General features: G+C 40.6%; 2 protein-coding genes across 3 annotated transcripts; one reads left to right on the top strand and one right to left on the bottom strand.

Moving 5' to 3' along the window:
• Positions 1-12,396: 12,396 nt before the first annotated feature.
• Positions 12,397-27,796, bottom strand: abraxas1 (abraxas 1, BRCA1 A complex subunit). 2 transcript variants are annotated; one of them, XM_047371898.1, is made up of 9 exons: positions 27,654-27,796; positions 23,290-23,380; positions 22,879-22,915; positions 22,718-22,784; positions 15,285-15,481; positions 15,048-15,167; positions 14,887-14,971; positions 12,925-13,042; positions 12,397-12,857 (listed from the first exon to the last, which is right to left on the bottom strand). In XM_047371898.1, the coding sequence occupies exons 1-9, from the start codon at positions 27,732-27,734 to the stop codon at positions 12,604-12,606; spliced, it is 1,050 nt and encodes a 349-aa protein (XP_047227854.1). In that variant the 5' UTR covers positions 27,735-27,796; the 3' UTR covers positions 12,397-12,603. The 2 variants fall into 2 exon arrangements, with proteins under 2 accessions (XP_047227854.1, XP_047227857.1); XM_047371901.1 differs by having other exon boundaries at positions 23,235-23,380.
• Positions 27,797-33,894: 6,098 nt separating this feature from the next.
• Positions 33,895-57,642, top strand: gpat3 (glycerol-3-phosphate acyltransferase 3). Its single transcript, XM_047373591.1, has 13 exons — positions 33,895-34,007; positions 35,378-35,556; positions 35,720-35,786; positions 38,229-38,517; positions 38,871-38,945; positions 39,372-39,461; positions 41,783-41,876; positions 41,945-42,060; positions 46,461-46,516; positions 46,594-46,679; positions 46,816-46,944; positions 54,590-54,669; positions 57,095-57,642. The coding sequence occupies exons 2-13, from the start codon at positions 35,413-35,415 to the stop codon at positions 57,228-57,230; spliced, it is 1,362 nt and encodes a 453-aa protein (XP_047229547.1). The 5' UTR covers positions 33,895-34,007; positions 35,378-35,412; the 3' UTR covers positions 57,231-57,642.
• The last annotated feature ends 14,447 nt before the right edge of the window (positions 57,643-72,089 follow it).

Genomic DNA, 72,089 nt, shown 5'->3' on the forward strand with positions numbered 1-72,089 from the left:
AAGTGGATCAGACAGCTGCAGTTGATCCAGAATGCTGCTGCCCGCGTCCTCACTAGAACTAAGAAAGTGGAGCACATCACCCCGGTTCTAAAGTCCTTACACTGGCTCCCTGTAGCTCAGAGAATAGAGTTTAAAATACTTCTGTTAGTCTATAAATCACTGAATGGCTTAGCATCAAAATACATTACAGACTTGTTGTCAGTGTATCAACCACCCAGACCTCTCAGGTCTTCTGGCTCAAATCTACTCTGCATACCCAGAACCAGAACCAAACATGGAGAAGCAGCTTTTAGTTCTTATGCTCCACTAATCTGGAATAAACTCCCAGAAAACTGTAAAAGTGCTGAAACTATAAGTTGCTTTAAATCAAGATTAAAAACGTAGTTGTTTAGAATGGCCTTTGACTGGGCCATCTAAACATTATTAGTTAAGTTTTCAGTCTAGTTTTCCTTTCATTTTTTTATCCATCATTCTATTCTCTTTATTTTATTTTAATTACCTCTGTTGTTTGATTTTCTGTATCATTGTAATGTTTTTCCTTATGTACAGCACCTTGAGTGCCTTGTTGCTGAAAAGCGCTATAGAAATAAACTTGACTTGACTTGAGTTAATAAAACTTTGTTGCAAACTAAAGCGCATCATTGTGTTTGGATGAATGAACCAGGAGGGTGCATGAGAGTTACTCAACTTTATTGGAGTGCAGCCATGGATTTGGCCACACAAGTTACAATATAAAACTTTAAGACAGACTTACAGATCATTGCACCACCTGATCAGGAATCATTAGCCAGACAACTTTCAGCCTGTCAGGGATGGTCCCATTAATACCAGCGCAGTATGGTGTGGTAATACAGAACAATAGATGACAGAGGTCATTTGAGCTCTGGTGTTCAGTTTACAGCAGGCTCTACACACATATATAGAACAAACACACAACAAAGTATAACTATTTATTTAGAGAATAATTCAACTCCAAGTTAAAGTAACACTCAACTAAAACTACTGAACAAAAATGAAGAGAATAAGGAAACCTAATAAACTATAAAAAGGAAACAAAGAAACCACTAACAAATAAAATGATGCAGTGATATCAGTTCAGCGTGAATATGTTTGTTTAAGAACCAAGGTTTGTCTTGAGGAATTTGGGATGAGGTTAAATTAGTTTTTCAAACTGATTAAGAACAACAATGGGTGTGTGTTCAACAGCCAGTTGGGTAAATAAAATATTCCAATAAAATAATATTTTGGAAGTGTTATTTACACAATTAGGAATGAATAACCTTTCAGACAACTGACAACTTTAATGTTAACTAGCCACCACTGTGGATGATTTCTGAATGGAGTGACTGGCTACTGAATTTGACAGTGAGAAACTTTTATTGCCTTTCACAAGATGACAAATGAACAGATAGAAGTGATACTGTCACATTTCATTTTTGCTAAGAAGGAAAAGCTTATAGCTTATTTAGAAACTCCTTTAGGTCACAGATGTACCTATGACTACCATTAATATAAATATTAATGTCCATATGAGCGTGGGCAGTACGTTATGGCTAGTGTTATAGCAAAAAGTGCATGCCTGCAGTGAGATCCTTCCACATATCCATGCAGAAATTAATGAAACCCTCAAATCAAATCAAGTCAGTCAGGCAGGCAGTTTCTACTGCCTATTTCATAGTGGGTCACAGGGGAGCTGGTGCCTATCTCCAGCAGTCTATGGGTGGGAGGCAAGGTACACCCTGGACAGGTCGCCAGTCCATCCCAGGGCAACACACAAACAACCACACACACACTCATTCATACACCTATGGGTAATTTAGAGAGACCTAACAGCCAAGTCTTTGGACTGTGGGAAGAAGCCGGAGTACCTGGTGAGAACCCACGCATGCACGGGGAGAACATGCAAACTCCATGCAGAAAGACCCCCGGCCCGGAATCGAACCCAGGACCTTCTTGCTGCAGGGCAACAGTGCTACCAACTGTGCCACCGTCTGGGAGGCCCATTTGGAGTCACTCTATTAATTCTCGTTTCTTTAGCTGAAATGTGTCACGATAATGGAGACAGAAAAATTACATATGATGAAATGAGAGATTAATCTTTAGAGTATCAAATGAAAATAATCAAGTAATGATGGATAAGATGTCATTAAAAAGAGAATGATGGATGATTTCTTTGAAAATCATATTAACCATATATCAGTGTTTGTGAATGGAATTATGATTTTTACATTTATGATTGATGAATAGAAATGCAATAAGGTTTGATTTTTATAATAAGTGCAACTGGATTTTGTTAATCAATTATATGTGTAAGAAATGTACTAATAATCACTTGTGATGTGTGAACAAGAAAGGATGAAGTTGAGGGAATGATTTTAAACTGTAAGTGGAGAAAATGCAATAACTAAAAGTTTAAGCAATGATGTAAGAATTAAAGCCAGTGTTTAACAGGAAGTGTAATGTTGAGTGAGACAGGAATAGAGCAGATGTTGAGGAATTGGGGGAGTGAAAGCTGTAGCTCTCAAGGCTGATGGCTGAGGCGAGGGCAAAGGTCAGAGGAGAGGTTAGCTGTCGGCTCAGGACGGAAGTGATGACAGCTCATGTCTGATGTGAATCACATGACTTGGGAAATTCCAAGGAAAATATTATTTTATGCGAAGGGTAACCAATGTAACTGCCATGGCAACAACCACTGGCACATAATCACAAAGAGTTTGGCAATAATGCTCTATAAAATGGGCAAGAATAGAGGAGCTGGTTGGTTGTTTCCTTGCAGAAGACCAGCGAACAAGATCGGACAGAGAAAGACACTACAGATGAATCAGAGTGCCAGAGGCGCAGGCTGCTGATAATCTACATTGAAAAGAGAATCAACCCATGTGTGCTGAAAGGACTGTGGCTCTAATTTGACTATCTGATTCCAGCTGTTGCATTTTACCCTGACAACTGAGAGAACTTGATTGGCGAACAACTGACTGCTCCGGGTTTTAACCTTCTGAAGGTCCTGAACCCATCCTTTTTATGGCTTAAGAGTTTTCTTCAACTCTTCGGCCTCTGGGAGTCCCTGACTAAAGACATGTATGACATCAGTGTTTCTGACTATACCTGACCTAAGACTTCAGTGACAGAACATCGAAACCTGGAGCATCAGTGCCTGTCTGCTTAGAGGAAGAAAACTGAAGATTTTGCTGGCCTTCCGCTCAAGAAATTCACTCGTCGCCTCCCAAAGAATTCATCTCCATCGGGTGAATAGATGAGCTTCCATCTTCAAAACCTCCTCTTCAAACTCACCAGTTTCAGCATCAGGGAAAGATAGTGTTAAAGGAAAAATAAAAATGTACCTCAAAAAAGTAATTTAACAAGGAGGTTGGTGAGAAACAAATGGCACTTTTAATAATTCTTGCAAGAATTGAGAATGGACAGTATACAACCAAACCAGTGTCTCAGTCTGCCCGCTCTGCTGTAGACAGGAACAGACAAGCTTTTTATAGTTTTTTCACAGGCTGAGGATATAATTCACAATACAGATGAGACAAGGACATAAAACAGTCCTTGAGCATCAGAAATCCTGGAGAGAAGAGAGGGATCTTCTCTTGCGTAAGGAAATCAACAAATCAGGAAGGCCTTGCATTCCAGGCGTCTAAGTGTGGAATGCTGAGCTGGCAAGAGTAGATCTAGTCTGAACTGGACATTTCATGGACAACAAGCTGATTTAGGACACACTACTACATACTAAAACAGATACTAAACAGGATGACCTATTTGAATTTTTCCGCTATCAATTCACAAATTCTATCATAAAAAAAATAGTTTCATACGTTATTGACAATTGACCAAGGAAAGATTTAAGTAGTGTACTTCCAAATTGCCCAGTGAAAAGAACTAAATAACACACAAAAAAGATACATTCCTTCTGTCAACCCAGAAATATATTGATTAAAATCTAAAGGACAAATGATTGGAAGGAAGAAAAGAAAACCAAAAACCAAAAATCTAAAGCACAAATGAGCGTTCTGCAAATGAACTGTACCCAGAGTACAAGGAAATGTAAAACATAAGGTTGCTGAACCTACATAGGACGTATTTGAATGCGTCATGTTAGAACCAGATAGATTTGTAGCCGCTGAAAAAACATAAGGAAAAATGCTTCAGGGGTAAAGAGGCGTCAAGGAAATGAGAACTTTTACGGGGAGCTAGTGTGTATGTTGAAAAGAAAGACAACACTGTAGTGATATTAGCTGGAGCCGTGATGACGTTGGTGTAGTATGCAGCAGGCGTGCACGGACATAACTAACATTTGTGACTTTACGTGCAGTATGAACTGCGAGCTGCCACCAGAGATTGCCTTTTACTCACACAAAGGAATGAAAAATGGAAAATGTTTGAAACAGGAAATCATACCAAAAATCAGAACCATTATTAATGTAACAACAAAGCATGCAATAACCATCTTTTCATTTCTTTTGAACATCTTGAGCCCAGGATGTGTTGATTTGAAGAAATTTAGATGTGTCCTCTTCTTATCCTCTCTCTTTTTTTATTTTTTTTGTCAGGAGAAATATAGAACCCCATATTGTCACCCAACCGCTTCGAACAGCTCGCCAGGTGCCCAGCAATAACAGTCCTTTGTCTTGTGGTGGGCCGCTGTCCTGGATAGTTGTTAAGGTGGTGAGACTGGTAAAGGATCCTGCACCTCCTGCGATCCGGGCGTGTCCTGTGGTCCTGGGGGATCCTGCGCTTGGGTTTCCGGGGTTGGTGGAACCTGCCTACAGTGCGATCCGTTGATCCACGGAACATGCTGTTCAACCTTAACAGCCATGTGGGTCAACAGCAGCACCTGGAATGGTCCCTGCCAACGCTTGGAACACCAGTGTTTCCTCCGGAAGTCCTTGACGACGACCCGGTCCCCAGGAATGGAAGCTTTAACATGTGAGCCATTCTGATCCATAATCAAGGAGCAAAGCACTGTTGTAGCCCAATGGCTTGGGTTGAAGAACCTCTGGAATGTAGTCATCTGGTGAATTAGGAGCCCGTCTGCTACTGGGGTCACGACCTCAGAACCTCCCGGATTTGGACCTCTGATGCTTTCCCTTCTCAGCTGGTCCAATCTCCTGGCTGCAGATGGCTGCAGATGATACTACTCGTGGCACCTGGAAAAATAACTTCAGAAAAAGGTTGGAGGCAAAACAACCCTACAGTACTGTAACAGACCTGATGGAGGAAGGTGTTCTTTCTATAATGTCAAAATGCTTTAAAAACACTAATATTCTAAGAAAATTTTTGTTGGTCTAATCTACAATTACAGTTTCCAATAAATCGTCAGTACTAAAAGGAAAATCCAATTGCAACTACCTAAGTGTTAGACAATAAAACAAAAATGTATTTTTCATGCAAGTTATTTCTGCTTTACTTGTAATAAGTCACACATCATCTCAGTTTGCCTTGCTTAAAAAATTAGATGTTGCTAGGTCCATGTATAAGGATAGTTCAATATGACATCTTTGTGAAATGCATAAGATGACACAAATTTCTAGGACCATATGAAACTGCATTTTATTATGACTTTATGACTGTATTGTATACACACAATGAAATGACTGAACTGGATTGGATGTTCATTTATTTTAAAAGTACTTTCAGACCCTTATTATTCATTATAATATGGTTTAGCTTCTAAAATTGTGATTATAAATGTAGGCGAGTAGTTCATTCCTGGCACGGTTACCTTTGGATAGTGTTGTTCATACATTCCACCAGACCGTTAGTCTGGGGATGGTAGGGGGTACATAGAGTTCTCGCTATACCAAGTTTCTCACAGATGTTCCTGTTTATCTGTCTAAACCATACATAATTGAGAAATCAAAGGACTGCATGCCATATTCGAAGCATTAACATAATAAATATTGATGAAGTACAAGTTTAATGCATTCACACATTCTGTGCCTTGGTCTGCTAGTATCCGTTTTGGTGCCTCAAAGTGCTCCACACACTTTAGAATTTTTATTTTTTTTATATTAAAGGTTTTATTGAAGGAAGAGGTCAAGGGGATGGAGGAAGTGGAGGTGAGGGTTAGGCCATCTGGCAAGGCTGCCAGATGGCCTGGGAGGAAGAGACTCAGCGTGGGGGTGCAGTCTTTAGGAAAACAGCTTTTCTTTTTTGTTTTACTGTGTCCTGTCTGGCAGAGAAGTACTCGGAAATGTTGTCTGAGTGCCAAGAAAAAGCCCAACAGATTTACTTTCACAAGTGGAGCATTACAGCTAACGCTTTAAAGCTCTGCTTGATATTTATAAAATAAACTTTATTAGAAACTGCTTTGGGATTATTTCAATTGTTACAGATACAGAGACAGAAATGGAAAGGATAAAAAAGAAGCACGAAAGAGAAAAATGGGGGCAAAAAGGAAAAGGGGAGAGAAGAAGAACAGAATGGAGGAAAGAAAGAAGGATGAAGAGAATACAAGATAACACCCTGCTTGCTTCTACACCTGCAGAAACATTTGTATTAACAGCTTTTTTACCGAAAAGTGCACAGTACTTAAGATGTATTTAGTGGTAAATGCGGCTCAATACAGAACATTTGTGACTCTGTTAACACCTGAGTCCACATGTGTATACATGGTTTCTCCATAAAAATATGCTATAGTGAGTGTGAGGAGCCACAGACCCACCCCCCTGGACCCGGGACAGATACAGAGGAGATCCAAGCCACAGACATCCAAAGGCCCCCCAGAGCACAGGGACTACCGTAACCCCTCCACAGTGGAACAGGGGAGAATCCCAGGGGAACCAGACAGCAGCCACAGTGCAGAAGCGCCAGGGAGCTTCAGTGACGAGCCCATAGGCCATGCCGGCAGCCGTCTACGCCCCAGCAGATCCAGCCATAGACCCAGAGACCCCGGGACATATCAATCCCCAAGCAGAGGCCCGACCGAGCCCAGGGGTCCAGGCCCCAGCAAGCAGCCACCAGGAGTGAGCCAGCACACACCAAAGCACCCAGCCCCGGATACCAAGAACCACAAGTACACCGGCGGGCAGCGAAACCAACCACCGGCAGGTAGTGTGGCGGGGGGGGGGGGGGGGGAATAGGCCCCACATTTGATGGGGGCCTAAACTGATCCAGGAGAGGGAGCAGCCCAAGACCTAACCTGACACAAAAAACAGGCACATACAGTCACAATCACACATTCCCACCCTCATGATTACACCTAAAAACACTCACACCCACGCACCCAACATAAAGACAAACAACAATGGACGTCGTATACTCACTCACAGTCCCCATACATACTCCATACTCCCAGGTCCAGCTGCATCGGCATAGGGACAACCAGCCCCCGGACCCAGGAGGCGGTCCCCCTCCCTCCAAGGGTGGAGACAGGCAGATCGCCCCAGCACCTGAACCTGGTCAGGGCTAGCCCGGGCTCGTGCCTGAACCTGAGCGACACCGGCCCGGACCCCGACCCCAGTCCCCAACCACCGCCATCCTCATCCGGGGAGGGGACCATGTACAAAAGAGGGGCCTACATGGTCCAAACAAGCACGCCAACCAGAGCCGCCACAGAATAAAATAGTCCCCCAATGAGTTCCGATCCAAACCCCATGAGCCCTCCACCCCCAATGAACCCAACATGAATCTCCACACTGGGCCAACCCCAACCAGGACACAGATATCGAACACATGCCCCCGAACCCAAACGCCATGAACCACCCCCCACAGCACATGGGCACACTCCCACAAGAGAGCTTCATCCCCAAAAGGCCGACGAAGCAGCAACCACACACAAAAAAAAAAAAAGAATTTGGTTTGTGACCTCCTCTGCATTTTTGGAATTAATAGGGTATGTCTGTGTCCACTTTGCATAGTAGTCAATTATTACACAGACATATTGGTTTCCAATAGTTGTTGTTTTAAGTTTGCCTTTTAGGTCCATTCCGATTAGCTCAAAGGGTTGTGAAATCTAAAAGGAAAGAGGGAATATATATATATATAAATTAACACAACAGATTAAAACATGTCATTTAGCATTGCGCTAAATGAGCAACAGAATATATATATATATATATATAACTTGGAGTTATATTGCGTTGTTTTAAGTGTTCCCTTTATTTTTTTCAGCAGTGTATATATATATATATATATATATATATATATATATATATATCATGGTATTTTAGAGAGTAATAACAAAAGGTGTTAAAAGAAATAACATTTCAAAGTAAATTCAGACAGAATAAAAACATTTCAAAGTCTAAAATTCTTAAAATATAATGTTCTGAAAGTAATATTTACAGTAGGTGTGTCCATGTTAGAACAGAGCAAAGTACTTCCACTGAAAACGTCTATTTACTGTATCTTCACTTGCACAAAAGGCTCATTAGATAAAAATGCCATTTGAACATCAATGCTTGTGTTTAAACCAAAGCCCTCACTCTAACATATAAAGTGTGTGTTTGTGCAGTTTAGTTAAAAAATCTATTTTTTTTAGAAACATTAGTGGCTAGCCATAAGTTGCGTTCAAATAGCATCAGTATTACCTCAAAAATAATGTACCTATTAATGTGTTAGTAATTACAAAGCATGGTTCAATGAAACTACTCCTAGAAGAAGGCCCTATTTTTTTTATTTTTATCAAAGGGTAAATGTAACTTGGAAAATGTAAAGTTTCTTAAAACCTCTGAATACCTGTAGTAAAAAAAACTCCATTAATAAAAAAAAAAAATGTTAATTAACCAAATATACTTTTTTTTTATTTGTTAAACTTATTGCATGTAAATACATTTTCCAAAATCATGTACATCTCACACCAGTACAGGGCTTTACCATACTGTTTGGGGACACTCACATTGCAGAAGAAATTCAATTTATGTATCTAATGCCAGTTCACAATACAGGTCCTTCTCAAAATATTAGCATATTGTGATAAAGTTCATTATTTTCCATAATGTCATGATGAAAATTTAACAATCATATATTTTAGATTCATTGCAAACTAACTGAAATATTTCAGGTCTTTTATTGTCTTAATACGGATGATTTTGGCATACAGCTCATGAAAACCCAAAATTCCTATCTCACAAAATTAGCATATTTCATCCGACCAATAAAAGAAAAGTGTTTTTAATACAAAAAACATCAACCTTCAAATAATCATGTACAGTTATGCACTCAATACTTGGTCGGGAATCCTTTTGCAGAAATGACTGCTTCAATGCGGCGTGGCATGGAGGCAATCAGCCTGTGGCACTGCTGAGGTCTTATGGAGGCCCAGGATGCTTCGATAGCAGCCTTTAGCTCATCCAGAGTGTTGGGTCTTGAGTCTCTCAACGTTCTCTTCACAATATCCCACAGATTCTCTATGGGGTTCAGGTCAGGAGAGTTGGCAGGCCAATTGAGCACAGTGATACCATGGTCAGTAAACCATTTACCAGTGGTTTTGGCACTGTGAGCAGGTGCCAGGTCGTGCTGAAAAATGAAATCTTCATCTCTATAAAGCTTTTCAGCAGATGGAAGCATGAAGTGCTCCAAAATCTCCTGATAGCTAGCTGCATTGACCCTGCCCTTGATAAAACACAGTGGACCAACACCAGCAGCTGACACGGCACCCCAGACCATCACTGACTGTGGGTACTTGACACTGGACTTCTGGCATTTTGGCATTTCCTTCTCCCCAGTCTTCCTCCAGACTCTGGCACCTTGATTTCTGAATGACATGCAGAATTTGCTTTCATCCGAAAAAAGTACTTTGGACCACTGAGCAACAGTCCAGTGCTGCTTCTCTGTAGCCCAGGTCAGGCGCTTCTGCCGCTGTTTCTGGTTCAAAAGTGGCTTGACCTGGGGAATGCGGCACCTGTAGCCCATTTCCTGCACACGCCTTTGCACGGTGGCTCTGGATGTTTCTACTCCAGACTCAGTCCACTGCTTCTGCAGGTCCCCCAAGGTCTGGAATCGGCCCTTCTCCACAATCTTCCTCAGGGTCCGGTCACCTCTTCTCGTTGTGCAGCGTTTTCTGCCACACTTTTTCCTTCCCACAGACTTCCCACTGAGGTGCCTTGATACAGCACTCTGGGAACAGCCTATTCGTTCAGAAATGTCTTTCTGTGTCTTACCCTCTTGCTTGAGGGTGTCAATAGTGGCCTTCTGGACAGCAGTCAGGTCGGCAGTCTTACCCATGATTGGGGTTTTGAGTGATGAACCAGGCTGGGAGTTTTAAAGGCCTCAGGAATCTTTTGCAGGTGTTTAGAGTTAACTCGTTGATTCAGATGATTAGGTTCATAGCTCGTTTAGAGACCCTTTTAATGATATGCTAATTTTGTGAGATAGGAATTTTGGGTTTTCATGAGCTGTATGCCAAAATCATCCGTATTAAGACAATAAAAGACCTGAAATATTTCAGTTAGTGTGCAATGAATCTAAAATATACGAATGTTAAATTTTCATCATGACATTATGGAAAATAATGAACTTTATCACAATATGCTAATATTTTGAGAAGGACCTGTATATATGTATAACCCTATACATACATATAATTCTGATAAACTACCATTTTGGTCCAAAAACCTTCACCTAACTAATGAGCACTATTCTACACAAAGGGGATAAAAACCACTACTTAACAATAAGAATAAAAGAAAAATATATGCACATTGAATGTCTATGGAGATCAAACCAGCAGTTTTATGGACAACATGTGCAATTTGGGTTCACTTGGAAAGAGAAGCAATAACACACATCACAATATGCTAATATTTTGAGAAGGACCTGTACATGTAATCTCAAGGCACTTTACAAGAAAAAAGACAAATGTGAATGCTACAGATATCCATGGCTCCAGATTATCGTATTAATTCATTTACGTGTTTTTACCCATTTATCAATGTCATTCCAGACCAATAGAAACGCAGAGAAATAGCATCCCTTGTTTTCCTCTGGCCAGTGTGACCTCCATAGAAGTCCAAGAAAATAGCATTGAATTTTTCAACACCGCAAATCCCTTTTACTTTGATATTTTTTCCTGATCCTTTCATGTAGAAGAGATTTTCTCTTAGAAAAGATGTAAGAAGAAAACGTGTACTTTTCAAGAATATATGATGTTGCTTCAATAAGTTGCTGAAAGAATATTTTAAGCCCCAAAAATACATAAGCATGGGTCATATATAAGTTATCCATAAATATTTATATCTGCAAAGAATGCACTTCTATAGAGTGCCTTCTCTGTATAGATAGAGCTGTGATCAATGTCAGTTTCATTTGATGTATTAGATTAAGTACTACAAATGATTGATATTATCAAATCCAATTTCTCCCCTTACCAACAAATTATCTGGACAGCTTTCAGAAAAAGGTACAGTATATTCTGTCTGTTCAAGTGAAATTCCAATAACATGACATTGTGAATATCTTTGAGAATTACAGAAAAGGGTTTGATGCAACTTTATAATAGTTTAAAAAATGCTCACCTTCAACTTGGTAATTTGAAGATTTAGGACACATTTTTTTGTTGAGGTTTAGACAAACCATTGCCATAAGAACCATGAACTTTAATATTGATAAATTGTCTGAAAAAGCTGAGCATCCATTTTTTACTGGGTAGCTAATGACAATACTGACCATTAAGAACAACCTGGACTACAGGAATCAAACTGAATAGTTACCTACTCACCACTATGGCCAAACCAACTTTTAATTGGTGTTTTCCTTATGCCTTGCCTACTTGGAATTCGTGAGCCCAGTTTATGCCTCACCTTGTACATGTTTTTAGAAATTAAATTTAAAATGTATGAAAAAAAAATGCCAAAATATTACAAAGCTTTAAGTAATGTATAACTTCATACAAGAAATTATATATCTCAGAATCTCTCCTGCCAAAAAATGCATCCCCTGCTTTTAGAAAGAACCAGACAATATTGGTAGATCTATTTAGAATTTTTTAATAGAGGTCCAAATAAAACAACCAGGGTGGTATTATTTTTTTAAGTGTAAGAAAAGTTGACTTGTCTAGGCGTGGTTTCGTACATCTCTTTCGTACATGAGGCCCTTGGCTCCTAGCCTTTTCAGAATCGGGCACTAAAAGTAGTGTTGGTTCTCCCAAGCTTTAGAATCACATAAAAACATTGTGTAAGCTAAAGGTCCAAACCCACTGCAGTTTTCTCATTTAGTTTCAGACTGAACCAAAGTTTGACCTTTGACCCATGAGTTCTGGATTGTCTGCTCATCTGAGGTTTAGCATGAATATGTCTGTCAGTGCAGTTCTGTAACAAAAAGGAGGCTTTAGAGGAACATCTTTAATTGGACGGTTTATAAATACATCAGAACCTGTTGAACTGCAGTAAGAAACTATGGAAGACCTTTAAACCAGTATCTCAGGAGAGACACTAATACATATACACCAATAAATTGTGGAATAATATTTATTTATCTGAGTCAGATCAGAAGATAAAAGCTTTCTTGAAAGAAAAAATTCATAAAAATATTTTTAAAAGAAAAACTTATGTACATATTTTATTTATGCAATTTATTAAACCTAGTACTTATTTAAACAGAAAATCCATCAATGGAACTTGGCACAGAAGAAACTGGGAGTGTCTGATGCAGGATGGTGAATCAGCAGTTGTTCCTCCGACGTTTCCTTCCCCTCCCCTGCAGCGTCTCTCTCGGTCTTCTCCCACAGCTCTCCTGCAGCATTGGAATCTGTTCCTGCTCCGTGTCTGAGTTTGATGTAAAACTGTCTTTGTCAGGAACAGGGAAGGCCTGCAGGTTCAGAGTCTGTGTGAGAAAGACAGGAGAGGAGCCGAGAAGAGCTCTAACGGCCTCCAGCAGCAGCTGGTTGTTCCTCGGCTGATCTGGAAAAGCGGTTTCTGTGGAAACACATTGAGTGAGGATGGGCCTGGAGAATGGACCGCTGCAGGTAGCTCTGCATCTTACCACCAGCTTTTCCTCCTGAGCTCTGCTGCTTCTGTCTGAGGCTCCTTCTTAGGGCTGAAACCTCCACCTGCAGAGCTTCGACCACACGCTCGCTCTCCACCACGTCACTACACGCTTTCTGTCCACAAACACACACAGATCAAGGCAATCAGAACACAGAGTTCCTATACACTTACCATGAAACACTGTGGGAGAAGATACCATCTTTCAGAGCTAATTCTTTCAACTATTTTTTCTCTTCCAAATTGCAAAGCAAGACTATCAGTAGCTATGTTTACATGCACAACATTTCACGATCGGATAGAAATGTATTCAGACTAAAAACAAACAAAAAATAAATAATCGGATTGCACCGTTTATATTGGCACACAATCAATCCAATCATTATTTGAGTTTATATGCACATAGTTTTATTCAGAATAGAACCACTTATTTGATCGATTGTCCGATGAATTCCAAACTCCAGCTTTTCATGAACTTGTCTAAATAATTCTGTATTCCTAGACTTTCGACCATCAATGCATTTAATAATTTTGAGCTCTTTTAAAGTTTCTAATAGAAACTGCGTGCGTCGCGCACGGACCAGTTTTGCTTTCCCGACATAGCTAGCTAGCTAGCTCTTCAGGTTGGAGGGGAGTTCCTGCCTCAAGTGGAGGAGTTCAAGTATCTCGGGGTCTTGTTCACGAGTGAGGGAAGAATGGAGCGGGAGATCAACAGACGGATCGGTGTGGCTGCCACAGTAATGGGGGTGCTGTACCGGTCCATTGTGGTGAAGAGAGAGCTGAGCCGAAAAGCAAAGCTCTCAATTTACCGGTCGGTCTATGTTCCTACCTTCACCTATGGTCATGAACTTTGGGTCATGACTGAAAGAACGTGATCACGGATACAAGCGGCTGAAATGAGCTTCCTCCATAGGGTGGCCGGGCACTCCCTTAGAGATAGGGTGAGGAGCTCGGCCATCCGGGAGGGTCTCGGAGTAGAGCCGCTGCTCCTCCACATCGAGAGGAGCCAGTTGAGGTGGCTCGGGCATCTATACCGGATGCCTCCTGGACGCCTTCCTCGGGAGGTGTTCCAGGCACGTCCCACCGGGAGGAGGCCCAGGGGACGGCCCAGGACACGCTGGAGGGACTATGTCTCTCGGCTGGCCTGGGAACGCCTTGGGCTCCCCCTGGAGGAGCTGGAGGAGGTGTCTGGAGAGAGGGACGTCTGGGCGTCTCTGTTGAGTCTGCTGCCCCCGCGACCCGGTCCCGGATGAAGCGGAAGACGACGAGTACGACATAGCTAGCTATGTGTGTAGCTACTCGTCTAGGCACTAAAAAAGGAATACGTCACGTTAACATGGGGTGCACTTAGGTCAGCTTGCCTCATTCAGAATAACCTGACCCTGTCAAGTGTTTATATGCATGACAATCGGACTGTCAATTAATACAAACTACCCCTCTCGATTGGATTACAATTTCATTCCGATCCTGCCGAATCCGATCAGAATATTCCAACTGAAATGTTTACATGACACATTTTTAGTCCAATCGGCTGTTTATTGCGATTACTTATGTCCATGTAAACGTAGCTAGTGTTTAACCCTGTCTCTCTCCTAGACATAGCTATTGGCTGAGCTTTTACTATGACTAACTGTATGTGCTCTCATTCACCCTATAGACTTTAAAACTGGCTCAGTGTTCCTCTGCTTGGCTATGTTTCTCTCCTACATGAAACCACTAAAGGAGTTACTGAGCCAGGTTATGGTTCTGCTGGAGGTTTCTTCCAGTTGAAAGGGAGTTTTCCTTTCTACTGTCACTATATGCATGCTCAGTATGTGGGATTGCTGCGAAGTCAACGACACATTGCAGTCTACTGGGTTTTCTGAGATGGGAAACTATTTAACCAATTTGAATAACCATCCAGACTGTGTTGGAACCATGGTGACGAGAATGTTCTAATGCTTCTTCACAGCTTCCTCACCTGCAGCTCTGCCTGCAGAGAGTCATTCATCTTATTGATTTCATCCACCTCCTTCATCAGCCCACTAGAGGAGAAGAACCTGGACCTGAAACAGAGGGTGGGAGCTTTATGAGCAGGAACAGAGATGCTATGTGTCTGATCCAACATGTGTGTAAAAGTACCCGTGTTTCTTCATGGTGAGGCTGTAGCCTGAAGCAGAACATGGAGCAGACACCTTCCAATAACCCTGCTGTTCGAGTAGACCCAGGTTAGTCACCAACACAGGGATGTTCATGAAGCGTCTGTGGAAGAGAAGAGCAACACAGAGCATGGAACATAAACACGCAACTGAAAACATTGTTTTTGCAGTGAAGATACCAAATCTTCAACCATCCGGAACTGACTGTAGCAACCCTCACCTGCTGCAAGAGGTGAAGGCAGAGTACTCCATCCGGTGAGTGGAGTCCGTCGGAGTCACTCTGCTGGACGTCAGCAGCAGGAAGATCATGTGAGGGTTCTTTAGAGCAGTCTTCACCTTCTCATGGAACAGTTTCTCCCTGAATGTCATGTGTTGCTCAGAGTGCCTGCGCTGCCGGTACCAGCCGATCACACTGTCCTGTACCGTCAAACAGGTCGCTTTCAATAACTGACACTATACATGTCTCAAACATGACACTGATCCAATCCTACGATGTCCATACACACCACTTCCATTACATGTGATGTAAAACCTGCAAAATTACTAATGTCGTTATCCCAAACCCATCATTCCCTTGTCAAAGTGTTCAATGACATCTGCAAAAGTGCAATGTGGACAGCCCTAACTGGCTGCAAACTGGTGAACTTCCCTCCCCTCTCCCTCAACAAGCACTTGCTAAAAACAGCAGCAACAATGGCGGACTTCCCAGTTACGGCTATATTGAAGTTATTCCATTTGTTGTGTTTTACACCAGAACCTTTTATGGCGACCGTGAACAGGAGTTGAAAAACTATGTCTACTGATGCAGAGATCGACAAGTTTCTCTTCTTCCTACAACACATCGCTGCACATTTTCCCCTCTGTTGCTGGGTTACTGCACCACTCACTGGCGTGGCATAGATATTACAACGCCTAACACAGGACCCTTAAGCTTTGGGTAGTTTCATCTTTACAGTCAAACCTTTCTGTGTGGATGCAGTCTTTGGCTCCGTATGGACATGGCCTAAAACACATTAAAGATTTATTATCATATCAACCTTCCAGACAACTCAGGTCCTCTGGTTTAAGTCTACTCTTCATCTCTAGAACCAGAACCAAGCATTAAGAAGCAGCATTCAGTTCTTATGCTCCAGTAATCTGGGACAAAATCCTAAAAGTTGCGTTAAATCAATTACACTTCATTAAATTCAGTTTGTAGATCTTTTTCCTTTGTTATGGCGCTGTGCTGTATTTTTCATGTTTTCATCATGTAAAGCACTTTGAATTGTCGAGTGGCTGAATTGTGCTACAAATAAACCAGCCTTGCCTTACATCAAAGTAAAATCAGACTTCTTTTTCACATTTTGTCAAAAATCTTAAAGTATCTTCTGTGACACACACAGAAGTAACTGAAAATGAATAAAAAGCATACATGGGTTTTAAATAGTTTTTGAAAATAAACATCTTGGGGCGATGGCATGTGTTTGTATTCCAACTACATTATTTTTGAGTATAAATCCAGCTATTCTGTTTCTGGCCTCAGAGATTTGTTAGAGAACACTAGAAACAAACAGCAAGACAAAGACCAAGAAACACAATATACAGGTCAGGGAGAAAGTTATGTTAGAAAACAATACCCCAAGATTTAAACATCTCACAGAGCTCTGGTCAATCAGTCATCTAAAAGTAGAAACAGTATGGTACAACTGTAAACCAACAAAAACACGACTACTAGTCTAAACTAACAGGCAGCGCAAGAAGAGCATTGTTTAAATGAGCTGACAAGAAGCCCCTTATTCCTCTGGATGAGCAGCACAGATCCACAGCTCGGGTAGGAGAAACTGTTGACAGCACAACTCGTGTAACCCATAAATCTAACCTTTTATGAAACGGTGGAAAGAAAAAAGCTGTTGTTGAAAGAAACCAATAAAAAAATCCTATTGGCAGTTTAACACCAGCCAAGTAGAGGACAGGGCAAACATGGAAGAAGGTGGTTGTGCCCCATGGGATGAAACACAGACTTAACTGTACACAGAGAACAACAGACTGGTTCTGAATCCCAGACTGTACAGCATTACCCTAATTTAGAACAGCCCCAGGAAGGGGGAGTCACAGTGGGAATCCCTGTAACATCAGAACTATAAACTTTGGCATGGAGCAAAATTTGCAGCTTATCCTGGGCAGAATGAGGGGAGACAAACATGTGGGAATGTCCTGACTTCAGACAACTTCGTTGAAACTTGGATCCAAAGTTGGGTACAATTCAATTCCAAAATAATTTATTAATCCCAAAGGTTTCCATTTGGAATGTTGTTGTAGCTCATATATAGTACCTCAGGTTTAACCTTATATTAGACAGGTATCTCCAAAGAGACGTTGTAGATGCTGATGGTTGTGAGCAGGAAGGATCTCCTGTAGCGCTCCGTCTTACAGCAGATCTGAAGAAGCCTCTGACTGAAGACACTCTGTTGTTGTAGGACAGTCTCATGAAGAGGATGCTCAGGGTTCTCCATAATGTTCTTCATTTTATGAAGAATCCTTTGTTGCACAGTGATCTCCAGAGGTTCCAGAGGAGTCCCCAGAACAGAACCAGCATCAAAGAGTAAAGGACCTAAGCTTCCTCAAGAAGTACAGTGTTCTGGCCCCTTCTTGTAGATGGCTTCACAGTTGCATCTCCACTCTAGTCTGTTGTCCAGGTGAACACCGAGGTATTTATACTCCTCCACCACTTCCACTTCTTCTCCCATGAAGAAAATAGTGTTTGAACTATTCCCGTTTATCTTAAAATCTTCAATCATCTCTTTTTTTAAATTTATTTTCAAAATGAGATGATTGTTTCCACACCATGCCACAAAGCGGTCCACCACCTTCCTGTACTCAGCTTCTTGTCCATCTCTGATCCACCCCACGACTGCAGAATCATCCGAGTATTTCTGCAGATGACAGGAGTCTGACTTGTACTGGAAGTCTGAGGTGTACAGAGTGAAAAAGAATGGTGAGAGTACAGTCCCCTGTGGTGCTCCTGTGCTGCTGACTACCTGGTTAGATACACAACCCTTCAATCTCACAAACTGTGGTCTGTTTGTCAGGTAGTCTTTGATCCAGGAGATTGTTGAGGCCTCCACCTGAGTCTTCTGGAGTTTCTGACAAAGCAAATCAGGTTGAATTGTATTAAATGTTCTGGAGAAATCAAAGAACATGATCCTCACAGTGCTGCTGGCTTTGTCCAGATGACAGTGGGTTTGTTGAAGCAGGTGTATGATGGCATCTTCAACTTCAACTCCACAGCGATAAGCAAACTGAAGGAGGTCCTGATGGTTTACTGTTTGCTTACTTAGGTGGGCCAACAGGAGTCTCTCTAGGACCTTCATGGTGTTGGTTTTCTTTGGTACCGGAACAAGACAGCAGGTCTTCCACAACACTGGAACATTTTTCTGGGCCAGGCTAAGGTTGAAGAGGGGCTGCGGGATCCCACAGAGCTGCCTTCAGGACTCTGATATGTTTTCTACAAACATGTAGAAGCAGAAGGGTTCAGGGCTGAGGTGGAAGATAAACCATTTGAGATGTGACAGAAAAACTGTAGGTCACAAATTGGTGAGATGTTCGCCTGGCTGTGAGCAGGTGAGGAGGATGCTGAGCTTATTTCGGAACTGAACCTATTGAAGAATGTATTTACAGTAGTTCATTGGCTCTGTCCAGACATCTTCCTTCTTCAGCTTCCTGTGACCATCTTCTCACAGTTCTCTTTATTACAGGTAGCCTCTGAACAAGGGGCTTATAATTCGAGAAGAGAAAACCAGATTGTGATCTGATTTGCCTAGAAGAGGTCTTACTTTAGACATGTATGAGTCCTTGACATTTGCATAAAACAAATTTGTTTTCTCTGGTAGAGCAGCTGGCAAACTGTTGAAATGTTGGAAGTTTAGCAGAGAGTGAAACACGGTTAAAATCACCAAATATTGCCACAAACGCATTGTGGTGTTGTGTCTGTAGCTTGGCAACAACTGAACTGATGACATCACATGCAGTGTCAGCAACAGCTAAAAGGTGGAGCTGTTCCTGCCAAGCGACAGACCCAAAACATCACGGCTCTACAGGAAATCTGCATGGAGGAATGGGCCAAAATACCAGCTACAGTGTGTGCAAACCTGGTAAAGACCTACAAGCAACATTTGACCTCTGACATTGCCAACAAAGGTTATGCTACAAAGTATTGAGTTTAACTTTTGTTATTGACCAAACTTATTTTCCACCACAATTTACAGATAAAGTCTTTAACAATCCTACAATGTGCTTTCCTGGATTTTTTTTTCTTATTTTGTCTCTCATAGTTGAAGTGTTCCTATGATGAAAATTACAGACCTCTCTCATCTTTCTAAGTAGGAGAACTTGCACAATCAGTGGCTGACTACATACTTTTTGGCCCCACTGTAGCTGCAATCTGATCACTGGGGATAAGGTGCAACGGCCATTGTCTGACGTGCAGGGTCAGCCTGTCCCTAAACACCGCGGTCAGGTTGGGCTTCAGTGCGGGAACCGGAGGAAGCCCTGACCCGTGAAGGAGGTCCTTGTGCGCAGCGACAGGGACGTCTTTAGCGCTAGCTACTTTGCTATGATAGCTATGGGTGTGCTAATATACTCGCCCATAGCCAGAAGTGGGTTGGTTGCTGACTTTAGGAGGCTCTGAGCATAGGCCAATGGTGCACTTATGGAAGGGAAGTAGGGGTGCTGCCAGTTCCTGCCTCAGAGACAGAATCGACCGATCAAAAGCATCTAGCACTACGTCTAGCGGTCCGCTATGGGAAACTCCCCTTCTAGCAGACAGAAGATGAAGAGCCTCTGTTGTTTCTACTCCAGAGGGAGACATCTGGAGGAGGGCAGGTGGGCTGCGTGGATAGGACCAGACCAGTGTTCAGGCCTGAGGCAGCCCAGACAGATGGCATAGCACATGATGTAGCCCACCATTGTCCTTGCTTTTCATTTTTCTAATATTCAGTGCTCTTGCTGACGCTGACGGAAATTTTCACAGACTGGGTGAGGCCCACCCAGGAGGTGGGTGTAGACTAAAGGTTTTAGTGCTTGCACGCGAAGGGATAAACCCACTAGCAATTGCCTTAAAGGGCGAAGCCATTATGAAATAGAAATGAGCCAGAGATTCCCCCAGAATAGAGGACAAAACGGTTTTCCCCACTGCCTGAAGAAGATGGCATTGAAACCGCAGCTCCAAACAGAAGCTTTCCCCCCTGCCAGCTGCTACTGGGAGCAGCCGCCATGGCTCCTTTGTTCATCACTCACCACGCAACTCATCCCTCCTTCAGACCTGCTGTTTTCCTGTTTGCGTGAATGGTTCACTTAAGAGGTTGTGTCTGGGCAGAGAAAATGTGTTTAGTATAAAACAAATTAGGGTGTATTCACACCTGCCACATTTGGTCTGCTTTAAAACGGACCTAAGTTCATTCCCTCCTTGGACCGGACCAAACAACAAGACCTAGACCCGCGTTTTGAGGTGGTCTCAGTCAGCTTCCAGATGGACTCTGGTATGGTTCGGTTCTGGTGTGAACATGAATCGGCCTCGATCCGACCCAGTCACAGGAAAGATGCGCCTTTTTGGACAAGCTACCGTAGCGAATGTTATGAACAGTACCACCCGAAGAACTGTCTTTTGCTTAGCAACGGTGCTGCCAGCATGGTGAAGGTCAGGCCAAGAAGACCACGCCGTCTCCTTTGTCTTAAGCGTAACCATTAACTACAGTGGTGACATCATCGCACCAACTGTCTATTAGTTCGCCATTTTGTGAGAGGCATAAATGTTCCTCACAAACTTTAGTAGTTCATCATGATTTCTAATTTGGTAAATAATATTTTCTTGATTATTTTATTGAAATAATGTTTTACACTGCCTGGTCAGTGCAGCTGACTAAAGGCAGTCCAGCAAAATGTTAGAGAGTGTGACCCTTTTTGTTTGGCCAGGCAGTGTTGTTTTCCCATCTGATTTGCAATGTAAACTGGTCGTATGAACACAGACAGATTGTTGTTCATAATTATTTAAATTCATTTGATCTCATTCCAAATTCAAGACAGACCTTGGTTCCTAAACTGGTATCACTAAATCATTTTATCGGTCATATTTTTTACTCTGATCCTTTTATAGTTTACTAGTTTTCCTTCTTTGTATTTTTTGCTGAGTAGTTTTAGTCGAGTGTTACTAGCTTAGTTAAAGAGTATGTTAACTGAAATATTTTAACTTTGAGCTGAATAATTGTTGTTAATAAATTCTTATATTTTGGAAAGTCGTTGTGAGTTTATTCTACAAATGTATGCAGGGCTCGCTGTTATCCGAGTGCCAGTGCTCGTATTTCCTCTTTCATCTATTGTTCTGTAACACTGTTTCTTAACCATGGTTCTCTGGGCCCTAGACGTGTCTCTGCTCCAGCACGCCTGATTAAAATGATTGCATTACTTCCTCAGGGTGCCCTCAAGTGCCACAGAAGCCTATTAATCACCCATTAATTTAAGTCAGGTGTGTGGCAGCAGGGAAACACCTAAACCATGTAGGAAACCCTGTTCTATAATACCACACCATATTGGGCTGGTATTCACAGGACTATCCCTGACAGACCAAGAGTTGTTCAGTGAACGATTCCTGATTTGATGATGCCCTGATATGCAAGTCTGACAAAAAAAAAAAATATATATATATTATTATTTTAATACTGTGTGGCAAAAAAAAAAAAAAACCACTGAACATCATGCTGAACACACTATCCCCACTAAACACAGTGGTTGCAGCATCATGCTGCAGGAATATTTTTCTTCAGCAAGGACAATGACACTGATCAGGATAATATAGGATAATCCTGGTAGAAAATCTGCTAGAGGCTGCAAAAGACTTGAGACCTGGGTGGAGGTTCACCTTCCAAGAGGACAATGACCCTAAACATACAGCCAGAGTTACGGAAGGGTTAAGCTCAAAGCATATTCATGGATTAAATCAGTATCCAGATGTGTGAAGCAGAGTTGCTGCTGTAACTGCAGGTGACTGTTCAGTGCTCAGTGGGAAGAGTAGTTGTCTTGCAATCTAAAAGTTGTAGGTTCGATTCAAGCTTCCTCCTGCCACATGTAGGTGCACCCCTGGGCAAGGCACTTAACCTCACGTTGGCTAGTTGTGGCTCTAGTATAAAGCACTTTGAGTGGTCCTGATAACTGGAAAGGCGCTTTACAAATTCAGGCCATTTACAAAAAATGTTTTTAAGTATTGATTCAGGGTAGCTGAATACAAATGCATGCCACACTTTTCAGGTTTATATTTGTAAAACGTTTTAAAAACCATATATCATTTTTCTTCTACTATATAGTTCTGCACAACTTTGTTTTGGTCCATGACATAAAGACCCAAAAAGATATGTTTAGAGATCCAACAAAATAATATACCAAATAAAAATGAGGTTGGTGACAAAATTATAAACATTTAAGGGATATGAATACTTTTGCAACACACTGTTAATATGTTACATCATACGGGTTAGAATAAAATGCCCATGCACACTACTTGTTACATTATAAGCCCTCAAAGTCATAAATGCCACAAAATCCACCACAAATTCAACAGGTCATAAATCAATGAGAACATTCAATATGATTCCTTTTGTGAGCTAAAACTCAGCCATTACCTACCTGCTTGTTATCTGCAAGTATCTCCTGCAGCACATCTAGGTTCACCTCCCCAGAGCTGCTGTACAGACTGACACACACATCCATACACACAGTCAGACAACGACACACGATCACACAGTAAAAACAACACTGTACCGAAGGTTTACAAATGCAGGACTCACGTGTTCAGTTTGTGGCAGGCGACATGCTTCTGGATGTCTGTCAGACAAACACTCATTACACACACTAAACCAGAAGTAACAGTAAACAGCCTTGTGTTCTGAAAGTACTACCACAATATCAGTTTATAACAATAAAACTAATCCTTAACAATTATGGCATCAGGGTCATTTGTACAGAAGCACGTTAAGCTTCATGAAGAAGTTTGTTGTCGTTAAAAGAACTGCAGTAGAACATTTTATTGTGTACATATTGTGTTTATGTAATCTGAAGAGGAACCGATACCCATTGGTTTAATATACTCCAGATTCAGACACATGAAGATGAATAAAATAACTACACGATTCAATGAAATCACCTGTTTTCATAATATTGAGCAGCCTTGTTTGCTCATTGCAGTGATGGATACTCACTGTATATTTCCTCAATGTGAATGTGATCAGACTGAGAGTCACTGATGGTGACCTGTTCATGGAAGCTGCTTTCACCCAGCACCAGACCCTCCTGACAGAGAGAAGAGAAATCTTGTCAGGTTTTATGTAGAGTAAAATTCATTATCATAGAAAGAGGTAATAACAACAAGACCTTTCATTTCTTTTTCTGATTTATACGAAGCACTCGTTTTCTAGGGAGGAATGATTTTTAAAAACAAGAACTGGTTGTACAGGTTAGAATTTATTGTGCATCTTCTAATCAACACAGATTGAAATTATACATGCAAGCTTCAGGTATAACTCTGGCTGGATATGTGACCACTCGTCTCTGCAGAATTGCTAGAGTTCATTGAAATCAGACGGTCTCCTGTGTCACTCCACTGTGTTCAGTTTCAACCTTCTAGCTGCTGGTTTGAGTTGAAGTTGAAAAATGAGATCCTTTTCCTCCCTTTTTATTATTTCTCCCAAGTTCTGCGATGTACCAGCACCACTAACAGTGGGACACATTCACATCATGCGGCTGCCACCACCATGCTCTACAGCTGGTACACTGATCTAAGGTTTGAGAGCCTCACCTTGTGTCATGGTGGCCAAACAGCTCAATCTGTTTCTCATCTACCCGTCCAACCTTTTCCAGGTACCTTTGAAGGTATTGACTTTAGAGAAGGGGCTTCTTTCTGTTTTGGCACCTTTTCAACCATTTGCATAGACACTCTTCACTCTAACAGTTGCATGATGTGTGCAGTGATAACATCAAAAAACCTTGTACACACATACAGTTGTTTAAACTGATTATCTTGGAATCCGTAAATGTTTAGAAATGGCCGATTCCCCTTCTTTCCTGCTATTTCAGTTACAGGCCATTCCAACGAGTGTTGTCAAAAACATAATCCTGGTGCGGCGCTGATGTTGTAGGGGTTAAAGCGCGCGACCATATACGGAGGCTACAGTCCTCGAAGCGGCCGTCCCGGGTTTGAGTCCCGGACCTGGCGACAGTTGCCGAATGTCTCCCCCTCTCTCTACCCCTCTTTCCTGTCTGCCTACTGTCAAAAAAAGAAAAATAAACGCCACTAGTGCCGAAAAAATATATTCAAAAACATAATCCTTGTTTTATCCTGCCAAACAAAACTATCAAGGCTGCTCAATATTATGAAAACAGGTGTTTTCAGAGTTACTGCTGAATATTGGGATAATTTCTGTTGTGACCCACATTTTCTTCCGTTTCATCCAGATTTTTACCATGTCTCTGTGAGCTTCAGCAACCCGTCCACTAAAATCTATCGGAGGTGGGCATCAAGGGTGGTGAAAGTCTATCCAGTAAGCTAAACAGGTCATCAAAACTAGTGCTGTGTCCTTCTGTGTCAAGGGTTCGAAGTGTGTGTCAGTAACTCATGTGGTGAAAACCTTGCGACCCGGTCGTACTACCAACGGATTCAGGAACAGGGTTGTTGGTTTCACATGATTCGAAACATAAGGAAGAGCAAACGCTGCTGATTCCCCGACACATCTTGTTGTCTGGGGATTGAGTTGCGTGTGGGTTAGCCATCTATTTGAGCGGCTTTTTCGCGATGGAACCAGAAAGAGGAAAGTTTCAGAACATCCCAACTTGTATGAACCTGCTGCTTCATCTGTGTCCTGTGAAAGCATGTTTTCTAAAGTTGGCAAAATCCTCTAAACAAAGAGAAACCGTCTGAGGCCCATCACAGCAGAGGGGAAAAGTTATTTTACATAAAAATAAATAAAGAGTCCCTAGTAACATAAGCATGGTTATAAAGATTTGATGTGAATCTGTAGCTACTTTAGTCCGTCAGATTTAACGCTCCAGTGATTGTGGTCTGACGGGAGGACAAAGACTGTAGTTTTTTTTTCCTCAGCTGGGAAAAATGCATTGGATGATTTTTTTTTTTTTAGGTGCAGATGCAGGTTTGTTGTATTGACGGCAGGGGTCACGTTAACTTTTTTTTAATATATACGGTGAAGGAAAAATCTGAAGACCATCTGTCATTTTTAAAGATTTCAATTCCCTCCCCCCCCCTTGACCACTTGGCAGAGAGTCAGTATATTATTTAGCTGTTTTCTCACTTGATGCAAGACCTCATTGGCTTCACTAAAAATGTCAAAGCAGCAGTGTGTCTGAAACGTCTTCAAAAAGGCCAATAATGATGATGGTATCGGTAAACGAGGGACAAATGCAGTGGAAGATGAAGAACGAACAAGTAATCAGCCCTGGGCAACTACGGAGGGAGCAAGCAGCAGTCAGGAGGTTAGGCGGTACTACAGAGTGGAGTGGGAGCAGGAGTTGTTCTGGCTGAGGAAGGAGGATGGAAAAATGTTCTGGCTGTTTTTCCTTATCTTAAGGCGCGTTTCTCTGGCTTCCTACGGGGCTCTCAGGCTACACTATGAAGTACGTAACGAGACCTTGCGCAAGGGTCCATTTCTCCCTACGCTTCACGAGAAGGGGAGGGCTGAGTCGAGACTGATGCACCGGAGTGAAAACTTTTGTCATCCAGTCCCTTTAGTAGAAAGAGAGGGAGAGACAAGGAAAACAAACAAGAATGCAAACCGGAATTATCGCGCTCATTTTAATTGATCATGCGTTTCATTTTATTCACACGAATAGTTTATTTATTGCTTATCGCAACAGGCCTACTGGCTTCAGCACACTTTCACGCAACATTCATTTTTTAACATGCAGATTGTGCGTAAAACATTGCACCGCAAGGTTTATGTGTGCATGAGGACATCACTGAGCTTGTGGGCAGTCTGAGGTGCAACCTGGTGATGTCAGATGGACCTAAACATGATATCCCAGAGATGTTCTATTGGATCTAGGTCAGGGGGAGTGTGGAGGCCAGTCAGTGGTATCCACTTCATCTTGCCACATAAGGCCAGGCACTGTCATGCACCAGGAGGAACCCAGGACCCACTGCACCAGTGAACGGTTTAATAATGTGTCTAAGAATTTCATCCTGATACCTAATGACAATCAGGGTGCCATTGTTTATCCTGTACAAGTCTCCATGGAGTTGCCTCCCCAGACCAACACTGACCCACCACCAAACCGATCATGCTGAACAATGCTGCAGGCAGCATAACGTTCAACGCAGATTCTCCAGACCCTTTCACATCTGTCACATGAGCTCAGAGTGAACCTGCTCTCATCTGCGAAAAGGTGCCACTTCCAAACCTGCCAATTCTGGTGTACCCTGGCAAATGAACACAGGGCCTACTAGTGGATGTTGGGCCCTGAGGTAACCCTAATGAAGTCTGTTTTCAATGGTTTGGTCTGAGACATACACACCAGTGGCACAATGAAGGCCACTTTGGAGAGCTCTGGCTGTACTCATCCTTTTCCTCTTTGCACAAAGGAACATAAAGTGGTCCTGCTGATAAGTAAGGACCTCCGACACCCCTGTCCAGCTCTCCTATAGGAGAGAGCTCAAGGAAACAGCTCACTTGTCTCCTGGAATCTCCTCCATGCTTTTGAGACGGTGCTGGGAGACACAGCAAACCTTTGGGCAATGTCACGTATTGATGTGTTATCCTGGTGGAGCTGGACTGCCTGTGTATCCTCTGTACAATCCAGGTATCGCCTCATACCTGGATCATATAATACTCTACCAGTAGTGAAACCCACCCTGGTCAAATGCAAAACTACTGAAAATCAGTCAAAAGATTTAGGAGGGAAAATAGTCTGTGGCCTCCACCTGCAAAACAATTTCTGTCTTTAGTTAATGTCATTAACAATACAGCAGTTGACAGCGATTACCAACCTCTACTACTGAACTGACCAGATCAATAGTCCACAACTGATATACGATTAAAAGGTGTTCATTTGATTGGTTTACCAGCATATAATCGTCCCTCCCTGGAATCTGTTTGAATTGATTAAACGCCCAAATTATGAGAGACCATAACTGTATCCAGTCCTTCCATCAAAACAACAGGGTCAGAATTAAAGTTAAAAATGTCTCTTGTTTAACTTAATGTATACCGAATATAACTACAGTGCGTCATAGTTCTGATAATGCATTTAATCAGTTTCTCATTAGGGTTTTTTTTTCTTGGGAATGCATTTCTCTTAAACCTGAAGGTTATCTGAACAGAGTCCGGTGTGTTTGCTTGACTTTAGGGTCACTGGGGCAGCTTTGAATGCTGTTATCAAATAATTACATCTGACTCACCGCTGAACGGCAGTTCAGGACAAAATAACGCAGTTTAAATGTAGCTGACTTTAAATTAATTTAGTTTCATGTCTGTCAACTTTGTTCCACAACTAGAAGCAGCACCGAACTGTCAGTGGGGTTCGATAAGCATGAAAAGATCTGAAAAGACTTTCTCACCACATCTGAGTCGCTGTTAACATGTTGGAAAATAAGAGACGCTAAAACTGTCCCCGAAACACGGACACTAGGCTCCGACATGATGGCTCTACAAGTTAAATGCAAAGCGCCCTTCTTCTTCTTCTTCTTCTTCTTCTGTGTTATTTTTTGGCAGTTGGCAAATAACGTTATGATGTGCATTACCGCCACCTACTGGTATGGAGTGTGGTTCTTCATGGTTTTAAATCTTATTTACTATTACAACAATCAAATTCTATTTATTAATTTAGTGCTTTTGAAAAATCTAATAATAATTTCAATATGTTTGCTACCTAAACTTCTTTGCAAAGTATCTCTCAAAATAAAATTTTCTTTAATACCTACAAATTCTCTCCTTAAAATTGTTCTTTCTTGTTCATATTTCTGACACTTCAATATTACATGTTCTATTGTTTCCTCCTCTCCACAATGATCACATTTTTCTGTATTATATTTCTTTATCTTGAACAATGTAGAATAAAGTCCTGTATGTCCTAGTCTTAATCTTGTAATTAATCTTTCCTCTTTTCTACTCCTTCTTCCTGTTCTTACTTCTCCTACTATCTTGTTGATTCTGTAAAACCATCTTCTTTTCTTTTCTTCATCCCACCTTTTTTGCCACTCTTTCCTGATTCTCTGTTTAATTATATTTCTTGCCTCTGACCTACTAATATTAATTATAAAACTAATGTTGTTTTGTGTTGCCTTCTTTGCCATCCTGTCCGCCTTCTCATTCCCTCCAACTCCTACATGTGCTGGTACCCATAAAAACACTAATATTAATCCCATTCTTTGTATTCTAAATAAAGTATGTTTTATTTCCAACAAAATGTCTGGTCTACCCTCTGAATGATTATGTTTTAAACTTAATAATGCTGAACTTGAGTCTGAACAAATGATTGTTTTTAATGGTTTTATATCCTCCACCCACTGCACTGCTAACAATATTGCTAATAATTCTCCTGTATATATCGATAATCCATCTGTAATTCTTTTTCCTACTTTTATTTTAAATTCTGGTATTATAAATGCTACTCCTATTTTTTCATCTGTTTTTGATGCGTCTGTGTAAATCTGGACATAATGATAGTAATTGTTTATATATTCTTGTATTATACTTGAATCTAATCTACATTTTGTATCCTTTTTCTTTTCCATCAACACCATATCCACCACTGCTTCTGGTAACAGCCACGGTGGCACTACTGGCAAAGGCAACATTAAACTTATTTATTTTTCATATATTTGAAATTTTTCTGCTATATTATTGATAATCCAACCAAAACTCTTAACTTGTTTTTTTTCTTTTTCCCAGCATAGTTTGAAAATATCACGTGTGGGATGATCTGGATTATTGCTTTGTAAGTTTATCCAGTAATTTATTGCTAACTGTTTCCTTCTTAGATCTAATGGCATCTCTCCCATCTCTACCTGAAGTGGTGCTGTTGGACTGGTTCTGATTGCTCCTGTACTAATTCTTAAAGCTTGATGTTGTATATTGTCTAATTTTATAAGATGAGTGTTTGCTGCTGATCCATAAATTATATTTCCATAATCAATATTTGATCTAATTAATCCTGTATAAATTCTTTTTAATGATGTTCGATCTGTTCCCCAATCAATACCAGCCATACATCTCATAATATTTAATATTTTTTTGCATTTATCTATGATTCTTTCTATATGTACTTTCCATATAATTTTTTCATCAAACCATATACCTAAAAATGTAATATTTTTTACTTGTTCTAAAACTTGATTGTATAATTTTAGTTTTATATTTTCTCTTTTCCTTTTCTGTGTAAACACCATTACTTTTGTTTTTTCCACTGAGAATTTAAATCCCCATTGATTTGCCCATTGTTCTATTCTAATAATCTCATCCTGTATTTTCTTTTCAATAAGTTTGATATTATGACCCCTTTTCCATATATCTCCATCATCTGCAAATAGTGAGCAACCGACTTCCTTACCAATATTTTTAAATACATCATTTATCATTACAGAAAACAATAACGGACTTATAATACTTCCTTGAGGAGTACCATTATCTATTATATATTTACCTGACAATTCTTGACCAATTCTTACTTGTATTTTTCTATTTGATAAAAAATCTTTAATCCAGTTAAACATTTTTCCAGTAATACCCATTTAATTTAATTTAATTAATAATCCTTCAACCCACATCATGTCATATGCTTTTTCTATATCAAAAAATACAGCTACTACATTTTCTTTGTTTATTTCTGCTCTCCTAATTTCATATTCTAAACATAATGCAGAGTCATTTGTGCTTCTCCCTTTTCTAAACCCATTTTGATTTCTAGATATATATCCATTAATATTTAAATAATATGTTAATCTATTATTAATCATTTTTTCCATTATTTTACAAATATTTGATGTTAATGCGATCGGTCTATAATTTTCTGGTTTTGTGTTATCTTTTCCTAGTTTAACTATTGGAATAATTATTGCTTCCTTCCAGCTCTGTGGCAGCTCTCCCTCCTCCGAGACTTTATTATATAATTATAATATTTTATCATTAAGATGTTCTATCATCGTATAGTACATTTGATCTTTTTCAGGTGATGCATTTTTTGTTTTCCTGGTAACAAAGTTCAATTCTCCTTGTGTAAATGGTTCATTTATTAATTTATTTGTATCTACATTATTTTGCATTAATTCTTTATATTTCATCTTTGTGATTTCCCTACCTTTCTTTCCCTCTTCACTAATATTATTTGAACTATGAATTTTACTAAATGTTTTAGCTAATATTTCTGCTTTTTCTTTATCTTCCTTTATAGTTGTATTATCTATTTTTAATATAGGATATCCATATTCTTTTCTAATACCCTTCATTCTTTTAATTGTTTTCCAAATTTGGTAAATTTTTGTTTCTCTCCCTACGGTATTACAAAAGTTTCTCCAATATTCTCTTTTTGTATGTTTAATGATCTTTCTTACCTTTGCCTGCTTTCTTTTGTACTCAATTAGATTCTGATAAATTGAGTTACTTTTTAACATTTTAAATGCTTTATTTCTTAATTTTATTACTTCACTACAATCTTTTGTCCACCATCGCACAATTTTTTATCGTTCTTTCTTCCTCCTTTTTTTATTGATTCTTCTGCAGCCTGTAAGAGTTTTTTTTACAGATATTTATATTTAAACTATTTATATCAATTGACTCATCTATTTCTTCCAATTTCTTTTGACTTAAATATTTAAATTTTTCCCAATCAGCCTTATTAAAGTTCCATCTTTTATATAATCCTGTATTCCTATTATTTATTAATATTCCTGTTATGATTTTAATGGGGTAATGATCACTGCCTACTGTTGTATCTTTGTCAATGTCCCACTCACAGTTATTAGCTAGAATTTGATACTATTGTTAAATCAATCACAGACTCTGTACCTGTTTTTACATTAATTCTTGTTCCTCTTCCATCATTTATACATACCAAATTTTTTATTTCCGTTATTTCTTCAATAACTTGTCCATTTTTATCATTACATTTTCCCCATAATGTGCTGTTAGCATTAAAATCTCCACACCAGATTACTTTTCCTTCTAAGTATCCCATTAATTCATCCATCAACTCAAATGATAATATTTTATATGGATTATAAAAATTTATTATCTTACATTTTTCTTTTTTATTGTAAATTTCAACTACTATATATTCTAACTCTTTACCTTTTCCTAATATCTGATATTGTATCCCTTCTTTTATAAATATTCCACATCCTCCTCCACTTCCTTCTAGTCTATCCCTTCTGATACTATTATACCCTTTAAACACAAAATCTAGGTTTGGTTTTATCCATGTCTCCTGTATACATATAATTTCTGGTTTTTCTTCAATTCCATCTATATACCCTTTAAATTCCTGTCCATTAGCGATTAATCTTCTTTCATTCCACTGTAATATTATCATATGTTTCTATCAGCTGGGTTCCTCCTTGCCTCCCATCTGTTTCCAACTTTTTATTAATGTTTTCCCAAGATCCTTCTTTAAACCCTAAGAACTTTTCTGCTCCTCTGACTATTATTTTAATCTTTTCTGTTTTGTGTTTAGCCTGTTCAGTGCAGTTAATGACATAAGCTATGAATAATATCAGTTTTTCCACAGACATTGTAACATTTTCCTCTGATTCTACTTTTCTTTGTTGATAATCTGGAATCCTAATTTGACCTTCATCCCTTGATCTTTCTTTCTGTATATTTTTTGCAAAGCGCCCTCTTTGTCTTCTTCTTCTTTATGCTTAACTGTGGACCACAATACTATTCCATGGATGCTTGCTGCCACCTAGCGTACCGGATATGTAGCACAAATAAAACATTTTGTATTCTATTAAACAAGTATGTTTAAACAAAAGAAAAAAAAAACAACTTGTTTTGTTGTTTTGTCTGCTCCAATCATTTCCACTCTCTTTTACCTTGTGCTCTACTATTTTCCAAGTATACATACATACATATATATATATATATATATATATATATATATATATATATATATATATATAGATAGATTGTATTTCAGGTTATCAAAACTTCCTACTCTCTCAAACCTTATTTCCTCAACTCACTAAAGTGCTAAAACAATTGTTATTATTTCCACTGTGTAAATAGAAAGTTTATTAGTAATCCTATTAACTAACTTTACTATCGGAATGGGATGTAAACCATTGTTGCTACATCATTTTTTAAGCCATGTATCTTATCTTTAGGTAGTTTTAAACATTTGTCTTTAGGATTATCAATTAAATTTTGATAAATTTCATTTGTTTCTTTCACAGAGAGAAATCAACTTGAGCTGGAGGAAAAACCTATGGTGAAACAACATTATTGTTTATGGTGTTTGTGTTTGCTTTTGTTTTTATTGTCCATCCAAACCCATAATCTTTAGTTGTATCCCCTAAAATCGTCTAATATTTTTTCCTGGAAATGTTTCATTTTTTCTTTAAAGATCAAACCATTATGATAGACCAAGTTTATGCGACTCTCTGTAGCGCCGACCTGGAGGTAAAAGTCTAAACAATTTGTGTCCAGGATGTGTGGGATCTGCAGAGATGTTAGCTGCCCTTTTCCTGACTCTAGACCTGTATAAATCCTGGATAGAGGGAAGGTCAACCCTGATGATTCTCTCTCCAGACCTGATTGTTCATTGCAGTTGGACCTGTCCTGTTTTGTAGATGAGCCCAAACACACAGTGATGGATGAGCACAGGACAAACTGAATGATGGCAGTGTCCACATTCAACACAGTGTTGCTCAGGATAGAGAGGGGAGGAAGTGTGTGGGGAGTTCTCTCGAAGTCTATTGTCATCTCCACAGCCTTGAGCTGGTTAACCTCCAGGTGGTTCTGAGTGCACCAGTGGAGTAGGCAACTCACCTCCTGTCTATATGCAGACTCATCAATGTCCTGGATCAGACCAATAACAGCGATGTCATCTATAAACTTTAGGGGTTTCGCAGATGGGTCCACTGAGGTTCAGTCATATGTACAGAGAGGAGTGGGGTGAGAACACAACCCTGGGGGTCGCCGATGCTGATGGTTCTTGTGTGGGAAAAGATGCTCTCCAGTCTGCCCTGCTGCTTTTGGTCAGTCAGGAAGCAGGTGATCCACTGATAGGTGGAGGTTGGCACTGTGAGCTGTGTGAGCTTCTCCAAATGTTGCTTACATTACATGATGATGATAAACTGCATCTGCTTTGTTTTGGAAAGGTTCCTTATGCTAAAAGTTGTGGAGTAATGCACATTTATTATCAACAATGAAATCTGAAGATGATATTTCAGGGTACAAGAAGTATTGTAAGTAAATAAAACCACAAACATTATCTAATAGTTTTATTGTCCCTTTCAATAGAATTTGATGTTTTAAATAGTACAAGATTTGTGAACAAAGCTCACATCTGTTACAAAGATTTTATTATCAAACGCTGCTGCGAAAAAGTAAAACTATCTGTATTACTATAACCTGCGGTTGTTACTTTTGTCATTTTTTTTCTTTTCCTTCATTGAAATTCCGACTGATATTTGAAATTCTTAGCGTCCCTTTATTTAAATGTAGCCTACTTTGGATCAACTACTTCCAGTGATTTTTATGCGGAAAACATATTTATTTTTGTATTATCCTAATACTTCTTTTCTTATTTTTTTGGATTTTGATTTTCGTCCAGATCCTGATGAGCTGCAGTTTTGATGACGGCAGCGGGGGGCGTGGCCTCAGGCAGCCGTCAGACGGGCTTCTCTCCGTGGACCAACACATCCAGAGGTTCCGCTAAGAGCATCTGGACGCTGAGACGATCTCACCGCTGTCAGGTCTGTTCTGCTCCTTCCACACATCTCGGTTCTGTCAGTGTTAACCATGTTCGGTTCGGTTCTTATAAACAAGGTGCGCTAACTCCAAGTGACGGTATCGCAGGAAGTCCTTTCCACTTAACGCTGATTTACTGTTGGTCATCTGTTAAAGTTATTGCGCTGTCAGACTTTTATTGACCTAACTCGCTTAATATGTCACTGACTATTCTTCCTATGGGATATTATGACTTTGCTTTATTGGTTAATATTTTGTAGTTAATGCAACTTACGCCATTGAATTGTGAAAAGTTTCTAAATGTCAAGAAACGATCGGACTTGATGTGTTGAGCTATCATCCTGGGTCTGCTAGAAATCCCTCTGGTTAGAAACGATCACCTGGTTAACCTGTGAACAGCTTTCATCACAGCGGCAGGTTAGATATCAGATCACAGTAGCTTGTTAAACAGATCATCTGATCAGATCCATTGAAACAATGTTGTTTTACATAGCAAAATAATCCAGTGGATTTTTCTGTAAATCACCCCGTGCATCAGATCTTATGATAAACGAGTTAACTGAAAGCTGGTAGACTATAGCAGAGCTTTCTGCTCCTGCTGTTTTACTTGTATGTAGAAGCAAATTAACATAATAATAATAACGGAACCAATGATAATGTTTATAAAATGAATGGTGTTACGATTAGAGTGTAACCTCCAGGTGAGTGATGAATTCTCAGTGGCTGTTCATCAGGACTAACAGCAGCAGTTTTGCGTGTATCACTTCACAGTTTAAGGTATTTTTACACTCGCTTTAAGTTAAGCACTGAGAAGGAATGAACCAGTTAGGATGTACTTTGGTCCAGATGCAGACCAGCAGTGAGTATGATAACGGTAAGGTTTGCAGGTAGCTGAAACATCTAGAACAACCACCACAGGGCATAAATGAGTGGAGTGATCGTTTTATCAGGCAGTAATTGAAGCGTCAGACAGTTCATATAAAATAGCAGACAAACAGACTCTAACTTCCTATATATTTTACAGCATTGTTCGGGTCATGATCTTGGTTCCATTCACTACATTTTTAAAGCAACCGATTGTTAAAACACTCCTCTCGTGATCCATCCACTTAAGCCCTCTGATGCCCATTCTAGATGTCCCAGCTCCTTGCAAACGGAACCATCACTCGTCTGCTCCATTCGTCTAAATCAGGGCGTTCCTTCTTGATGCTGAACTTGGGTTTCAACAGTTTTTGTCAGTGAGTGATATTGGGAGGTGCTGAAAAAAACTTTAGTTTGGACAGTTACTGGAGGAGAAGATGGATATTTAGTGCACAATGTATCACAGCACATCAAACAGCAGTGAGCATGTTTCACTGAGAAAGATGGTTAACAGTTTGCAGATGATGAGGTGACCTGGCAGCCACAGCGATGGAGGACCTTTGGTGTGTGGCTGTGGCCATTTTCCAGCTGTGGGTGTTTGTGGTAGTGTTCTTCATCATGTTTCCTGCCATGTTCGGTCTTTCTTTGGGGGTCACTGGAGTCTACATCCAGATTCTGGTCAAAATATTCGAGGTAATATCTTTGTTCTCATTGTTCTCAGTTCTATCTTAGGCAACAGTTTCCTCTTAAGGGAAAGTTACTGTGTATGTGTGTGTGTGTGTGTGTGTAGGGCATCTGATAAATGTCCAGTAATTTGTTGTTCAAAGTCATCTGAAAATGTGTTAATGTGTTGCAGTGGGCTACAGTACGGATCCAGAGGGGACGGCAGGAGCAGTCCAGCTTACCTGTCCCTCTGCATACAGGTTGGTCTGCACAAAAAACACCAACACCAGAAGAACCTAGATATTCAGGCTATTGTAAAGCTACAGCTACACTAGGCTGATAGATGCATGAGGGGTTTCTATATAAGCATTCAGAATTTGTCCCCTCCCTCAGTCCAAAAACATCCATGTTTGGTTAATTTGTGACTCCAAATGTGTGAGCATCTGCTGGTTTGTCTCTGTTATTACTGCTGGGATGGACTGCCCTGTAACCCACCTGTCACCTGCTGACTGTGGGAAAATGGTATACATAATGGTCGGATGGAAGATCCGAATAACCTGAGTCACCTCACTTTAGTGACGAAAAATGTTTTCAAAAAGAAAACTGGGAAATAGGCAGAACAAATAAAAATACAATATCTATAAAATAATATATGAGTACGGACATGAAGACAGTTACAAAAAGACAGAGATGATAATAATAATGAAATAAATATATTTTAAGAGATTATAAAAAAAACATTTCAGTAACATATTAAAGCTGATGCTGTTATAAACTGCACCTCCATAAGCTATAACCTAGAAGAAAAACCTTTACCTTCTAAAAATGAAATAAATAACATAAAAAGTGGAAAAAGGTCTTTAAGATTTTCAAATTTTCAAAATAAGTGTTTGACAACATGCTAAATAAACTTCATGAAACTAGACAATCAATAGTGACATGTTTCCAGGGTGTCACATGCTTTACTGTGCTGATGGTTTATAAGCCTGGCTTATGATGCACACTGAGCTCTGCTCTGTGTTAAAGTTTCTTTTAATAAAGTGGAATTTTCAAACTCTGGTTGCAACATGTGGAGAAGTTATGGCATGCTGCTGTTGATCAAACATGAGGCGATCTTTGGCAGTTTCCTGTTTGGCCATCGGTACACTGTGTTCTGCTGTGTGATGGATTTGTTGCTGCAGCACACGGAGAACATGTGATGCTGTGTGTGAGGATCGGGACTGCCAATTGGTCAGCTGCACCATCTGGTGGTGTCGCTCAGTGTGAGAAAACCCATGGCTTGTCTCAGGATGATGATGCAACAGCAGATTGTGTAACGTTAGCCAAACAGAAGGCTGGGATCAAATTCAGCTTAAAGGGACACACACACACGTGGACACACACACGTGGACACACACACACACACACCAAAACATACTGAAACACTGCTTCTGAGTATTGTAATGTGAAATATGTAAAATTTAAAACCTAACCTCCTTTTTTGGGATGAAAAACAATTTTCAGTTGTGAAAACTAAGTGTGACATATTAGGGACAATATCTTAAGTTAGTCCAGTAAACCAAGATAGTTGTAATCTTTAATATTATTCAGTGAGTTGTCAGTACCTATATCTCTAAGTTTTAGGTCATTGCAATGGGTAAAGGTTCTGCTAACCTTTGTACTTTTGTTCTGAAATGTGGGAAAACCAACTTTTGGAGTTGGCTTGAGAGGCCTCGTGTTGTTGTAGTGTTCAGTTTTAACAATAAAAATACTGAGCCTGGTATAAAAAAATGCCATCCAACCGAAATGTTATTCTACTTTCTGTTCAGTGGCAATAAAGCTTCCCATTTATTTTAGTTTCTACGACTTACTGGTTTGTGCAGCCCACTGCTCCTAAAAAAACGGGATGGGTTAAATGCAGCGGACAAATTTCTCCACTAAAGGACGAATAAAATAAATATCAATTTTAGTGAGAAATTTCTTCTCACAGTCTTATATTTTCTTGAGAACTTGTTTTTTGTCTTTTTAATTGAACATACAGACAAAAGATATAGACAGAACAGAGTATCCAGGGAACAAACAAAATACGACAAAAAAGAAACCCTTACTCAAATTTTCTTAAAAGAGAACTGAAATTCACAGGTGACTGACAACTAAAAGACTCATTTAGAATAGCGATAAGATTTGTAAAGCAAAACATCCACATAAAAGGGGTTTTGGATCTATTCAAACATGTATTATCCATGTTCATAACAATGTTCTTTTATATGAAGTAAGAAATTAGGGGAGAAGAAGAAAAAAAGGGTCAGGGAGTATCTCCAAATAGCATGTGTGTGTGGGTTAACTGCTAAGTTAGGCTTGACTACAAAGAATTCTTAGAAAAGCTTGTACAACTTTATGGCATATCTATATTTTTCAGAAGCTCAGTAAAAGATGACCAGGACATCCCTTTCTATTGTATCTTATTTTTTCTAATTGTCGCATGGACTGGTAAAATACTGGACTATGAGGTCTTAGAGGGGTGTTGAGACTCCGTACCTACTGTAAATAACCAAATGTCAATTCAGGTGCAAAATATCCCCATTGTGGGTATAATTTGATGCATTGTCAGTACATATGGCCTTGTGACAGACAGCTCCAATCCTACCTCATATGTTCCTGTTGTAAGATTAACTTCAGCTTTACTTTAGAACTACCTCTGGTTTTTGGTGATTGTCTTGCAGGGATCATAGAGCGAGCAAGTGGCTCAATGCAGGAGCAAATGGGGCAGCTCTGCCGCCCTCAGCCCACAGCAGCAGGGGAGTTCTGTTTGAGTGATGCAATGTATTTCTGCAAGAAGGGTCTCGAGAGCATTGTGGATGACCAGGTGACGCAGCGATTTTCCTCAGAGGAGTTGGCCTCGTGGAACCTCCTGACCCGCACCAACCAGAACTTCTACTACATCAGCCTTCGTCTCACCATCATTTGGGGCCTTGGAGTCTTTGTGCGATACTGCATCCTCTTCCCCTTCAGGTCAGTCAGATACAGATCAGCCCCTCAGAGGCTGGGAGAGGCCTTGTGACTAGAAGTTACTGGGATTACAGCTTCTCCTGCCCTCCTAAAGGCCACTGTTGGGTGAGAGTGATCAAATACAAAGACTGAGTGATAACAGAAATTTAAACTGTATAAAATAAATGGGTTTTATGTTTAGTTTTATTATTTTGTATGAAGTTTAATGACCGATTAGATTATCTGAAACAAACAAGCAATGCTAGAGTTCCTCTGACAGACCTGTTGGTTTTTATTTATTAATCAGAAAAAAGAAGAAACCTAGAGAAGAAATTCACACAAACACAACTCTATAAGAAGACTGTGTTTTTCTGCAGGATTGCTCTTGCCATTATTGGCCTCTCATGGCTTGTGATCGGAACAACCGTGGTTGGATTTCTTCCTGAGGGCAGGTAAAATACAGAAAATAAACATAAATTCAGTGCCTTGTAAAATTTTTAAGTACTTCAGTGTATTTTATTTGGATTTTATGCAATTGACCACCGCAAAGTAGCATAAAATCGTGAAGTAAAAGGGGTTTTTAAAATAAAATTCTGAATGATGAGCCATGCATTTGAATTCAGTCCCACTGAGTCAATACTTTGTAGAACCACCTTTCAGCTGCAGGTCTTCAGAGATTACTGTTTACATCGTCTTTGCAAAAGAGCTCATGCTCAGTCAGATTCGATTCATTGTGCGGTTTGTGGCTGGAATATGATAAATTTGAAGAAAAAAAAAAATCAAGGATTGAATACTTTTGCAAAGTGCTTTAAATAACATTGTCCTGTTTTAAAAATGGATCCTGAAGCCTTCCTTTTTCTTATTATGTGTTTTATCAGTGTAAAGAACTGGCTGAGTGAGCTGGTCCACCTAACCTGCTACAGGATCTGTGCCAGAGGACTATCTGCTACCATCCACTACCACAACAAGTTAGTTAGCTTAGAGATCCATTCATTACCCAACTTTACTGTGCTCTTCATTTGACTTTTACATTTAAAGGTATTTGTTCAAAACATTTATAGTTCAGAGAACTAAGTCTAAACTAGAGTTTCAAGATGAAATAACCTGTTTATTTTCTTCTTTTATTTTTTTTAAATCAAATGATTGGTTTAATAAAATCCTAATAATTAAAAACATATAAATTTTGCTTCAGTCAGACCAAAGAAAACTAGACGATAGTACTCGTACTCATACCTTATCGTCTTCCGCTTTTTCCGGGACTGGGTCACAGTGGCAGCAGACTTAGTAGAGACGCCCAGACTTCCCTCTCCTCCAGCTCCTCCGGGTGGAGCCCAAGGCATTTCCAGGGAAGCCAAGAGACATTGTCCCTCCAGCGTGTCCTGGGCCGTCCCCTGGGCCTCCTCCCGGTGGGACGTGCCTGGAACACCTCCCGAGGAAGGCCTCCAGGAGGCATCCGGTATAGATGCCCGAGCCACCTCAACTGACTCCTTTCGATGTGGAGGAGCAGCGGCTCTTCTCTGATCTCCTCCTGAATGGCCGTGCTCCTCACCCTATCTCTAAGGGAGTGCCCAGCCACCCTGCAGAGGAAACTCATTTCAGCCGCTTGTATCCGGACTCTAGTTCTTTTGGTAATGAACCAACGTTCATGGCCATAGGTGAGGGTAGGAATGCAGACTGACTGGTAACTCAAGAGCTTCGCTTTTCGGCTCAGCTCTCTCTTCTCCACAATGGACCGGCACGGTGTCCTCATTACTGTGTCGACTGCATGATCACTCTGTTGAACTCCTGCTCCATTCTCCCCTCATTCATGAACAAGACCCTGAGATATTTGAAGTCCTCCACTTGAGGCAGGAGCTAGCCTTCAAACCAAATAGAGCAGGCCACCCTTTTCCTGTTGAGAACCATGGCCTTGGATTTGGAGGAGCTGAACCTCATCCCAGCTGCTTCACACTCGGCTGCGAACCGCCCCAGCGTATGCTGTAGGTCTAGAGGGAGCCACGTCATCTGCAAATAGAGGAGACGAAATCCACTGGTCCCCAAACCAGACCCCCTCTGGCCCTTGGCTCTGCCTAGAAAACCTGTCCATGAAAATTATGAACAGGACCGGTGACAAAGGGTACCACTGCTGGAGTCCAATGCGAACCAAGCTCCTGTTCCACTTGTACAGAAACTGGATGACCCATAATAAAGGGCCCCTGACTCCATAATCCTGGAGCGCTCCCACAGGGCACCACCAGGGACATGGTCAAATGCCTTCTCCAGGTCCACAAAACACTTGTGGACCACTTGGGAAAACTTGGGCGGATCTCAACACCCCTGGAGCCTTGCCACCGTGGAGCTTTTTGACCACCTCGATGACTTAAGGCTGCGTGATAAACGAGTCTGACCAAGTCCCCAGTCTCTGCTTCCACAAGGGAAGGAGTGATAGCAGGATTGAGGACTCCTTCCATGAATCCAACTCACCACCAGGTGGTGACTGGTGGACAGCTCAGCCCTTCTCTTTGCCCAAGTCTAAGACATGCGGCCGAAGGTCCAAAGACATGACTGCAAGTTGATCATTGACCTCCTGCCTAGGATGTCCTGGTGCCAGGTGCACTGATGAATGCCCTTATGCTTGAACATCTCCACCTTCGTCTGCTGCCCCATCCTTTTTGCACCGGTCTCTCATGGTTCCCCCTGCAGGTGGTGGGCCCACTGGGGGATGACTTTACGTCTTTCATTCGGGCTTTGCCCGGCCGGGTCCGGTGAAGAGTAACCCGCCCATTGCCCATCAGGCGCTCGCCAACGACTCCCAACCCCAGGCCTTACTTCAGGGTGGGACCCTGGCTCCGCCGTACCGGGCAACGTCACCTGCCTCATTGTAATGGTTCTCATGATGATGCCTGAACCGCTCTTTGTCTGACCCATCACCCAGAGCCTGTTTTCCATGGGAGACCCTACCAGGGACATTTGCCCCCTGGTAGGGTCTTTAATGGCCTCTAGGACCATTCAAGCACTCAAACCCCTCCACCACATTAAGGTGATGGTTCAACTAGACGATAAAAAATTTAGACAAATAAAGACTCATACTTATTTGTCTAGTTTTCTCATGTTTTAAGACACAGTGCAGACCAACATATACAATGTTTTTAACTAACAGGACTGGACAAAAAAATCTGTCAAAAAGGAGAAACTGTTCAAAGAAATAAAAATTGTCTGACTGTTGCAGTCAAAGTTAGGTTATTTGAATTCTGCTGTTTGAATAAATGTTGGGAGATGCATGTTCACCTCCTTGCTGATGTTTCTGCAGAGAGAACAGACCTAAGAAAGGAGGCATATGTGTTGCAAATCACACCACCCCTATCGATGTGGTGATTCTGGCCAATGATGGTTGTTACGCCATGGTAAGTCTCATTTCTAGGTGAATATGAGTGGGTCTATCACACCCTTTCTAATCAGACCTTGTCAACAGGTGGGGCAGATTCACGGAGGTCTGATGGGGGTCCTTCAGAGATCCATGGTCAGGTCCTGCCCCCATGTCTGGTTCGAGAGGTCAGAGATGAAAGACCGGCACACTGTGACCAGCAGGTGAGGATGAGATTCACATGACAGTCCACAAAAGTCCACAGCAAGTTAGAAGATTTTAAAATCAGTTCATGAAACCTAACTGGAGGCCAGTGAAGCTAAACTAAACCTGGAGTAATATGCTCTCCACCTGGTGCCTGGTTGCATCTCCAGGCAAGCGAGGAAAGCCTGACTAATCCCGAACATGAGCACGTCAAGCCTGAAAGTTATAAAAACATGGATCACTGTTTCTAGGTTTCTCTCAGTATAACTGGCTTGATTTTTGCCAATCAGCAGAATTTAATCAGTAATGAGGAGTTAACATAGCTATCCAGTTTTAAACAAGCATATATTTTAACACATTTGTAATCAAGCATTTTCATACTGTCTGAGAGGAAAGGTTGATCTCAGAGGTAGGTGACCAACTACCTGCTTTCTCAGGGGAATGCAAACATATTACAGGCACCCCAACCCACACTCCACCCCCGAAGTCAGACTTTTCATTTTTTTATGTTTTTATGTAGAAATCATACATGTTCGTGAACTTAGAATATACAAGTCTACTATTAAAGACTTTTATTTTATGTTACATGAAATTATTATAGCAGGTGATCAACTCAATCAAAAAAAATTTCAATAACATGTAACAGCAGCAGCACCCAGTGCTAAACACGTTCTCTGTTGTGGAAATATGAAGTTATGAGATCTGAACAACAGCTTGTACTCTGTATAGGTATGTAAAACTAAATTGCCATATGTGTGCCTTTTGCACTCACCCATTTGACAAGAATGGCATCAAATGAAATAGACTGTGCCATGCTGTTTTCAATAGAGATCACAGCTACTGGGTCAAACGTTCATTGCTTATACTCAAACCAAGGTATGTTTTTATAAGCTTCAGCTTATTAAAGGATCTCTCTGCTGATGCAACCTTCAGAAGCATGGAAAGAATACTTCACCCCTTCCCTGTGTTCTTCTCTGCTAAGTCATATGGTCAAAAAAGCATTGTTTAATAGCTTTAAATAATTTACACATCTTGCTAATGCACTTTTTCAACATCAACAATCTTTAAAAATGAATCACCTGGTTCCTATACTTCCACCTTATATCAGACCAACCTGTCCCTTTCCCCTGTCCCGATACGTTCTCTCTCTTCTTTTCTTCTTTCATCCTGACAGCTAAATTACATGAAAAATACTGCAGTCAAACCACATAAAAGCAGTGGGTCAGGGGTTGATTGGCAGGAGGGGTAGTGAAGGAGGAGAGGGGCACATTTTTCAGTGACCTCTGTTATTGATCATATCATTTACACATGCACAAACAGCTGTTAACTACAGAAAATGCAGACTAAAAATAATTTCCCCACCATAGCTTTGGCGCCCCCTCTAGTGCAGCTCCCCTATGGCATATAGTGTATACCCACTTTTTGCGCCACTGCTCAGAGGTCCTACTTAGTGTTGTTCTGTCTGAACAGCATGGCTTCTGTCTTGCTCACATTGAAATGGAAAATAACACTGTGCCCATCTAAATTTGGATACCACTAAGACAGTTGAGGAGAGGCTGGAGAGCAGGTCACCATGCACTTTAATGTGCAACAATTGTGACAGTCGTCCGCATAGAGATGAAAAGGAATATTGTTTTTCCTTAAGGATTGAGTCTGGTGGGAGCAGGTATTGAGAGAACAAGAGACGTCCAAAAATAGGATCTTGTGGTACCCCACAGGCGAGGGCAGCAGATGTGGAGGAAAAAGTGTCAATGTTGACATCTTCTGTCTGAGAGGTATGACTTAAACCAGTTGAGAGCTCAGTCAGTGAAGCTGTCCGAGCTACCGCACCCTGTTGGTGGCCAGGCGCCTTGGAGCTCCTCCGGTCCTTGGTCCCCAGAAGTGATCACACACTTTATCTAACACTGACTCTTAAAGGAATGACTCTCAGACAGTTTCTAACTTTCAGCTCCTTTAATCTAAATTAGGCAGAGGAATGATTACAGAGATCAGCGCTGAGGCTCCCGTCTTGGACCGTCGCTGTCTGAGTAAGGATGACGAAGAGCCTCGATGGAAGGTCACATGTAGTTTTATATCTGGTTCTCCAATGCAATGGATGTTCCCTCCCTCAGTGATTATCAGTAGACTATGTGTCACCATTGTGGTGTCTATCTGTTAGATTATGTAGTAGCAGGTGTCCATCCTTAATCTAAGTGTGCTGTAGCTTTCTAATCAAACCAGTTATATCAGCTGCTCCACTATTAAACCCAGTGACCCATCATCAGGTCATTCATGACAACCCTTGGGCCATTTATCCTTGTAATATGTGTCGATGAGCTTCTTATCCTATTCTAACAAAAGAGAAACATTAGAACTTATACTTTATATCACTATGGTATAAATGGGAAAAACAGCTATGAGTCATATTAATAAAAGGTTGTTCCTAACAACGCCTATCCACTGATCCACCCTGGAAACGAGCATCTAATGATCTATGGTGTCAAAAGCAGCTGTCAAATCCAACAGTACAAGAACAAAACAATCACGCGAGTTTATTTACAAGAAAACATAAGAGAAGACACTTAACTGGGTAGAATCATGAAAGAATCACGATCAAAATGTGTAAAAAAGTTCTGTTTTCTAGAGGAAAATGTGAAGGTTTACATCCAAAAAAACACTGATGTCTAAAATAATGAAATAATGTATTTTAAAATGTATTTAATACAGTATTTATTTATTGGGTGTTGTGCTTACACTATCAACCTATCCCGCAAATTAGGTTTATTGGCAAGAACAAAAATTGTTCAGTTGCTTGCGGTACAAGGGTGTTCCAAGGATTTTATCCAAATTTATTGCTAAATACTTCTTTTGTTGACTACTGCAGTCTAAAAATGATTCAACCCCCTGAGTAGCATTAGATGTTCTCCAGACAGAACAGATTGAAATACTTGGACTGCAGATGGGAACATTTCATTGCATGCTAGAATTGAGGCAACACCTACTAGCTATTTCAGACATGATCTTTCTCAACTTTACAGAATATATTAAGCATACCCTGACAATTTGTGTGTTCTTTTTAAGCTGCAAAAATCTTGCTGCTTTCTGCATTTACTGCCCCTGCCAGCTTTTGCTTGGTTTTCCTCGGGCCCTCCAACACTCCAGCATGCCCCTTATGCTATGAGGTCAAAACCCAGTCCTCACTTCCTGATATGCACCTGTTTAGGGGGTATACATATATGCTTTTCACTCCATGAAAAGTTGAGCATCCTGACTATAGAGTGATTAAATCAGAGTCTAGACGTCAAAATCAGACTTACAGTATATTGACTAATGAAGGCGTACTTAAACTCATGGGTGTGTCATACTGAAATATGGTAAGAGTCAAGTGAAGTCAAGTCAAGAGAGCTGTTCAACATGATCAAAGAAGAGTTAATTGCCTTGCATAAAAAAAGCAAAAGAATGCAATGCAGAATGTCTGCCTGGGGCTATGTACCTTGACAACTGAAGACTGGGTGCTGAGCGTTGAACAGAGATGACTTCATAGTCGCTGGATATGAATCCAGACTGAAAAGATGTGAATTAGTATTACTTCTAAGGAAACAATGTTCACAATTTATTATGCTTGGTTCACAGAATTTTATGACGATGTTTGCCCTTATCTTCCCCTTCCCACATCTCCTGATCATCGTGATGGCTCTTAAGATCTTATGAGGTATTCTTGCTGTGTGTGGTGTGTTAAGAGTGATCTAGTCTGCTTGGAAAGACGTCGGGACCGCTCCGACCTCAAATCTGGGATATTCAACATGGTGGATTGTCTTGGCCTGATAGCTTACTGTGTGGGGTGTTCCCCAAAGACAAACGAGCTGTTGAAAGTGAGCTGATTGAAACACGGAGAGGAATTACTCTGAACTCACATTTGATCTTGAGGCAGTTTGCAAGGTTTCCTGTCTGACATCTGAATGTTCATGAGTGAAATCTGTTTGTGTGTGGTGTGTTGTGCTTGCCGTGTGGATGGCTGCCACACACTATATGACCAAACCTGTTGTATCTACGATTTGTTTTAGCATCGTGTGGGGTCTCTCAGGTTCATAAAAATCAACCAAAATGTTACATTTTGTCGTGTGAACCAGGCTTAAGATCAAGTGCTCATTTCAAGACAACGCTGACCGCAGGAACTGTGTCTTGTCCAGCTGTTAGTGTTGTAATATGACAGCCCAGATTCCCAGATCCTCAGGCCATCACACTTGATTACTCATTCTGAGTCTTCTCTTTAACCAATCTCACACATTCTTGGTCACACTAATGAAATCAGAGGTTGAAGAGTCCTGTGTGAACCAAAGCTGAGGAGATCTGTTTGCTATTAAACAAACTGAAAGCAAGTTAAAGGGATTGTTTTATTGTTGTGAGGGTGACTTGTGGTTTTATGTTCCTCTCTCTGCAGGCTGAGAGATCACATTGCTGCAAAGACCAAACTTCCCATCCTCATATTTCCTGAAGGTCTGTGTCTTCGCTCACATTTTGCGGGAGCCTGAAAATAATTATGCATTGGTAACTTCTGTCTTTGTTTCAAACAGGAACATGTGTCAACAACACCTCGGTCATGATGTTCAAAAAGGGAAGCTTTGAAATTGAAGGAACAATTTATCCAGTTGCAATTAAGGTAAAAATAATCAGTGGTCATTTTGAGTCCATAATTTCTTATCTGGTTCAGATCTTCAGGTTAGAGCTCTAACACCAACATGTTTAAGTAAACCAGACCAGGCTTTCAGAAGTTTCTTGTTTTGTCTCTGTTCCAGTACGACCCTCGACTTGGGGATGCTTTCTGGAACAGCAGCAAATACAACATGGTTAGCTACCTACTACGCATGATGACCAGCTGGGCCATAGTCGTCAATGTGTGGTATCTCCCTCCTATGACCATACAGGTACAGACCAGCTTGATATCGGTCAGCTTTCAAATAGATCAGATGGGCTTTGAGACAACCACAAACTAAGTCAAAGGCCCAAGCTGCACGACTAAATAGTTTCTTCAGTTTTTTTTTCATGTATTTACAGTCTGTAGGGTTCCAATCAAAAATGCTGTAATACATTTAAGACACCAGCAGGAGGTGACAGGTAGCTGGTGTTTAATTTGAGACAATTTTGTAAAAACAACAGAGGGAATGGAGCATGAAACATTAGTAAGAGGAGATTCCAACAAAGAGGAGTGTCAGCTAAGAGTTTTAATACTGGGAGAGAATGTGAAGATGGCATGACAAGCAGGTGAGAGCAATCAGGAGGGAATGAGTAGCAGCTGAAACCAATGAAGGAGGAGAGAGAACACTGGAGCTGAACAGAAAAACTGGAAAGAATCAAACAGAGAAATCTAAATGTTCAAGAATGAATAAGTACAAAATGGCAGCATTAGGAGATTACAAACTATAAGAGAAAAAAAAAAAAACAGAGACAAGAAATGGAACTGAAAACACCTGACACAGGTTAATCATGACACCAACCCCATTTCCAACAAGGTTTTCTCACTTAGAGACCAGGTCACCTTCAAATAGACACAGCATCCACAGCCACTTTGCTGATACTGATCCTTACATTGTTTTCTGAAAAGCTCGAACAGACAGTTCACAGACAGCTGCACCTATTGTATTCTATTTGCCTTTCTGTGTCAACCAGGCACTCTAATTACTTCGTTATAGAAGCATTTCATATAAACTGGTTAAGAAAGAAAGAAACCTTTTCTAATAGTAGCAAATAATCGTCCATATTTAACCACTCCTGGTAACATTACTGACTTCTACATAATACAATACTTACAGATCTGCATTCCTGATTTTACACAGGAATTACAGACATCAATAATAAGTAATAATGCTAAACCTGAACAGCTCATTCAAGCTTTTATAATAACCACTGAGTAACTTAATAACTTGCTGCTCTCCGAGTTGTAATTAAACATTAGAGCAGCAGGATGAGTCTGTGGTGCTGGGCTGCTCCTTCTTAGTGAATCAATAAACGTTAACTTTGTTATTTGCTTTACTTCCTGTTTGAGTGATTCCTCTGTCTCAGGGTTGGTGATCACCAAGGCACTTGATTTGTTTCTCCTCCAAGATGAAGGTTTCAAACCAATCCTCCAGTAAGAAATCCACTTTGTTCATCTTTAAGCTGGATTAAACTACAAAAATGATAAGCTCCCATTCCAGGTTATTGACTGAAATGAAAAGGTAAACAGTATCCAAGGAAACATGAAGTACAATTTATTTGTGAAAATCTGTGGTCTAGCACTGCTTTAGCCATGCTCAGGTTAGGTTGAAGTTTTGGCCACCTACTGAAACAATACAGTACCTTGTGAAAGTATTCGGCCCCCTTGAACTTTTCAACCTCTTGCCACATTTCAGGCTTCAAACATAAAGATATAAAATTCTACTTTTTTGTGAAGAATCAACAACAAGTGGGACACAATCATGAAGTGGAATGAAATTTATTGGATGTGTCAAACTTGTTTATCAAATAAAAAACTGAAAAGTGTGGCCTGCAATATTATTTGGCCCCCTTGCGTTAATACTTTGTAGCGCCACCCTTTGCTACAATTATAGCTGCAAGTCGCTTGGCGTATGTCTCTATCAGTTTTCACATAAAGAGACTGAAATTCTTGCCCATTCTTCCTTGCAAAACAGCTGGAGCTCAGTGAGGTTGGATGGAGAGCGTTCGTGAACAGTAGTCTTCAGCTCTTTCCATAGATTCTCGATTGGATTCAGGTCTGGACTTTGACTTGGCCATTCCAACATCTGGATACGTTTATTTGTGAACCATTCCATTGTAGATTTGGCTTTATGTTTTGGATCATTGTCTTGTTGGAAGATAAATCTCCGTCCCAGTCTCAGGTCTCTTGCAGACTCCAACAGGTTTTCTTCCAGAATGGTCCTGTATTTGGCCCCATCCATCTTCCCATCAATTTTGACCATCTTCCCTGTCCCTGCTGACAAAAAGCAGGCCCAAACCATGATGCTGCCACCACCATGTTTGACAGTGGGGATGGTGTGTTCAGGGTGATGAGCTGTGTTGCTTTTACTCCAAACATATCGTTTTGCATTGTAGTCAAACAGTTTAATTTTGGTTTCATCTGACCAGAGCACCTTCTTCCACATGTTTGGTGTGTCTCCCAGGTGGCTTGTGGCAAACTTTAAATGAGACTTTTTATGGATATCTTTGAGAAATGGCTTTCTTCTTGCCACTCTTCCATAAAGGCCAGATTTGTGCAGTGTACAACTGATTGTTGTCCTATGGACAGACTCTCCCACCTCAGCTGTAGATCTCTGCAGTTCATCCAGAGTGATCATGGGCCTCTTGACTGCATCTCTGATCAGTCTTCTCCTTATTCGAGATGAAAGTTTAGAAGGACGGCCGGGTCTTGGTAGATTTGCAGTGGTCTGATACTCCTTCCATTTCAATATGATTGCTTGCACAGTGCTCCTTGGGATGTTTAAAGCTTGGGAAATCTTTTTCTATCCAAATCCGGCTTTAAACTTCTCCACAACAGTATCTCGGACCTGCCTGGTGTGTTCCTTGGTCTTCATGATGCTCTCTGCGCTTTGAACAGAACCCTGAGACTATCACAGAGCAGGTCCATTTATACGGAGACTTGATTACACACAGGTAGATTCTATTTATCATCATCAGTCATTTGGGACAACATTGGATCATTCAGAGATCCTCACTGAACTTCTGGAGTGAGTTTGCTGCACTGAAAGGAAAGGGGCTGAATAATATTACACGCCACACTTTTCAGTTTTTATTTGTTAAAAAGGTTTGACACATCCAATAAATTTTATTCCACTTCATGATTGTGTCCCACTTGTTGTTGATTCTTCACAAAAAATTTGATTTTTATATCTTTATGTTTGAAGCCTGAAATGTGGCAAGAGGTTGAAAAGTTCAAGGGGGCCGAGTAGCAGGGCAGCTCGGGCCTAAATGCCTTTCATACACCTTACACACATTTGAGTGTGAACGAAAGTTCTGACTGTAACTACGGTTCTATGAATACCAGATGACCGCCAGAGGCGGTGCTTCAAGCACTGAAGGATCATTCTTGTGCATGCGCAGGTTGAGAATTAATAAAAACAAAGTCATCTGTGACCTAGGGTTAGGGTTAGGGGGTAAGAGGAGATTCCAACAAAGAGGTGATCCACATGAGTCTATGTAGTCACATGTTACCGGAAGCTCAGTCCCTCTTACTCCTTGCAAACACACGGAGACCGCAGAATGCAGGATACAGAAGGTGGTTGCTCCAAGACACCCTGTAGGAGATGAGGCGTGGCCACGTTCACCCTGTAGAAGGGGTAGAGGCCCCTGCCCTGCACTGGGTGAACACCCATGGAGAGAGGGAAAGACCAAATGGGAAGTGCTGCCCCTGAAATGCAAAGGGGAGAAACCGCCAGGGATCTGGAGCAATGGGGTCATGAAAATATGTGTCTGTAAGGTCAACTGAACCAGTCACCCGTGAAGACATGTAAAAGGACAAGACCCTCACGTAAGCATTCAGACCCTAATGCATCAACAGTGGGGCCACCCAGCCCCTGGAAGGCCTGGGGATACACCGGCCATTTTGTGCAGCCCGAAACGGGCATGAAGTTTGGGCTCCACCATGGTCCCCCTGGGCCCGAGCCAGTCCCGGTCTTGGTCCAGGAGCCGTGCTTGTGGACCCCAAAAAAGGAGCAGAAGGACAGAAAAAAACCCACAACAAACTCCCATCCGCCACAGTATCAATGGACTGGTGGGTAGGTCTGTGAAATCCCGCCAGCTGCTGCCCTGTTCGGAAGGTTTGGGCTGTGCGTTTCAGGGCCTCAAGTGCATCAGAGTCAAAAGGCTTTCGTATCCGTTCAACGGGCTTGGAGTTCCTGGACGTCTTCCGTTGAGGAAGGAACCACAAAAATAGTCTTGGCATCAAGCCTAAAAAAGGCGCTAGACAGAGCAGACTGGGCCGGTGGAACATCCAGCTGTAAGCGGAACAGAGCTGTTCTAATATCCACAGACAACGGCTCGCCTGCACCTCCCTGAGAGGCATTAGAATAGGAACCGGAGGCCCAGGAGCCCAACTCCGGAATGCCCTCATGAAAAGGCTGCAACCGAAATAGCACCGTCCTCGCAGATTGAGGCCCCACCTTGTTCAGCAAGGGAAGCCCCACTGCAGCCACAATTTGCCTGGAGAGACGAAAGGGGGGCCTTCATCTTGGCCTGCTCTGTCTTTTGTTGATCCACCCTCGTGAACAGCCCCGGTGGTTTGCACCGCCTGGCCCTTTTCCCAAACGCTGAAGGAGCATCCGCAGCAGGCCGTTTTGTAGCCGCTGTCTGGCCAGCTGGACAACCGACGAACAGGGGGCAACAGAGGAGTCGACCCCCCAGAGAAGAGCAGGGGAGAGTCCTAGGGGAACCACCCAGCAGCACCAGGGAGCTGCAGGGACACCCACAGACCTTCAGATCCGTGTCATGAACAACATAAAGAAGATCTGGGACAAAAGGCAGCCCTGGGGGAGTCCAAACCAACCCACATCAAGCATGACTTTATGCAGAAAATGTGGCCATTGCTTTTGTTCTGGAGGCTCTGTAAAACTGACTCTCCTCATCCTCCAAGGATCTTATGAACCATTTCAAAACAACAATATCTTGGATCATGGCTGAAATTACGTTATTCCATAGGATGGTGCTGTGCTGCCTTAAAGATAAGGTGAAGAGCACCATCTTCTAGGGATGGAGTAGATCCACCTCTCCTTTGCATTTATCCGAGATACCGCACCCTGTTGGTGAACAGACGCCTCGGATCTCCAACAAATTCTTTTCCACAGAAGCATCACCTCTACTTTCAATCTCTTTCTCTTAAAAGGAATGACTCTCAAACTGTTCTGTACTCTCAATACTTTTATTCTAAATAAGGCAGAGGAATGGGTACAGAGATCACTGCTTATGGCTCCCGTCCTTAACCCGCTCGGTGATTGAAGTCACAAAACAGCCCCGAAAGAAGGGCACACATGGTTTTTATGTCTGGTACTCCCTGCCAGGGATGTACACTACCTCAGTGTTTATCAGTAGACTATGTGTCACCATTTTGGTGTCTATCTGATAGTGTGTGTAATAGCAGGTGTCCAACCCTGAATCTAAGTGTGGCTGCAGCAATCTTATCGCTGCTGTTGCAGTATGTTCCAACCCAATGCACTAAACTTTATGTCAAACTGTAGGTAACTGAGGGTTATTATCCTTTGCTAAGAAAAGTGAAAACATTTGCATTTATACCTTATCATTCTGGTGTGTGTGTAAAAGCTCATGTGTAAAGCTTTATAACTAATAGTAAGCAAGTTTATTCCTAACACATCAAAAGAAGTATGTTAAGGTTGTCTGTGCATTTGAAAAGGGTTCAAATAGGATTCCTTCTGGACACCTCCATTTAGAAGTGTTCCTGGCATGTTCCCACAAAAGGAGACCAGGGGCCAGAAACAGAACTCACCAGAGGGACTCCCTTCAGGCCTGGAGGTCCTTCATGAGGCACTGGAAGGGAATGTCTGGGTTTTTCTGGAAAAATGGCTGGATGGATGAATGAACGGAGCAGTTGAACCTTTTACTCAGCAAAAATAAAGTGCCCCTGTTTGGCACTTTAAACTATTACAAAGTATTAATCAGTCAGCGATCACATGCAGCTAAATCAAATTTGTTCTCTTTTTAAAATCATTGCAGACATTAAAAATCCTTTGTCTGCAAGTGTGTTTTAAATAAAGGATGCAATGAATGAGAAGTTGCAGAATAATGTAATGTCAGAGCTGCTAGGATGGTAATGCTATTATAATTTTTTTTTCTTGAACTAAAGTAAACCAAAGTAGTACATATTGGTGTATTTTTCCTTTTGATCTAAAGGTGGCAGTCTTGTCTTCTTGTAAACAACCACAGACATTTTTCTCAAACCTCTCTGCTTCGTTGTTAGATCTGTTTTTCAGGGTTTATGATGAAGTTCGTTATTAAACATTTCAGAATATTGAAGGGATTATTGAGGAATACACCAAATATATGAAAACCATGAATAGGTTGTTAATAGGATAAGGATCTGGGGACGTTCCTGGCCTATAACCTTTTACCTGGTCACATGCTGCACAGTTAGTCCTGGGGGATGTATCAGATACAGTCTTTATTCATTGAAGTGTTTTGGGTATAATGTGAGTGAGCTTACTACTAGAGTAAACCTTCACATGAATGGTGTCAGGATGCTTCACTGTCAGCATGGCACAGAAATCATGGGAAGTTTCACCTTTCATCTTTTCTTCTCTGGACCGTTCTATCTGCAGCTATCCCAACCCATGTGAAGGGGATTTAAGAAGAGGAAACACCTTTACCTCATTCCATTTCAGGTCAATCCTGCTTCCTTCATTATATCCGTCTTTCCTTGATGTTCTTGCATTCTTTGCTGCTTTTCTTGACACCAGGCAAAAGTCCAAAGGAATCACCCCTGCCTGCTGCCATTCTCCGGTGAGACCTTCACTGGCGACCTCTTCACCACAGTTAAAATATTTTGCTTGAAGTTCTGGATGTTTCTATAAATGGTTCTTTAGGGTTCAATATTTCTAGCAGCAACACTGTGGCCTGTGAAGCCTTTTGAATGCAAAGCGATGACAGCACTTTCCTTAGAGGAAACCGCAGTTGACAAAAGACAGCTCTTGCCTTTAAAGTAACTGTTTTGTTCTTCTAGTTCAATCAGAATGACACTTGTCTTGAGATTTTCAAAAGGCTTTTGAATGAACTGAATGTCAGCTGATCACTTTTTGTGATAACCCAGAATCTGTTTGAATTGCCACCAAAGAAAGCAATAGTAATGTTTGTGAAGAACTAAATTTCTTTTGGCCATGAATGTACAATACAGTGAGCCTGAGAATGAACAATTAACCTTAAACTACACAAAACCCTCATTCCTCTTTCAATCAGAGCAGAAATCTTTCTATCAACCACAAATATTCCTCGGTTTGTTTGGTTCTCAGCGTGGAATGTAAAGAGCGAAGTAGGAATTGCATTCCTTGGTTGTTAAACTATTCAGATGACATGTAAAATTTGGATGAAATCTCTTTAGTTGTACTTTTTGTATTATAGAAATAAATGAAATGTTTTTCCATAAAAGGCATCACCTGATTGAAGTAAAAACCTTTTCATTTTTGCACCAACTAACTTGCACTGGTGCTCTAGGGCAGGCAGAAACTGGCTCTAATAAGTAATTTCCAGGGCAGATGTCCATTTTATGAAGAAGAAGAACTAACATTCCTTTCTGGAAAAAAGTTTTGAAGGGAAGCCATATTTCTGAAAAACTCAGCCAAAAAACAGAGTTTTGCAACAACTTAATGGGAAATGATACAATAACTGAGAGCAATTGTTACACTGCTGCTCTAAGGGAGTTTGGTAGATGTAAGTTTAAAGTACATCTGCTGTACACAAAAACTTCAAGCATAAAGGTCACCATCCTGACCTGGCTGGTTTCTATGCTGTGGTTACATGCTTCATCTGTTTGGTCCGAACTTACTTTTGTGTGTTTTATGTGTGTTCTGTGATCAGGATGGAGAGGATGCAGCTCAGTTTGCCAACAGAGTCAAATCTGCCATTGCTCATCAAGGAGGACTGTTGGACCTGGCATGGTGAGGACTCTAAGACTACATCTTTCTCTGTATATTCCAAATCTCCAAATCTGAAATGTTACTTTTTCAAACTTTACCACCACTTTCGTTTTTGCATTACATGGTTGTATTTACTCCATATTACATTTGCATCAGGTTGTGCTTCATATTTTCAGTTTTAGAATGCATGCTTGAAATGGAAATAAATTAATAAGGGTCCAGTTCTTCACTGTAAGGAAGCATTGGCATGTACCCCTATGAAAGGTTTGAGATTAAAGTTGTAAGATGGTCAGCTATAGTTTTGGCTTTGTTTAGTAAACTGTTAGCTCACCTGAATAGTTCAAACTTCAATGTTTTTGTACAAGCTGAAGTGGTTAAAAGAGTTATTGCAGGTAAAAAGTAAAATCACCTTGAGCTCTCCATCCTCACAGGGAAACATGGTGGTGGCAGCATCATGCTGTGGGGTTGCTGTTCTTCAGCAGGGACAGGGAAGATGGTCAACGTTGATGAAGCTAAATACAAGGCTTCCCAGAACAAAACTTGTTTGAGGCTGCAAAAGACCTGAGACTCAGGCAGAGGTTCACCTTCCAGAGCTACAGTGGAATAATTGAAATGAAAGCCTAATCCATAATCACATGTTAGAATGGCCCAGTCAAAGTCCAGACCTAAATCCAAATAAAAATCTCTGGCAAGACTTGAGAATTAATGTTTACAACTGGTCTCCATCGATCTGACTGAGCTTGATCTGTTTTGAAAAGAAGAGTGACCAAACATTTCTGTCTGCAGATGTGTGAAGCTGATAGAGACCTTCCCCAATAGGTGGTTCTGCCAAATATTGACTCAGAGGGACTGAATACAAATGCATAGTGCATCTTTCTGAATCATTTCCCTTCCACTTCACTGGCATGCACTACTTTTATAGGTCCATCCCATAAAACCCTAATAAATGCACTGAAGTGTGTGGTTACAACGTGACAAAATGTGAAAAGGTTCCTGGGATATTTGATCAAAGCTCTGTAACTGCTCTTAACCTCTCCAAAGAAGCCTTCTTTAGATAATCCATCATATCCAATTAATCAGGAGTTTCCAAAGTGTGACCAAGGGGCCATAATGGAATAATTTGTCTGGCCCCCAACCGCAGTTGAAGAAGTGCACACATTTGGCCCTCCAGCAAATGGAGAGCATGCAGATGGACACACATTTTTTAGGATGAGATTTTCAATGACAAATTCCTAATTCCTTCAGTGAAAGATGTATGTTTTTTAATAGCCATGTTCTTATGCTCTTATTTTAGAGCCGGACACATCCAGCGGCTTAGTCCCAAACATACATTAACCTCGGCTAAATACAGCAAGGGGTTCTCAAAGAAAGTTCCCGTTTTTGTTGCTGGGAAAAGACAAAAAAAATGTTCCACACCAACAAAATTGAAAAAATGTTACTCAAAAGTCTGTCTGTTATTAAGGCCAATGTCGGAGTCTGAAACCCTTTGTCAGACTTACAATAATTAGCTTTGTTCCATTAAAATATTGCATGATTAATTTATTACAGCTTTATTGTTTATTTGTTGTTGCAGATTTAAAAGAAAAAAAAATCACAATAAAATTATATTGCATTTATATTTATATTTAATTAATGTAGTTTTTTAATAATTGAGTTTAGCCAATGATTTAAACCATATATCAACTCTGGAGTGTAAATATGTATTCCTACCTTAGAAGCTGCATTACAGAAAGGCATCTAAATAATAAAATGTAAGAATTCAGGAGAATAAAAAGAATGGCAAACAGGAGAAAAAGAAGCCTGAAGGAGGTGATGTGAACAGATAGACTCACAAAGGAAGAGAGAGGATTAAGCACACTCTGGCTGATGAGACGTGTGGCGAAGGTCAGAAGGTCAGAAGGTCACAGAGACTAGCATGGAGAGTCAACACATGTGGGAAGTTCTCTGTCATTGTAAATATGATGTACAATACCAGTTCAAAGTTTGGACACACCTTTCTCATTGTATGGCTTTTCATTCACTTTCTTTCTTTCTCCATTGTAGGTAAAAACTGAAGACTTTAAAACTATCAAGCAATGTATATATAGAATTATGTTTCTAACAATACAATTGTGAAAAAAATGAAAACATCTTTCATATTTTAGAATCTTCAAAGCAGCACCCCTTAGATTACTGCTTTGCACTCCTGACATTCTCTCAGTGAGCTTCATGAGGTAGTCACCTTAACTGGTTTTCCAACAGTGTTGAAGGAGTTCCCAGAGATAGGAATAAAAATAAAGACAAACCATTGAATGAGAAGGGCTGCCTAAAATTTTGGCTGTTAGTGTATTTCTGCGATCTAAACCTCCACAGTGTGATAGCAGTCATTTTACCCGAATGATGGATGACCTTCTTCACATCATTAGTTCTGAACATGAGGATGTGATTCTATCTTTGTTTCTTGCAGGGATGGAGAACTGAAGAGAGGGAAAGTGAAGGATTCATTGAAGGAGGAGCAACAGAAGATATACAGCAAGATCATAGTGGGACAAAACGGCATTGCTCCCCCAGAAACACGTAGTCAACGCAAAGATGATCAATAATCATCTTCCAGTGAGGAACTTGTGATCAGGTCTTTGCTTGGAAACTGATGAAGCATCAGAAGCACCAGCTGACTGTTCCTGCACGGAGAGCTTCACCTCATGTGTTTATATATTTAATAAGTCTTTTATTTTCATTAAGCGCTTTGTGTGTGTCTGTGTGTGTGTGTGTGTGTGCATGTAGCAACGCCCGTCCACCAGCAGGGAGCAGTGTGTGATCACATTGCCTTTTAGTTTTGCTCCTCCCAGGACCAGAGGACATGTGCCGTTTCTGTTATTGACAGTGTCACCACAGCAACGGTGTTCATTATGTGTGTGAATGTTGGATGTTGTTTTTATGGAGCTTTAGTTATAGGACAGAAAATAAAAATCATATTTCATATAACATCAAGAAAGTTCACTGAAAGAATCCAGATCTATTGGTTGTCTTGTGTCATTCGTTTCTTTGTGTTTTCTTGTGATTTTTACACTGTTGCTGGTACTTCATGCATTAGTTCAGCACTAATTCCTAACTGAAGGAATGTGAAATGGATTGTGGGACAAATATCCAACCAATGAATCCACTGTAAGAGCTGAAGAGGGAGTCTGCAGGATAAATCCCCGGTTTGAACATGAAGCGATATTAAAGCATAAACCAGTGCATTATGCAAAGTAGATTTAAGAAGAAAATGAAAACACTATTTGGATTTGCTCCTTTTATTTTACATGCACCTCGTATTTGTACATCACAAGCAGTAAGATCTGAGCCCTAACTGGTCACCACCATTTTCAACCCACAACTGTAAAAATGAACTTTTCTTTCCTTTATCCTGCAGTTCCACACAGCTTAAAGATAAAGTTATTTCAGATAAAAATGTTTTCTGGTGAATCAGCTTTACCTGTTTGAGCTGGTAAAAATGAGGAAAGTAAACATGCATTGCAGGAAGGATAAAATAAGGGAGTTGGAAATGAAAAAAAAGAACAATGCATGAATCGTTGAGTTTTCTTTTTTTATAGTTACTGAAATGTTTGGTTTGTGTAATATTTAACATAAAGTCATTAAAACAAAGATAAAAATCACAAAGTACCTTACGATAATTGTATATACAACTACATTCAGTAACAGCTCTAACATTAAAATGACACCATCATAAATACAACAGAAAAGCCTTAAAATGAATTCTTCACAGCTGTAAGTTGTGACCATTTAGTGTTTCTGCTTGTCCAACACATGGAAGTATTATGCTGTTTAAACACAGAAATCCTAAACCCATGGGGTCAGCACTGGGTTCTTTAACCTGTGATTTGTTTACAGCATAACCAACTCAAGGAGAAAATATGTTTTTCATGTATTTGTCCAGAGACTGAATTTTTTTATATAAAATAACTTATCCAATATGTGTTAAATCTGCTGGTAACTAAACTAATTCTATTTAAGACAGCTAGTTATTTCTTACTAATAATCTTTAATGATTATAATAATTAATATAAAACAGCACTGATAGAACTAATAGTGTGAACAAATACATAATTATTTAAACTACAGTAATATGAAAGTAATTTAAAATACAGTAATACTGCTGAAAATTATTTAGAGTAAATAATAAGGAAAAATAACACTGCAAATGCTTAAACAGTACACGTCTTTAAAGCAAGGACAGAACTGAAATCTTAAATACTTTTACTGCAACACTATAAATACCTACGTTCTAACAGAACTGACCTAATAGTTGAGTCTAAATGTTACAGTTGCCATAATTTGTGGAAGATGCTGCGGATGGACAATAATAACACATCCAGTCTTATCAGATTTTAAGGTTTAAATTCTTAATTGTTTTTGTGATTATTTAAAATAAGAAGCAGTTCAGTAAAATGGACATTTTTTGAAAACAAATGTGAGTGCAGACTGTCCATTTGTAAAATGGACCCCAGCATCACACTGACTTCTTGTCCAACACATGGAAGTATTTTAATGTTACATATTTACACACAGAAATCCTAAATTCATGCTCGGGATTTAAAATGCTTCAGATCTAATTGTGCTGATACATAATAAAAATATCTACACATATTTTATACACATCAAGCATATTTTGCAGTATTTTTGTCACAGCATGCAACCATTTTCTAAGTTATAGTTGCAGCTTAAAAAACTCCTGTAAACCTGGAAATATGATATCATTAGAAGTGAGATGAATATAATGAATCATAACATCTGATGATAAACTCAATCCACTTAAGCTTTAAATTAAAGGAGAACACAGAACATGAACCGTTTTAAAGCTCTTTTTGTGCATTTTGGGCGTGAAGAATTGTTGGATGAATCGTGTGAAGATCTGTGATGTCTGCGGCTGTGTGATGGGACCGGTCCGTCCTCCTGAACAGGACTAAAAAATGCTGGTGTCCTTGTGAGAAGGAGATGGTGGATGAAACAGAAGAGAGCTGCAGATCAGAGTCGGTGGCAACATGTTTACTGTGACGGCGCTTTAATAAAGAAAGCAGAGAGTGTGAAATAGCATGGAGTTATTCTTCCACACACAAGCAGGCTTACATTTCACAGCCTCTCCTCCTCCTCTTCATCTGCCCGCCTGTAATAACAATCCCACAACTCAAATTGCTTGAACAGAAATGTTTGTTCTCCTCTAACAAGATTGTGAATTATTAATAGGATCTAAAGCCGGTTCTATAACCCGATTGTTGAGGTGGGATTCTTGGCGAGCAATGCTCCACCACACCATTTACTTTGATGTATGTGTCTGCACATCTTTATGTCCAATTTAATGTGATTCAGATAGATTTCAGAGGGACATCATAAAAGGCATTGGAGTGACCTGACTGTGGACTCCATACAACTACTCCGTATGTCCCAATATGTTAATTCGATTTGGCTCAATTTTGCTCTTACCCGTGGCTGATCCATACAAATGCAATGCAGGTACACTAAGTAAATATGAATACATTTCCAAATTGAATCCAAGTGAGTGTAGTCTGCAGAGGACATCATTTTAAATCATGCTGTGCTGGGAACTGAGCGGTCACAGGGTAAATGACTGAGGCTCCCTCTAAGACTTGCCATTAGTTGGATCGTAATGCCTTTAAATGCATTGTTCTGCCATCTATTCTGTGCTGCTGCTGTAATGTATGTGATGCTGAGGAGGTAGAATGCAGCTGGCAGGGAGGGATCAATACCAGTCCTCGGATCTGCCCATTGTGCTACTGCTTCTGTTTAAATCTGAGGTTAGACACAAAACTAGATTAAATGCATATTTATTCTAAGTCATTTCATCCACTTGATCCATGATACCTACTTCTGTTAACAACTAACACTGGTTAGGATTCGCGTCTTTGACTGCAGTTTTCAGTTTGTGCCACTAGATGTCATCCCATCACTTCACTTAACATTTAAAGTATTGGTCCAGAACATATTAGGGTTTCAAATGTGCAAAACTGTAAACTGTGTAACACAACCCATAGATTACAGGCAGATAAAATGGATTCCAATAATAGGCAGTTTAAATCAAGCTGCAATGCAGCAGCAGTTGTTTTTGAAAAGGAGAATAAGCTCTAGTTTCAGCCTTGCTTTGCTACAGAGATCAACCAGTAGCACAAATTGACCCTAGATCAGACCCAGCTTCTGATCAGATGAGGGTAACATGAGACCAACAGTGGTCCCAGTGCCTGTCTTTGCATACTCTAATGAAACAGGCTGTAATTGGTCAAAATTGATTTTTTTCTGCTTTGATTGAGCTTCAATTGAGTTGAACGTTCTTCAAGTGGAATCTGATTGATTTGTGGTTAAATTCCAGTTTTCTTGTCTTGAAAAAATAATTATGCAATGATTGGATGGCAGAGATGAGCTGCTGACCTCCTCCAATCACATTCAGTCCTCCTCCTGTTTGTTATCAGAGGAATCATCTACAAACTGTTGGCTGGCTGTTAGTGAATGAGAAAGTGAAGGCACATGAAAAATGTCCTCCGGCAAGGTACATGAAGATGTGAAATTGCAGACTCCTCTTTGCCCTCAGCCCCGTGCCTCAGAAGCTATTTCTTCTTTTATTGACAGCAAGGCTGAATTTAAGCCTGATGGTTGCTGCAGACACCCCCCTAACCCTCCCTCCTGGAGTCTTGATTGCTTTTGTTTCCAGGTCACCTCCTATCTATTCCTGCAACTTTTCCAATTTCTCAGGGCTCGTTGTATGAAGACAGAAGGCACCGGCTCTCTGGGAAATATACATAAACCTCAGCAGAGAAATGACACAAAGGAAACACAGAGAAACCTCGTCACTTTCATGCTCAGTGGGCAACAGACATGCTGCTGATGCTGCCGCAGACACGACTTCATCAAAGCAACAATCAAATAAAAGTCCTGCTTCATTAATATGGAATTATCTCAGCATTAAGATTAATTGCATTAAACTGATGAGAGTGTGTTTGGTGTGGAGGGAAGCTGCACAAATGATGGATGATGAGAGGCATGATGAATGGAGAAAGCAGCGGAACTAAATTGAAAGTGTACTCATCCGTTCTCCCCTCACAACTAATGATAAATTGAGCGTGTCACATCGAACAATACATGTTGAGCTTTAAACATGGCCTCCTCCGCCTTCTTCTCACCCCTTCATCCCTGCAGCCAATCGTGGCCGTCAGGTGACGTCAAGATACCTACCTGCAGTGATCTCCATGTTAACCTCTTCATTTTGTGCTCCACTTGTGTCCTTTGGAAACAACTTTGAAAAAAATGCTGCTTTAAAGATTTTCATGAAAACATTATGTATACACATATACAAAGCCGTTAGAAAGGATTGAAAACCTTTTCTTTCATTTATGCAAATATATAAATAACTTTTGTTATGAAGAATTCAAACACAGAACAGAATTGAAGCGAAGAGGGAACATGAAGTAAACAGGAGGAACCAGTAAAGGACAATGACAGCCAGCAAGCCTAAATACAGGGAAAACAGAAGAGAAGGCATGGAGACACAAGAGGGAGATCAGGGAAATGGGCAGACACAGGTGGATAGAATGAGCTTAATGGTCAAGGTGACAGTGCAGACAGGCAAGGCTGGGCAAGTGAAGGAAGAGACTGGGAAAATACAGACATATGCAAACACAAAATAAAGGAGACAAATATAAACCTGAGGGAAAATAAACTAGAATACACATGGAATAAACTATGAAACTAAGCACTAAGAAAATATTCGAAAACACCTAAAGGAAAATAAACACTCATCATAGCAAACAATAAGGAACATAATGAGAAACACAAATAAGAACATATTCCCCAATGATAGTGACACCTCAACCTTGTAGAATACAATAGAACAGAATAGACATCTCCTTCATTCTAGTTGCTCTACATCACATTCATATTTTTCTCTTTATGTGACATTGTCTCTATAGCTGTATTGCAATCGACTGTAGTTACAATCTGTGCATTCTATGTATCGATAATTTCAGATAAGATTTGTAATCACTTTCCCTTGATTGGTAAACGTCTGTGTGTCTGTGGTTATGAAGCATCAATTTTTGGCTGTTCTGCATCCTTTATTTAGTTCTGTTTCTACAACGTCAAAAACTACAAAAACAAAAAGAAAATTGACTCTAGGGCATATAAATAAAAACTCATTAATTTAAATTAGTTGTGTAGCAAAAACACAAGATTAAGAAAATATACCCTTGTATTCATACCCCTAGAACTTTTCCACATATTGTCACATTACACCCACAAACATAAATATATGTTATTGGAATTTTATGTGAAAGACCAACACAAAGTGGTATAGAATTGTGAAGTGGAATGAAAACATAATTTAAAACATTTTTCACAAATAAACAGAAAAGTGCGGTGTGCAAAAGTGTGCAAAAGTATTCAGCCCCAATTGCCTTCAGAAGTTGCCTGATTATTGCCAATGACTAAATAGAGTCCACCTGTGTGTAATCTAACCACAGTACAAATGCAGCTGCTCTATGATGGCCTCAGAGGTTGGTTAAGAGAATAGTGGGGAGCAAACAGCATCATGAAGTCCAAGGAACACCAGACAGGTCAGGGATAAAGTTGTGGAGAAGTTTAAAGAAGGCTTAGGCTATAAAAAGATTTCCCATGGAAACATCTCATGGAGCTCTGTTCAATCCATCATCTGGAAATGGAAAGAGTATGGCACAACTGGAAACCTAACAAGACAAGGCCGTCCACATAAACTTACAGGCCGAACAAGGAGAGCACGGATCAGAGATGGAGCCAAGAGGCCCATGGTGTTACATGGTTGAACTGCAGAGATCCACAGCTCAGGTGGGGGAACTATTAGTCGTGCACTGTACAAATATGTTCTTTATGAAGAGTGGCAAGAATTAAGCCATTGTTCAAAGAAAACCATAGGAAGTCCCGTTTGCAGTTTGCCAGAAGCCATGTTGGGGACATAGCAAACATTTGGAAGAAGGTGCTTTGGTCAGACGGGACCAAAATTGAACTTTTTGGCCAAAATGCAAAACGCTGTGTGCAGAGAACTAACACTGCACATCACTCTGAACACACCACCATCCATTGTCAAATATGGTGGTGGCAGCATCATGCTCTGGGGCTGTTTCTCTTTGAGAATCGAGAATGTGTGGCAAGATCTGAAACTGCTGTTCACAATTGCTCTCCATCTAATCCGACTGAGCTTGAGCTGTTTTGCAAAGAAGAATGGGCGAAAATTTCCGTCACTAGACGTGCAAAGCTGGTAGAGACATATCTTAAAATACTTGCAGCTGTAATTGCAGCAAAACTTGGTTTGACTCAGGGGGGCTAAATACTTTTTTTCGTAAAAAAAAAAAGAAAAAAAAGAAACCATGTATAATTTTCTTTCCACTTCACAATTATATACCACTTTGTGTTGGTCTTTCTCATAACATTCCAATAAAATATATTTATGTTTGTGGTTATAATGTGACAATATGTGGAAAAGTTCAAGGGGTATGAATACTTTTACAAGCCACTGTACCACCATGACATTTAACCCTCTACTTCTCTTTCAAGACGTTTCTGTTTGACGCAAAAATCAACTTCTTGGCTTTCTAAAAAAACCCAGTTTTCTTTAGAGTACTGTTATTTGTATTCTTCTGAACTGACAAAGTTCTGCTACTTCTTATCCTGATTCTATTTTTTCATCATGCTGACAAGCAGTATGATCTAACTGCCTTTAATTCTTCTTTGTGTCAGATAACTTTGATTATTTTGATGTGAATTAACAGGATCCCTGATAACAATTTATTGGCTTAATTCAGCTTTTAATTATTGACAGACCACAACACGTGACAGACAGCCACAGTTACAGAGGATCGGAGTTGTATTAAAAACAGAGCCTGGCCCGGCTCCAACTAACAGCCTGGGTGGTAAATAATACTGCCATCTGTGAGATTCCAACAGACGGCAGACGAAGAAGGAAATGATCAATCCACATTCAGCCCGTTTATACCACAACACTGCGGTTCTGAGTGGCGCAGTGGAGCAGGAATGGTTCGGTCTCTGCTGATATTTCCTTACATTTTTTTGATTAAAACAACACATTAACAACAGGTTTGACTATTTATCCTTTATCTTCCACATCTAACCAGAAAAGTTAAACATATGTCTGATGCTGCTATACCTGCTGTCTGAGATGTTTTTTTTCTACATTCTAAAACAAAAGCCCAATGAGAACAGGGGTGTTTTCCAAGGGGTGGCTAGATCGTGGCCATTGACAATCTTGGTAATGCCACAAAGCAAAACTTTGAACTTCATGAGTTTTACTATGCTCTCATTTTCAATGCAGGGTTGGGGGATGGGCACGTAATGAGTGATATCTCAAATTGCCAAACTATGAGGGGCCGAAAAGTCACAAATGAATAAATAAGAAAGCTAATAAATAAATAAATGTTACGACATACTGAAACTAGGGGTGTAGCGGGTTGGCCAAATTAAAAGGGCAGAAACTGCTACCTCCCCCAGCCCCTCTTTAAGGTTGCCAATGTGGGACAAACAAAGCTCTGCTTCAGCAGATCGCCGTTGTCGTCTTCTGCTTCACCTGGAACCAGGTTGCAGGGGCAGTAGACTCATTGGAGACACCCAGACTTCCCTCTCCCCAGACACTGCCTCCAGCTCTTCTGGGGGGAGTCCAAAGCGTTTCCAGGGTACCCGAGAGACATAGACCCTCTTGGGACGCCGCTGCCCCATCCTCTTTGCACCAGTCCCTCATGGTTCCCCCCTGCAGGTGGTGGGCCCACTGGGGGATGACCTTGTGTTTCTTGTTCAGGCTTGGCCCGGCCAGGTCCCGCGAGGAGCAACCCGGCCACCAGGTGCTCTCTGATGAGTCCGAAACCCAGACCTGGGTCCAGCGTGGGACTCTGGCTCTGCGTACCAGGCGACGTCACATGCCTCGATTTTGTGGTCCACATGCAGGCGTCTTGAACCGCTCTTCATCTGACCCGTCATTGAGAGCCTGTTTGCCATTGGAGACCCTGCGAGGGGCATTTAAGCCCTGACAACATAGCCTCTAGGATCATTCGAGCACTCAAACCCCTCCACCACGATAAGGTGGTGGTTCAAAGAAGGGTTCAGCAGATCTTTAACATATGAACTTTTATTCCTTTTCACTTTTTACAAAAATGTAGTAGAAATAAAAAGATTTAACCTTCACTTTGAACCCAATATTATGCTTTGAGCACCTTAACATATCTGAGATTATTATTAAAATAAACAGCTTCCTGGGGACAATTAGTTCCATAGGACTAAAGCTGTGGATTTAACATAATTACACATCTCAAATAGGCCATAATACAGCTAAAAGAAACTTTGGTAAACAGAATATTTTACATGTTTGCTAATAAATCAGTTACTTTTAAGCAACATCTCTCTTGCTCCAGAGGTCAATGCAACAAAATAGCAGACATCTCTATTTTTGGAAACAGTCTGCCTGGATGGTCGACAACAAGCTAAATATACTCTGACCTACTCTCATGTGGCTCCAGATCTTTTCAGTACTCTTCAGTACATTTTACCCTCATTTGGAAACATTTGGATTTTTTATTTCTATTTTATACTTGTAAACCAACCATTTCATACCAAGTATTTAGATTCAGTTTATTCAGTTTTATCTATATAGCGCCAATTCACAACACATGTCGTCTCAAAGCACCTCACAAAGTCAATTAAATCGAATCATACAGATATCAAGTCGGGTACATACATTCTAATTAATCCTAACTATCAAACAGCGCAGTCAGATTCAGTTTATTATTCAAATTGGCTAAAAGGTTTTTCTATCTAAGGAAATCCAGCAGAGAAAGACAGCTAAGCAGATGAACTCTGAGCCAGTTTTCAAGTCTAGAGTATGAAAGAGAGCACATACAGTTAGTCACAGTAAAAGCTCAGCCAGTAGCTATGTCTATGAGAGACAGGGTTAAACACTGAAAGACAGGGCCACGTGTATCATCTGTAGAAGGTGAGCATTAAGTTGTTGGTAGGAGCAGCTTGGCCGTGTCCCCCTCCAGGCCAGGTGTAGCTTCTAGGAAGAGAAAAAACAGAGAGAGAATATAGAGTTAAAAGCTGAAATAACAGCAAATAATGCAAAATTGCAGAATAGTATGAGAATGATAAATTATGAAGATGAATAATCATAGGAATGGTCAATCCTGAATCTTAATACAATTTAATTTTCAATTACTTGCAAAAGATTTTTGTATTGCTTCCTATTTCCAGTGATTGTGGTTCTATTCCCTGAATGGACCTGAATGGAGATTATAACTCCTGATTAAATCAGAATTACTCTCCTGTTGATAGATATTATTCTTTGGAATCTCATAACCACATTTTATTAGGATCAGAATAATAAAAATGTACTAAAGAAAGAGAACAAAAAATCCCCAAGGAAGGGACAAATGAACTCATGGTTGGTATGGTACCGGCTCGGGTACCATACAGCGCAAACTGCAAAAGTACAAAATGCTTCACCATGAAATGAAATGAACAGCAAGTCAGGATTTTTTTATGATGCATTTTGGCCAATGGGCTTACAACACAAAGTCAATTTGAGACAAGCCACAAAATAAGCAAACTGAAAAAAACATTTACTAATAAAACTTTTCAGGAGTTATAAATGACAAACAAGGAAGCTCAATAAAAACCTCCAACAAATGGTTTAACAAGCTGGCGAGGCATGTATCACCAATAGAACTTTGTAAGAAAATTACAAGGCTTGCTTTTAATCCAGGTTTATATTTGCCAAGTCCACATTGATTGTCATCCATCATGGTCTGTACCTCCTGATCACCGTCTCCAGGGGACCAGGTTCACTCTCCTCTTCTCCACACTGTTCAAGCAGAGCAAAAAGCAACAGCGGCTCCAATTTCCCGAATCAGGAGAGAAAAAATGAGTCCAGTGGCGCAGCACGCTGCGCAGCTTCTTTGCAAAATGAATACTTTTTAATTTGTCTGCCAGGGATGGCCCTGGGCCCCAGGACAATGTTGATGGATGATGTTTTAATGCTGCTGAATGTTATTTTTACTGAATAGGGAAAACTATAAATTTTTACTTCATTGGCAGTGATTGTGCCCTATGCATACAAGCTCTGTGGCTGCGCGATGCTCATGAATAATCGCCTCTTGGAGCAGATGTTACTTTGCAGAAACCAATTCCTCGGATAAGATTTGCACAAGATTAATTGTCTACAGCTGTTTCATGGGCCGCTGCAATCGTAATACATTTATGATAAGTTTAAAAGCTCACCAGAGGCAGCGCAGCCTCCCAAGTGAGGAGTCGCTTTATTTTTACATCTGGATTCATATCCTCTGTCAGATTCATCATTAGCCTTTATGCAAGATGACTAAGAAGCTGGCTGTCATTACCACAGGACATGCAACAGTGTCTGCTCTTTCTTCTCCCTCTCTTCAGGCCCATATTTTCATCTCTGCTCTCTTTGACTGACTGAATTATTCAGATATGTGCAAATGAGTTGTTTTCATTTTTCTCCCTGGGATGTGGAAATTGAAAGTGACCCAGGGTGACCCCCATCTATTACTCAAGCTAAATTGCAGTGAGTGTGCAGTGTGGATCATTGTAGCCATGCGGGGCATTGTTAACCACCGCGGCATGACCTTGCCCATGGTGCAGCTCTACAGCAGCGTGGAAGAATCACTGTGTTACGACCCACATTCCTTGCTTTTATGGGACAACATTTAAATATTCTTCGCAGAACAAAGGCAATCATGTTCAGTGTGCGTGGCTGGGTCAGGGGCCTGCACTCAGCTTCTGGTTTAAGGTGAGGTTTTGAAGACCCATTTGGTGCCTCAAAGTTCTTGACACGGACATAAGCAACATGAATACCCAGAGGTTTTCATTTGCTGAGCATTTAACCTCCTTCTCAGCTCCTTGTGCTCCTTTCATTCCTTCATGGATCATTTGACACAAGAGTGTCTTTTCCTCTGAGCTGTGATGCAACAGCCTCCATTATTGATTACGAGACTCGTCTGTTATGGAATGAATTGGAGGAACTTTTCAGTGGACAGCAGAGCAAATCTCTCTCATTTGACGGAACAGCAACACTTTAAAGATTTTTTAATCACATAAATAGACAATAAGGAACACTTTATATTAACATAAAAGAATGTATATTTTTGTAATCAATGAAATCTAGACTAGAAATGACATGTTTATAGTTTGACTTCAAAGCAACAATTATTGCAATGATTGCATAGACATTCTGTTTCAGTTCAATTTCCCACAATTCCTCAGTCCATGTCTCCACATATCTGCAGTCCATCCTGTTCAATAGACTTACCTGGTCTTGGTTCCACCAATCAAGTCTCTAGTATTTATAAGCAGATCCTCCTGTTTACTAATCTTCTTCTCATTTTGCTTTATACCTAGCCAGTCACTGCTCCTCTCATGTTACTCACCAGTGATTTACCTATTGCCATCTTTGCGATGTCCAGGGTCCAGATTGGTCTTGTGCCTAGAGAACTGTGGGTCATACTGTCTTAGCTCCTTCCTGCAGCCTGTTCCGATGTACGTGCTGCCACCTTTTTCTGTGCCACAGCTCCCAGCTTGTCGGAATCACCGTCATGCCTTACTTTTTCCACAAGCGTTGAGGAGCCCTTAGCTGTCTCAGCCCCAGTGACCCCCAGCACCGCCTGCTGAATACCCACTGAGTAAACTGAAAACAAGTTTGTTCAGGAACTTTTCAGCGTCTTTCAATGTTTCAGCATTTTCAGTTTCGATGACTTGATACATAAACTGACTCAACGCAATATATTTGTTCATTATTTAAATTTGCTGGTAAATATTTAAAAACAGGTAAAGAATGATTAAACTTGAATAATCTAATCATATATTCCTATAAGTAACATCTTTACCTGATTAAAAAAAATCAAACGGCAAAAAGATGATACCCTTGGCCCTGTCGTTCAGTGTTTAAACCTATTTTTCTCTGACTGACTGAGCTTTTACCGTCACTAACTGTATATGCTGTTTCATCCTGTGGACTTGAAAACTGGATCAGAGTTCATCTGCTTAGCTGTATTTCTCTCCTAGATGAAGCCTCTAAAGGAGCTACATCCATTAACATTTACTTTTCCTTCCCATAGAAAGTACTCCTGGATCAGTGCTTCTTTGTTCTCTTTGTGTCTCTGCTCTGTTCTCTCAAACCCAGTCGGTTGTGGCAGATGGCCGCTCACACTGAGCCTGGTTCTGCTGGAGGTTTCTTCCTGTTAAAAGGGAATTTTTCCTCTCCACTGTCGCTACATGCATGCTCAGTATGAGGGATTGCTGCAAAGTCAACACCAGTGACTGTCCACTGTCTCTACATGCTCATCCAGGAGGAATGAATGCTGCAAGTCACTGACTGGATGCAATCTGCTGGGTTTCCTTAGATAGAAAAACTTTTTATCCAATTTGAATAATAAACTGAATCTGACTGCACTGTTTGATACTTAGGATTAATTGGAATGCACATGCACTGACCACTTTATTAGTTACACCTTGCTAATACCGGGTTGGACCCCCTTTTGCCTTCAGAACTGCCTTAATCCTTTATGGCATAGATTCAATAAGGTACTGGAAACATTCCTCAAAGAGTTTGGTCCATATTGACTTGATAGCATCACACAGATGCTGCAGATTTGTCGGCTGCATATCCATGATGCTAATCTCCCGTTCCACCACATCCCAAAGGTGCTCTATTGGATTGAGATCTGGTGACTGTGGAGGCCATTTGAGTCCAATGAACTCATTGTCATGTTCAAGAAACCAGTCTGAGATGATTCGTGCTTTGGCGCGTTATCCTGCTGGATGTAACCCTCAGAAGATATGTACACTGTGGTCATAAAGGGATGGACCTGGTCAGCAACAATACTCAGGTAGGCTGTGGTTTTGACACGATGCTCAATTGGTACTAAGGGGCCCAAAGTGTGCCAAGAAAATATCCCCCACACCATTACACCACCACCACCAGCCTGAACCGTTGATACAAGGCAGGATGGATCCATGCTTTAATGTTGTTGACGCCAAATTCTGACCCGACCATCCGAATGTCGCAGCAGAAATCAAGACTCATCAGACCAGGCAACATTTTTTCCAACCTTCTATTGTCCAATTTTGGTGAGCCTGTGCGAATTGTAGCCTCAGTTTCCTGTTCTTAGCTGACAGGAGTGGCACCCGGTGTCGTCTTCTGCTGCTGTAGCCCATCCACCTCAAGGTTCAACGTGTTCAGAGATGCTCTTCTACATGCCTTGGTTGTGTAACGAGTGGTTATTTGAGTTACTGTTGCCTTTCTATCAGCTCGAACCAGTCTGGCCATTCTCCTCTGATCTCTGGCTTCAACCAGACATTTGCACCCACAGAACTGCCGCTCACTGGACATTTTCTCTCTTTCGGACCATTCTCTGTAAACCCTAGAGATGGTAGTGCGTGAAAATCCCAGTAGATCAGCAGTTTCTGAAATACTCAGACCAGCCCGTCAAAGTCACTTTAATCACTTAAATCAGCAGATCGTCTCGACCATGTCTACATGCCTAAATGCATTGAGTTGCTGCCATGTGATTGGCTGATTAGAAATTTGCATAAACGAGCAGTTGGACAGGTGTACCTAATAAAGTGGCCGGTGAGTTTATGTACCTGATTTGAAATCTGTATGATTTGACTGAATTGACTTTGTGAAGTGCCTTGAGATGACATGTGTTGTGAATTGGCGCTATATAAATAAAACTGAATTGAATGGAATTGCAGACATTTATGGATGATCTGTCTTATGGAAGGACAATTGATGACTGACCCCAAGTCACCATGGAGAGGACACAACACACACACACACATACACACGGACACACACACACACACACACACATACACAGAGCTGTGTACAGACTGACAAAAGGTGTCCATCAATAATTCCAACTAAGCTCTTTCAGCTCAGCCTTTTAACTCCTTCCTGTGACAGCTCAGACATCGAACATGACATAATACACTGTAATAAAACAAAACCTTCGCTTTATAAATTTGTATGATTTATTAGGGGGATGTGCGATGAATTTAGCATCATAAATATGCAACAACATGATAGCATAGAATTGTAATTTATTCCAGTTTGGTGTTGCGACTAATTGGTTTTTCTCTTAGCCCTGTCCTCATTAGCAAATTAGTGTTAATGAACTGAGGTTTGTGTGTATACTTTTTTACTGCTTTTTAATTCAAACTCTTTGAAATGTGCCAATGGTGCACAGTGCATTTAACACAGATCTTTATTTTCTTTAGAAAATGCATGTTTCTGTTTAGCTGCAGGGGTCAAACGTGGGGCGGCATTAAGATAATAAGAGTCCTCTCACGTCAGGCCCCCTCATCCTCCTCACACACCTTACCACTCTGTACAAACAGAT

This window comes from Girardinichthys multiradiatus, chromosome 8 (genome assembly GCF_021462225.1).
Source record: "Girardinichthys multiradiatus isolate DD_20200921_A chromosome 8, DD_fGirMul_XY1, whole genome shotgun sequence".
NCBI classification, from domain to species: Eukaryota; Metazoa; Chordata; class Actinopteri; order Cyprinodontiformes; family Goodeidae; genus Girardinichthys; species Girardinichthys multiradiatus.

Coding starts and splice junctions, on each gene's coding strand:
- abraxas1 (XM_047371898.1), bottom strand. CDS start 27,734: ATGTCGGAGCCTAGTGTCCGTGTTTCGGGGACAGTTTTAGCGTCTCTT. Junction 23,381..27,653: donor TTAACAGCGACTCAGATGTG/GTGAGAAAGTCT, acceptor TCTCTCTGTCAG/GAGGGTCTGGTGCTGGGTGA. Junction 14,972..15,047: donor CTCACCATGAAGAAACACGG/GTACTTTTACAC, acceptor CCTCTGTTTCAG/GTCCAGGTTCTTCTCCTCTA.
- gpat3 (XM_047373591.1), top strand. CDS start 35,413: ATGGAGGACCTTTGGTGTGTGGCTGTGGCCATTTTCCAGCTGTGGGTG. Junction 46,517..46,593: donor CATCCTCATATTTCCTGAAG/GTCTGTGTCTTC, acceptor TGTTTCAAACAG/GAACATGTGTCAACAACACC. Junction 46,945..54,589: donor TCCCTCCTATGACCATACAG/GTACAGACCAGC, acceptor TTCTGTGATCAG/GATGGAGAGGATGCAGCTCA.